The sequence below is a fragment of the Monodon monoceros genome, unplaced genomic scaffold, assembly GCF_005190385.1.
Source record: "Monodon monoceros isolate NGI ecotype Baffin Bay Population unplaced genomic scaffold, NGI_Narwhal_1 Super_Scaffold_21, whole genome shotgun sequence".
NCBI lineage: Eukaryota > Metazoa > Chordata > Mammalia > Artiodactyla > Monodontidae > Monodon > Monodon monoceros.
The window spans coordinates 66012558-66084646 of record NW_021703778.1 but is presented as its reverse complement, the minus strand read 5'-3'; positions in this window follow the sequence as shown (position 1 = coordinate 66084646).

Sequence of the window (72089 nt, the reverse complement as noted above, 5' to 3'; positions counted from 1 at the left end):
AAGTGGTCGGTTTTCATTCAGTTGAGTGAAAAATGCAAGCAGTGAATCACACATACCATGATACAATTTAGTAAAAAATGATATGTTTGATATATATAGTACATATGTATAATGTATATGTATACACACAAACATAAAAAATTTTGGAAATTTGCACCTCAATCTGATAATTGAATTCACTTCCTCTGGGGAGAGAGGAGGGGGTTTAGGATTGGATATGGTGGTCAAAAAGGAGTGTAGCCATATCTTTAAGGTTTAGTTTGTATAAGGAGAATATTTTTATGAATTATACAATTAAAGTGTTAACAATTTTTTATTTTTCTTACTGTTGTTTTAAAATATATTCCTGAGTGGATCACAGAAAATTCCAGAAGTCTTATCACTGCCCAAGTCTTTCAGAAGAAGGAAAATCCACTTTGGCATGTACACAAGCCAAAGCCACACAGAAATTAAAAATCAATTAAAAAATGGGGAATTCCCTGGTGGTCCAGGGGTTAGGACTTTGCGCTCCCACTGCAGGGGGCGTGGGTTCCATCCTTGGTCAGGGAACTAAGCTCCCACATGCCATTCAGTGCGGCCAAAAAAAAAAAAAAAACATCAATTAAAAAATAAAGTGGTCCAGCCCAGCATTCTGGCCTTCCATGAGATCCTTTATTTCTAAGCCACTGCTTGTGGCAAACTCAGTTTCAAGCTACCCCCTGGAATGGTTGTTAGTGCTATTTTACAAGCCACCTAATAAAATGAGTTTCATTTCTTTACCATTCTGTGTTTGAACCGAAAGCAACATGCCTTCAGCTCGATCACTAACCAAATTTGCCAAATTCCTGGCAGGAATTTGCCAAGTTCCTGGCAACTTAAGAATGTTCCAAAACACCAACCTACCTTCAAAGGATAAAGATTTGCCTCGTGAGGCAAAGTCAAAAGAATGTGCTACCAAGTCTAAGGGAATAGAGGCTCCAAATGTGGAGCTCAAAAATACTTTTGGAAAAAATGCAAATAAAAGGATATATAGCAAAATATTGACTATGGTTTCTTAGATGATGGAATTAGAAGAAATTTCTGAAATGCTTTCTGTACTTTTCAAAGTTTCAAAAATGAACATGTTTTATTTTTATAATAATAATTTTAAAAATCAATGAATGTTCAGAGACTCCTTTAATAAAGGACTCTGGCAAAGATGCTTTATATGTAAATATGAGACCCTCCAAAGGAACAATATGAAAGGAACAGGGCTTATAACTCTGAATTACCTGTTAGGTTCCTTGCCATATTCTGCATGTGTCCTATTTCACAATCACAGGCTATTTGTGTGCCTGTCTTAATGCCTCTTCTAGCAGGAACACTCCTTGAGTACTATCCCTCTTCCCCTAGCACCCAGCTTAGGACTTGCACTGAGTCCTAAGTAATAATGGCACAAGTAATAATAGCAGCAGACTCTTACTAGACTAGGTTGAACAAGGGTAGGGCTTGAACCCAATTCAGACAGGCGCCAGAGTTTACCTTCTTAACCACTAGACTATATCACCCCTGCAAATGCTTGATGACAGCAGGCCCACAACACGTTTATCTTTTTAAATTTTTATTTATTTTTTATACATCTTTATTGGAGTATAATTGCCTCATAACGCCGTGTTAGTTTCTGTTGTACAACAAAGTGAATCAGCCATATGCATACATATATCCCCCGATCCCCTCCCTCTTGAGCCTCCCTCTCACCCCTCTAGGTCGTCGCAAAGCACCGAGCTGATCTCCCTGTGCTATGCTGCTGCTTCCCACTAGCTAACACATGTTTATTGAGTGAACAAACGTTGCACGGGCGCATTAAAAAAAGTGCATTCGCAATAATTTGTACTTTCACATCATTAACAGCAATAGGAAAGCTGGCAGTCAGCATCTTCCCAGCTAAAAGGATAGAAGACAAAGATCACTCTAGCCTGTTTTCACCTCTGCTCACTCTCCATCAGCCTTGCCGTCTGCACAAGGATGGTGAACACATGGCTGCAAATGATGTGCTTCCCCCAGGTGTGTGGTCAGTGGGGGAGCCATTACTCATGTTCTTCTGTCCTCTGAGGAAGCTGGCATGGCTTGTGACTTCTCAGTCTTCAGCCAAATTCCTCCAAGGCACAAATGCTGACGCTTCTTGCTCTCTGGATTCTTGTGGACTCAATGTGATTGCTTCTTGGTACCTGCTGAGCTGCTGGGCCTGGGAGCCCTGGAATTGCCAGAGACAAACAGAAGCCCCAAGAAGTCACAACTCACTCAGTGAGCACACCTGATCCGGGGCAAGCCCAGGACACATACGAGTTCTCTTGTTCAACCCAACAGCCAAGTGGGTCACATTTCAGAACTCAACACTGGGAGACAGACTGCCTTGTTTGGGGGTAAAAATGCCTTCTTGGGCTTTGGCATCACCTAGGCTAGAATCTGAATAGGGATGAAGGCCCTTTAATCTCTCCTAGCCTCAGTTTCTCCTTCTGCAAACTACAGACAAGAATACCCACCTCATAAAATTTTTTAGGAGGATTAAGTTTCATAAGAGAACCACTGTGTCTGTTGCTTCCCATTCAACAGTCATGTGTGGGAAAATGATCAGCAAGTCCTGTTTACTCCTCAAAACAAACAAGCTCACTTGTCTTTCTACCAGATACGTCATTAGTATAAACCACTGATGAATGAAAGAGGTCATTTCTTGTATTTCACACAGAGGAATCAAGGGTACACACTTCTATTTGTACATTTTTTACAGAGTTGGAAAGTATTATTTGAAAAATATAGGCTTTGGAATTAGCCCAACCTGATTTTGTCATTTATTAGCTGTGTGACATTAGCCAAGTCACTAAACCTCTCTGTGCATCAGTTTCTTCAACAGAAAAATGAGGATAATAGTTCCCACTTCATCAGGTTGTTGTGATAATTAAGCTGATTAATGAATGTAAACCACAGTGCCTGTCATGTGGAAAGTTTCAATAAACATTACTCCTATAATTATTACGAATTTATCAAAAGGTCCAAGGCATGTGAACATGTACACATATGTGTCTTTGTGGGTCTCTGTCTAAAACATTAGCCCAAACACATTATTATCACACCATTTGGGGTTGTCTTCTAGGCAATGAACTCTTTTCTCTACCCCAAACTCTTCTCAGAACGAGGCTGCTCTTCTGTGACTTGGCCCTCAGATTCCTGTTCTCTTCCAGGCCACTTTGGTTATTTAACCAGATATCTCTTGCATGAAAATGCTGGGGAGGTGGGACCTTGAACCCCTACCAGAACCGTATCAGGTGGGCTCTGGGGGCAAGTCAAGACCTAATCCCTTTCTGTTTTATTTTTAAACTTCTTATTGACATACATACAGAGATGTACTTATATCATATACATATGCTTCAACCCGATTTTCACAGACTCAGCAGCGTCTATATTGGGAATCAGAACATTCCAGAAGCCCTTTTTTCCACCTTCCACATATTATCTCCCTAAGGGTAACCACTACCCTGTTTTTGAACTTTATATAAATCTGGTCCCTAATTTTGAGCAGCTCAGTGCCTATTTGCTTCTCCCTCAGATTTATACTATGATTAGGCTCCACGTGTTTTTGATCATTCATTCAAGCATCCAATAAACTTTTCAGTGGCAGCTATGTGCAAGGCACTGTTAATTGTTAATTAACTAAAGCAAGGAGGCAAAAGACGTTTTGTATCTTGGTGGGTGTTTTTTGCCATCTTCTTCACATGGGCCACCTCCTTGAGCTGTTTCTCTCTGGAATGAGGTCCAAGTTTCCCATATTCTTCTCTCTAGTCTGGCTTCCACTCGGCATGCTATCCAGGAAAGTGAGTCTTCCTGGGTAAAGATCCCAACAGAAACTGACCAGTGTATCAGATTTCCAGTTCCAGGAGAGAGTATATGACTGGCCTGGCTGGGTCCACGCTTGGTCATGTCGAATGTGGCTGGAGGGTTAGGGATACATGATGCTAAAAGGTTGTGGATCCACCCCCGAAAAGAGGGAGCGCTCCTGAGGAAGGCAGAGGGGCACGGCTTGAGGTTCTCAGGAGGGACTGTGGTCCACACTGGCCCCTTCCAGCTCTGATAGTCTATGATTTCTTTTTCTTCTCAGATGCAGATACTTGGACCCAACATCTAAACAGACTTAGTCACCCCCTGAACCAAAGCTGACCTGAAGCAATTAGATGACATGGCTCACGGAAGACTAGGACCAACGCTCCCCAAACTGCCCGTGCAGGGGCATTTCTGACTGCCCTCAGTGTCCAGCTACTCGGCATGGCGGCTCTTTCATCTGGCTCTGAGAATTAGCTGTGGTTTTATAGACTCCCATGCTCTTCAGTCTCTCCCCCTGAGGAGGGGTGTCCATCACAGCACAGACTTGGCCCCGAAAAACGAATTTCCTGGGTGCAGGAGCCGCCAACTGTTTATGATGATAATTATTATTGCAGAGCACTGGAGTTCCTGCCCAGATTCCAGAAGTCACCCACGTGCAGGAGCGTCTGCAACGGCACCCTGAATCCTGCATAACCTCATGGTCAGAGTAAAGAGCATAAAGCTGGATGTACGGTCCCAGCTCTGCTTGTATCATGTGTGGGGGGGCGGAGACAGAGGCAGGGAACTGTGCTAAAGTTGGCTTTACATACACGAGCCCACTTAATCCTTGCTACAAATCCAAGAGAGAAACGCTATTACTCCCATTTTTATGGATGTGCAAACTGAGGCAGAGAGTGGTGAAGTATAACACAAGCAAAGCCCAATATCATTTATAAAGTGCTTGCCACCTTATTATCTCACTGCATCCTCAAGAAACCCCATTTTAGGGGCTTCCCTGGTGGCGCCGTGGTTAAGAATCCACCTGCCAATGCAGGGGACATGGGTTTGAGCCCTGGTCTGGAAAGATCCCACATGCCGCGGAGCAACTAAGCCCATGAGCCACAACTGCTGAGCCCACATGCCACAACTACTGAAGCCCACACGCCTAGAGCCCATGCTCCACAGAGAAGCCACCGCAATGAGAAGCCCGCACGCAGCAATGAAGACCCAACACAGCCAAAAAAAAAAAAAAAAAGAAACCCCATTTTACAGATGAGTTGCTTATGGCTCAGTTTCCCAACTTTGCACAAGTCATAAGTGGAGAAGGTTGGACACAGACTCAGAACACTGACTCCCATCCCTTAAGGCAAATCCGCAAATAACTGTAATAAGAAGCAGATGGAGAAGAATGCCTTTAGATGATCCAGGTGAAATTCTGCGGCGTTACCGAGACTGGTGAGCTCATATATACAGATGGAAGAAATTGAGGAAAGATTGAAGGAGGAGGCGATATTTTGATCTAGTTCTTAAGAGTAGGCAGGCAGTATTAGACAAGCATAATTGCAGGGAAGAACACTCCAGGAGAGCCCTACATGAGCCAAAACCTGGGGAGGAGTGTTCAGGAAATAGTGGGAAGTCTTTTGATGTACTGGGGAGACTGGTGGGCAGAGTGGGGGATGAGACTGGAATACCAGGGTGCCTCTCACCTGGGCCATGGTAATTATCTCTGACAGGTTGGGGCAGATGGGATGGTGGGTCAACAACCCACAGGTAGAGCCTGTGACCTCAGAATCCCCTGAGCTTCCTTGGCTTCATTGGGTGCCTATGGTTAGGGACAAGGTGGGGGCGGCAGTTGGAGTGCCATATTATTTACAAGTGCTGGGGAGATTCAGCAACTTTCTAAAAGCAAGAACAATAAAACTTTTATAGACTGTTACAGAGTCAGTTGCCCTGTAAGGTAGAGTAAGATTGCGGGTGTGTGGGGAAAGTTTGCAGGTCAAGGAGGGTAGGGAGCAAGCTAGCAAGAGGTAACAGCTAAACATGGCTTCTTCTGGTCCCATGTAGGTTTCCACCTCCAGAGGCATAGCTTGTGGGAAGACAGCATCTCTTCACTGAGCCTCAGATTCCTCATCTACAAAATGGGAGGTCACAATACCTTCCACTCAGGGTTGCTGCAGGAATCCAGTGAGATGTACTGATGTGTCTTGGGACGTTACTTTCACTGTTATTTTATACTATTATTAACCCTTCTCATGGGTGCATGCCTTTTCAACTAGAGAATAAAAGTCTTCAGGAGTAGGGGACACGCCATCTATTTCTTTTCATCTTTGACAGTGCCAAACAAACATGCAACAAACTGTTTCAACAAACGAAATAGACAAATGTTTAGTGTAGTTTTTGGAAGTCTTACAATTTGTTCCTCAAATCGTACTGAGCCAGATCTCAGGGAGCTGCAAGCAGCAAGGCGGGTTTCACACAATCCTTTGATACTCGCACACCAAGCTGCATTGAGCCCCTGTTGTGTGAGTTCTATTCCGTGGACCTTCTGCTCTAAAGGTGTAGGTTATTTTAGAATCAAGAACATGGAAAGGTGATTACCAATTATCGATCAAGTTATGAAAAATGAGGGTCTTGATGCTGTGGGCTCACCAGCAGAAGAATAGAGTTAATTCTCCCTTGAGCCTCACTGGGTAGGACAGCCAGCCTTCCTGTCGCTGGGCCCTGCACATCTTCCCCTGGGGGATGGGGATGGGGTGGAGGCTTGATAATGAACTGCTTCACTGTGTGTGTGTGATTCCAGGAGCAAGAGAAAAAGCATCTGGGCTGTTTTGGAAGATCCGGCTAAGAGGAAGGCTTGGTTGTCCTAGAGGAGAAGGGGATAGGGGCTTGGGGCAGGGAGAGGATGGGAGACCTTCATTTGTTTCTTTTTCTAAAAAAATTTATCTATTTATTTATTTATTTTTGGCTGCGTTGGGTCTTCGTTGCTGCGTGCAGGCTTTAGTTGTGGTGAGCGGGGGCTGCTTTTTGTTGCGGTGCGCAGGCTTCTCGTTGTGGTGGCTTCTCTTGTTGCGGAGCACAGGCTCTAGGTGCGTGGGCTTCAGTAGTTGTGGCGTGTGGGCTCAGTAGTTGTGGCTCGTGGGCTCTAGAGCGCAGGCTCAGTAGTTGTGGCACACGGGCTTAGTTGCTCCGTGCCATGTGGGATCTTCCCAAACCAGGGCTCGAACCCGTCTCCCCTGCATTGGCAGGCAGATTCTTAACCACTGCACCACCAGGGAAGTCTGAGACCTTCATTTCTGAGGGTGGCAGGACCCAGGGTGGGATGGTTGCTTGGATGCTTAAGGACCTTGGTACTTATGGAACTTTGGCTTCTGTCCCATGCCTGAGCTTGGCATGGTGATCATGGATATGTTTGTAGAGCATCCCACCTTTGAATGGACCCCACAAGCTTGGACCGGGGACCCCCAACAGTGACCACAACTAGAGGACTTACTCATGGGTCATGAAAGCCCCAGGGAGAGGGCATAGGAGCCACCAAAAAATGACCAAAATGGGACTTTACACTGAGCTTGGTTTGTGAGGAATCAGAGCCCAATTTGATTTAGTTCAGAAACACTTCCAGTAATGACAATTCTTACAGCTCAAACAAGGCACAGAGACTTGTGCCAGTTAACAGCAATGAACATTGTGTAGAGAAATTGCTATAGAAAAACTCTCTTGGGACCTGAGCATTGTGTATTAAGAGTGGGAAAGAGAGTTCAAAGGTTGACATGAAGAACTCAGGGCCAATCTACCTAATATTTGGGTGATTTTTTGTAAGGTAGAGTTTACTTTCGGGAATAATGCCTGGAAAATTTGTGTCTGATAAATTTGGAAAAGAGGTGCTACAAAACCACAAGCAGCCTCTAGAGTGGAAGGAGGGAGTTTGGATTGGAGCATGTCATTTCACATTGTGTTATCCTTTTTGTGGTTAGAGTATCAAGCTTTAGAAGGCAAAGATATTTTGGGAAGTGAGGGCTTTATTTTGGTTACTCTGTGTTTTGTTTCCATCTGATTATCCCCAGAGCTCCTGGGCTAAGTACTTCCCTTGTCAATGAGTTTCTTGCCTTGACTCCTCATTGGAGTCTCACAAGCTGGTGTCATCACTGAATTTTCATTGTCATCTGTTTTGGGGACATTGTCTATTGCCCCAGAAGCCCACGGGCCACAAGAGGGAAAAAACTGTGAAGGTACAGTTAAGGAGAGACAGCTTCCCTTGAGATTTTGACATGGAAGGACTGTGTAAAAGGCCCCCCTCACGGCAAATCAGGGTAAATTCAGACTTAGGAACCACAAAACTTTGAGGTGAGTGTGGTGGGCTCTCTACCAGTGGGACGGGTGCCTGGCTAAGAAGGTCTAACTTCTGGGTGAGCGGAGAAGGGTGTTACGTAGGGAAGCAGCTCAAGGATGCTTTGCTAAGTTGAGGATGAAGAAGCATAGTGAGGGGGGAGGTCAAAAAAACCAAGGGGACCATAACAGGTGCCAAATCCAAAAGACAGCTGAGGTGGAAGAGGAGAGGAAGCAGAAAGGTGAGGGTGGAGTTGGGAAAAGAGACTGGGCTGAAGAGTCAGGACATTCTGCGAAGGAAATCATGTTCTAAGGCACCCTCGACACCCAGTGGCTGGTTCACTAGAGGAGAGTGTTGATCCTAAACACTCACCCCAGAGTCCCTTGAGAATCTGTAGAAGTCATCTTCATGCCTGTCTGCTTTTCTTAACCATCCCGCTGCTTTGACTCTATTCTCTGACTGTCTGAATCCATCTATCTACTCGGCCCTTAATCCCAAAGTGGCCAGGGAGAAGGAAGCACAGAGAAACCGCAAGAGTCCACTTGGCCTCCAACCAGTAACAATAACAAAAGAACAGTTTTGACGAAGGATCAGAGGTTGAAATAAGCAAACATTTCAACTCATGGTTTTATGTCTCCTTGCCTCCCTCTACTTTGAGGAAAGAGATTTAACAGTTCATACCAGTTAGATCCCTCTCCCAAATTGCAGATGGATCTGATTTCTGCCCATTCCTCCCTCTACTTTACCAGACAGAGGCCTCTTTAACTGTCTCCTCTGCACACTGTACTCCGTTTTGGGCTCCTGGATCAAGCAAGACCTCAGACAGGGGCAATGGCAGGATCTGGAGCTGCAGTTCTGTAGACGTGTGCTGAGTCAACTTGGCAGCTGGTCCTTCGATGGTCTTGCCCCACTCCTCAGCACTGCCTAGCCTGAGCTCCAGGTGTGGGCTTCTGATTCACTCACCATTTCTACCTTGATTCCCTAAGCCTCCAAGACTGGGTTTCTTTATCTTTTTTTTTTTTTTTTTTTTTTGCGGTACGCGGGCCTCTCACTGTTGTGGCCTCTCCCGTTGTGGAGCACAGGCTCTGGACGCACAGGCTCAGTGGCCATGGCTCACGGGCCCAGCCGCTCCGCGGCATGTGGGATCTTCCCGGACCGGGGCACGAACCTGTGTCCCCTGCGTCGGCAGGTGGACTCTCAACCACTGCGCCACCAGGGAAGCCCGGCTTTCTTTATCTTGTCCCTACTACTCCATCTTGCAGCCATGTCTTAGTCTGAAATCTTGCCCTTGAATCCCAGTACCTGTCCTCTGTCATTCCCTCAAATTATACCTAATACTTCCCTCCCTCCAATACAGACCTTCTAGCCTGGATCTGCCTGACTAGCAGGGGGATGTCCACTGGTTACCCCCAAACCTCCCCTAGGCCAGCCCATCTCTCTGGACTTCTAGGATCACCTATTGCTGAGACCACCCTCCACCACCTGCCTTGCCTTGGTGGGTCTCTCTGTGTCTTGGCCAACCTTGTGTGACCTACTCCCTGCCCTCTAAGCCATTGTTATTCTCAGTGGTTCTAAAATCATTAATCCAACAGCCAACAAGTGCTTATTTATGGAACACCATCTACATGATTGGTGCTGTAGGAGCAACATCCCTCAGCCAAGTGACAACTGAGAGGCAACAAACTTCAGTTTGTAGTGATATGAGACCAAATGTGAAGTTATCTTCATTTATCCTTTTGGAAGAATTATTTGAGCAAGTATATTAGGTATCTATTGCTGCATAACAAATTACCTCAAAATTTAGTGGCTTAAAATAAGAAAAAATAATCTCTCACAGTTTCTATGGGTCAGGTATTAAGAAGTAGTTTAGCTGGGCAACTATGGCTTGGGGCGTCTCATGAGGCTGTAGGCAAGATGTCAGCTGGACTGCAGTCATCTGAAGGCTCGTCTGGTGCTGAAGGACTTACTTCCAAAGTATTGGATGCAATTTGGTGCTCAGTGCTGAGAACACCACAGTTCTCCCCACAAGCCTTTATGTGGCTTCATAAGTGTCCCCATGACATGGTGGCTGGCTTCCTCCAGAGCAAGTAATCCAAGAGACCAAGGATGGAGCAGCAACGTCTTTTATGACCTAACCTTGGAAGCCACAGATATAAGTTCTACCATATTCGGTTGATCACACAGGTCAGATTCAATGTGGCAGGGGAAACATAAGGAAACAGATAATAGGAGTTGAGGATCATTGGGGACCATCTTGGAGACTGACCACCATGCCAAAGAACAATTCAGCTTAGGGGCCAGGAAGATTTTTATCTATTAAGAAGATAATATTTAAGGCTTTATCTCCAATGCTGGAACAGTGCCTAGCATATAGTAAGTACTCAATAAACATTGAGCGAATGCATGATTGAGTGAACAGTATACATTACTTTCCGGAAGTACTCTGTAGTTTATAAAGTACTTTTCCAGATCTTATACAATTTGATTATCACCTGTGAGACAGATCAGGCTAGTATTATGAATCCTATTTATAGAAGTGTTCATATGTAGTGTTATTAATACTATTTTACTTCAGATATGTAAAGCATCACCTAAAGTCACACAGCCTGAATCTGATGCCCTTTCTCCCTGGTCTAGTCATACCACAGGGTCATGTTATAACCCCAGTCCACTGGGCTTTGTCCATCTCATTGGCTATGAGGTGGGTTTTTTGAAGTCCAGGTGAAATGACCCTTGGGAGGCTGAGCCAGCGCCGTTTTCTGGTTTACTGGGTGGATTTACTGCAAAGCTAGTGACACTTAAGGCTCTTTACTTGCATTGGCCCTTCCAGGGCAATTCCAAACATTTTGGCAAGTAAGAACCACTTATCTGTGACGTCATGCAACAAACTGAAACAATTCCAGAAGACGGTAACCTGATGTTTAACAACACTTACAGTCGCTCATGACAATGCAGCTGCAAGCATCTGTGAAAACATCAGTGGGTTCTCAGAATAGGTGTCAAGTCCAGCTGATTTCCTTAATCTCATGGGAGAAATCTCTCTTCCATGATACCTGAAGTTGCTGACATTTTCAGTGTTTCCAACAGTTACATTTTTTCTTTTCAGGTTTGTCTCCTAGGTGGAATATTTTAAATATAGATATTAACTGAGGTTTTTCCTTATAGAAACTCATTTTTCTTTAGCTAAATAACTGAGAATATTCAGATAAAAATGAACTATGAAATCACTGAAAGGGACATACATTATTCTGATATCAAGAAACAAATTGTAACAAGAGAAATTTCAATGCCAAAAGCAGTAAGTAATTCATCAGGAAGAAGTACATTTTGAAGATAAGTAATAAATAGTGTCTCGAACTGCTGATAATTCCATCTCTAGGGAGGGGCTCATCTGGGTGGGTGGAGGTTCCCCCCAGAAGAAACATCCCATTCTCAGCCCAGGGTCTGTGGGCTGCAGTTCCTAACAGCTGTGGCCAGGCAGGGGACCCCAAGTGAGCTTGGGCTTCTCCTGCAGGCTCATGACTGCCCAGCTCTTCCTATCAAACCCAGCCTCTCTCTAACGAGCCAGTTAGGAGCTCTTAGGCATTACCAAATAAAAAGAAACCCAGAAGAAACATTCAGTATTTACATAAAGTAAATATTTTCTTCCCCTGACTACTCTATCCTCCTTCAGTTTCAGAAGAACCTTTGTCTCTAGATTAGTCCAGCTGAAGTTATTTTTCTTACCATCTGTAAGCGGTATTTTCCAACAAGAAAATAACCCTTGGGCTAAAGGAACTGTGAAAATGTTTAGTCTCCAGAAAGGCATGAAGCCTCTCAGGGTGGCAGAATCCCTGCAGTTTTGGAGAGGGCCATTTTGTCATTGATGAAGTAGCCCCTCTTGCCGTTCCTCTGCACGCTCGGCATCAAATTTCTAGCCCACAATTCACAAATAACTGTTCTTCAGAATGTCCTGGAGAGATTCATCAGGGTGAGTTGCTGCTGGAATGCACAATTATCGAACTAGGTGGTGTGGACCAAGAGAAGAGATACTGCCCTTGGAGCCTCGAGAGCTGGCTCTAGTCTCAGTTTTCTTGTTGCATGATCATGTGCAAGTCATTTCCTCTCCCTGTGTCTCAGTTTCCCCAACTGTAAAAAGACTGTGATGAACTGGCCTATCTCTCCTTTCTAGGCTTCATGATTTATGAGTTACCCTGAAAGGGACCTAGTGAGGCCAGGATCAGGGCTGTCAGTACAATAACTTACATGCAATGAGTGATGAAGTAGGCCATTCTCTGTGTATCCTTGAGGAGAAAAGAGCAGTTTTAAAGCATATATTTGTATTAGTGAACTGTGTTACACCAGGCCAATGGATGTGAGGGGATACTTGTTGGGGAGGAAGCAGGGATGGTGATGATCAAAGCAAAGTTGACAAAGCCCTGGTTCAGGAGGACAGTGCTAAAACTATCGGTCAAGGTAATCAGGAAGTCGGGTGAATAGTCAGAAGGCCAAGGTCAAAGCAAGACAAAGTGAGGAACTGAACAGTATACACAGCAGCAGCTAAAATAGCTTGTAAGTGAGGCCCCTCCTGCCCCAGTCAGGGAGCCTTTTACATGCTTCCTGCTGAGCCAGGTGCTGAGGATGAGGCTCCACACTTGGACAACCCACTGTTTTCCAGCTCAAGAAGGGTTGTGGGGAGAAAAGTGAGTGTGGCTGGAGTGGGGAGTGAACCCATCCAATGTTTTTATGTGACTGAATATTTATGCAAATAAATATGCAAAACAATCTATTGAAATGAAAGATAAAATATAAATTATAACAAATTCCTATCAACTTTGAAAATCAACATTACTAAGGTAAAATTGCTATTTAATCCCTTGAAAGTGTAATTAAATCTTTAAAAATATTTTTATGAAGGGGCTTCCACTGGTGGCGCAGTGGTTGAGAGTCCACCTGCCGATGCAGGGGACACGGGTTCGTGCCCCGGTCCGGGAAGATCCCACATGCCGCGGAGCGGCTAGGCCTGTGAGTCATGGCAGCTGAGCCTGTGCTCCGCAACGGGGGTGGCCACAACAGTGAGAGGCCCGCGTACCGCAAAAAAAAAAAAAAAAAAAAAAAAAAAAAAAATTTATGAAAATAATAGTTTGATACCTGAAATAAAATGTGCAGGCTGAAAAATAAATAAACAAAATGATTCTAGCTTCCAACGTCTATCTGTGGTCAACATAAAGAATTAGTCTGATGCCTCTGGTATGTTATGGATAGGCCTGCAAATAAATTAAAAGTATTATGAGGGCTTCCCTGGTGACGTAGTGGTTAAGAATCCACCTGCCAATGCAAGGGACACAGGTTCGAGCCCTGGTCCGGGAAGATCCCACATGCTGCGAAGCAACTAAGCCCGTGCGCCACAACTACTGAACTTGCGCTCTAGAGCCCGTGAGCCACAACTACTGAAGCCTGTGCGCCTAGAGCCCGTGCTCCACAACGAGAAGCCACTGCAATGAGAAGCCCGCTCACTGCAACGAGAAAGCCCGCGCGCAGCAGCGAAGACCCAACGCAGCCAAAAATAAATAAATTAAATAAATAATTAAAAGAAAAAAGTTTTTTTAAAGTATTGATTTGTTTACTATAGCAAAATATTCCCTGTATAACTGTTGTGAATACCGCATTGATATTTAAAATTGAAGTATAATTGACATATTACTTTCAAGTGTACAATGAAGTGATTGAATATTTGTGTATGCATTTTGTAAAATTTTTATTTATTTATTTTTGGCTGCGTTGGGTCTTCGCTGCTGAGTGCGGGCTTTCTCTAGTTGCGGCGAGCGGGGGTACTCTTCACTGTGGTGCACAGGCTTCTCACTGCAGTGGCTTCTCTTGTTGCGGGCTCTAGAGCGCAGGCTCAGTAGTTGTGGCGCACGGGCTTAGTTGCTCCGCGGCATGTGGGATCTTCCCCAACCAGGGCTCGAACCCGTGTCCCCTGCGTTGGCAGGCAGATTCTTAGCCACTGTGCCACCAGGGAAGTCCCGTGTATGCATTAATTTTTGAGTGCCTCCAGAACCACACACTGGAACATAGAGAGAAGCAAGAAACAGACATTCAGCAAGACAAGGAGAGGCTCCCTCACTCTGTATGAATCTGCTGCATTCACATCTAAGAGGAAGAATATAATAATGACTTTGCCTTGACTCTTAACTAAGTGTATCTGCTGCTCAAATCCTGCCCACCCTCTGAAGGGAGGGGTTCGTCTCCAATACTGACAGCAGCACAGCCCACAAACCTTCGTGACTTGTGGACACAGTTTTCTTTTGATTCATACACACAGGGCAAGAGATGTGAAGTATTTCCCTGGAGCCTGAGTGGTGTTACTCATGAGAGTGGATGTTTAGGATTACCGGCCGTGCTGTGCCACTGCCGAGCCCTGGATCCCTAGTGACAGAAGCACTCTCATGTTCTTTAATACATTGGTTTACCTAGTATATGAAACCTGGTAAAGCAAGGACTCAAAAAGGGGGCGCCTTTTGCCTGGGTCTTCCCCAGGTGATGGATGACTTAGCCAAGAGATGCCAATGTGGATGGATGATGGCTAAAGATTACACATTCAAAATAGAAAAGAAACTGAATCATAGGTAAAGAAAGTTCCTTTGTGCAGTTTTCCCTAATCTCTCTTCCTCTCTTATATACAGAATGAACCACCATCCTTTGATTACTCCTATACATATTTTTTAGTATTACAAATATCACCTTGTAATATATAATTTTAAAAATATGTTAATGTTTGTTTCCCTGGCTGGGTTGAAAACTTGAGAGTCAAGTTGGTATCTTAAGTGTCCCTGTGTTTCCTGCATGTAGCACAGTGACTGGTATAACACAGGCATGTGGGCAGAAAAGGACCGTGTGTGGTAAGAGCTTGTGCTTTGGAGCCAGACGCTCCTGAATTTGAATCCTGGTCACACCACTTCCCAGTTGGGTAACTCTGGAAGTTTCTTAACACCCCTAAGCCTCTGTTTATTTATCTGAAAATGGGGATAGTGACGTTCCCATCTCCTATTGTTGTTCTGAGGCTTACTTACGAGAGTATGTGTGAAATGTTTAGCACAGCGTTCGTTGTTGTAGTTATTCCATTATTTATCTGAATGGAACCATCTCCTTGCTCTGCCTCATGGTGTTGCCAGGCAGACACACCGGGCGGTGGGCACTGGGGCACTTACAAGGCTATTGCCAGGAGGTGTTATTGTTTGGTCAATTTCTAAACTTAAACGGACACAGCATGTGGAACGCCTGCAGGTCTCTGAGCCGCCTGGGAGGGAGGAAGGATTAAGGAACCCATCTAAGCTAAAAGAGTCCTGGGACACATGAAACGTAGATCTTTGGTTGTCATTCTCCTCCTGGAGGGTGACACTCTCTGGCAAATATTTCCTGCACTCATGGGGTGGTGGTGACGGCCCTGTCCCGAAGCAGCTCCCAACAAAGGCTGAAGAGCCAGAGAGGAGGGTGTAACTTGAGACTTCGCTCCAGAAGGCCTGGAGTCTCAGCGGAGGTAGCAGCAGCCTTTCAGCGCAGCGGACGTTCTGGAGCTCGGCTCCACCGCTGGGATGGCTTACAGGGCAGGTCCCGCCTCTGCAGCCTGGAGAAAATGAACGGGCTGCCACGGGCTGGGGTGTTCCTACCTGCCGGCTGACTCTTAATCATCTACGCTGGCCCTGAGAGGCACCGCGGCTTTCCACTGCCCCACCGACCACAATACTTGCTGTTGGGCCCTGGGAGGCAGGGTCTACGGAGCCTGTGTTCTATGCGGTCAGTGGGGCAGCCGCTCGACAAACATTTGTAAGCTCTGATTCATCTCCGGCGCCGGGCCAGGTGTGCAGAGGACAGGAAGAGTGTAAGACGGTTCTTCATTCCACGGCTCACACTCTAGCTGGGAAAAGATATGGCTGCTATTCCGCTGTTAATGTAACAAATATGCATCCTAAGTGTCAAATTACTGTTTTGGAGGGCAGGGGAAGGGCCATAGAGTTGATTGGGGTGATCAACGCGGGAGTCTCAGAGCAAGTAAGGTTTCCTTCCACGTTAAGCTGAATCCTTGGCCTTGCAGTTGCCCATCTATCTGCAGGGCCCACACAATCAGCATAGGTGCCACCCCTGCAGTTGCCAGGATTCGGGGGAGATGGAGGGGAGTCAGCATCTTACCCAGACTAGTTTGAGTGTGTCATTCTTCGAGCAGCCTGGGATGAGGTTTGCAGATCACTTCTCATGAACCCCTAGGCTCAGGGACAACACTTAGAAAAGGCAAAACACCATGGGGCAGCTTAAAGAAGAGAGTTCCTGCTGGGGTGGAAGCCACCTGTGAACACCCAACAGTGACTTGGCAGCCATGTGATGGAGCCACCTTGAAATCACATCTTCCAGCCCCAGTCAAGCCTTCAGGTGACAGCAGCCACAGCCAACATCTTGACGTCATCAAAGACCCAAACCAGAACCACCAGCCTAAGCCACCCGTAGATTCCTCACCCACAGAAACTGTGAGAGATAAGGATTGTTTATTGTTTTAAGACACCAAGTTTTGGGGTAATCTGCTACACAGCAACAGATAGCTAATGCAGGAGGGTAGACATCTATTGGGTTCATGTGTCAGGATTGGTGAGATTCCCCTTGACATTTCTACTCTCCATCCTCTTGGAAAGTCCTTCATCGTGAGAGAGAGAAAGAGAGAAGCCACGGTGCCCCTCTGTCCTCTGCAGAGCTGGGAACAGAGAATAGACAACCCAGGCTGCCTCTTTGGTTCTCAGCTGTGCTAGCCAGCAATGCTTTGACCATTTCTACCAGGAGTCAGCAAATTTTTCCTTAGAAGGCCAGATAGTCAGTATTTTAGACTTCGCAAGCCATACACAATACCTCTGTTACAACTACTCAATTCTGCCCTTGTAGCACAAAAACAGCATTAGACAATATACAAATGAATGGGCATGGCTGAGTTCTAATACAGCTTTACTTAGAAAAACAGGTGAGTGATTCATGGGCTGTAGTATTCTAATCCCAGGTTTATACAAAGGAAAAAACACAATACAGGAAGGTCTGTGGCCAGACAGGCTCAGAGGGCCAGAAGGACATTTCCCATAGAGGAGAGGCTGTTTATGAACTGCCTTACCCTGGGCCCCACTATTGCCTTACCCTCGCTGCAGGAGGCCAAGATATTCATCATCTCTTGCAAACAAAACTACACATGAAGGACATGTAAGGGAGCTTCAGGTTTACTGACAGTCTGGGCATCTGTTAGGTATGTTACCGAGTAAATGGCCACATCTGCTGGAAGAGCTCTTTTAGCCCCTGGAAGAACTGTGTGCCAGGCACTGCTCCAGTGGTTACTGTTTTCACACATAGTACCTCCCTTTTTTCTCATCTCCAATTATTGTTTTATAGCAAATTACCCCCAGACTCAATGGCTCACTCACATGGCTGGCAAGTTGGTTCCTCTCCACAAGGCTGCTTGAATGTCCTCACAACATGGTGACTGGCTTCCCCAATAGCTACCTATCGAGAAGACCAAGGAAGGAGCTCTAATGCCTCTGTGACCTGCTCTGGAAGTCACACATCGCCATATCCTTTGCATTCTATTGTCCACCTAGGTCAGCCCTGATTCAATGGGAAAGGGACCATACGAGAGCAAGTATACCAGGAGGTAAGAATCACTGGGAACCATATTAGAGGCTGGGTAGAATGAGTGGGTTCTGAGATTAGCATCAGACTGACAGTAGCCGCTACAAAAGCTCGCCCACTTGAGTTTGGTGGTTGTGTGAGGAGGGGCAAATGGAAGAGACTCATCACCTGTTTGCTCAAATCTGTATAGGTGACTTGTTTTTCCAGGCCCTCAATATTGAGGGCATCAAGGCTTAGGTACCAATGGCTGTGGTTTTCAGCTACATTTGACCATAAGTTTTCATTATTGGGGTTCTAATACTACCATCCTTGATGCTCTGACATTCCTAAGAGTCTGCAGTAAATGTTTGTCTTTCTGTTTTGGATTCCCAGCATCTGAATACCTTCCTAGAGGAATTTCCCGTTGCGTGAGTCTTGGTAGGGGCAGGTTCCTGTCTGGTTTTTCAGCCTGTCAGTCTTTGATTTACCCTATGTCTCTCCCCAGTCCTTTTGCTATTTAAATTAGCTATTCAGTTTCTGTTACTTGAAACTGGGAATCCTGGCTGGTCCTGCATCTCCAGAAGTTACACTCAGAGGAAGGTCATTTGGTGCCAAAGTCACTACATCTCTGCTGTTATTGTAGTAACAGCTGACAGAGTAGAACATAGACCTCAGAGTCAGACAGACCTAGGTTTGAATTCCAGCCCTGCCACTGTAATGCAACAAGTTAACTTTCAACAAGTTATTTAACACCTCTCAACTTGAGTTCCTTCACTCTTAAAATGAGGAAACATTTAGCTTGCAAGATTGCTATGAGGATTAGCACTTAGCATTGTGCCTGACACACAGTAGGTGTTTAATGACTGTTCTTATATAGCAAATGATAATGGTGATATAACAAATGATAACTGCTCTTATATAACAATGGCAGCAATGATGGACACGTGCTGTGCTTCCTCCTTATGTAAATCCCTTTCAGGGTTTCTTGAAGAGGCAAAGTTACTACCACCTGATGACAGGTCTTTGGAACTTGAACTTCCCCATCTCTCAATAATAACTGCCCTTTAGAATTCTCAAGGGTGGCCCTACCTGTGGTGTTGAATAGATCCTTCCGGTAAAGAACTTGCTACACGTCCTCCTCCAGGAACTAATCCAGAGCATGACTGAGAGATACCTCCAGTCCCATCTGCAGTGCTTTGCAAATGGAACTCGTTGTGGCCTGCCCTGAGACCCTAGAGCATCCAAGATGGGCATGCTACTTCAAGCCCTGTTGTGGTCCTTGCAATGTGGTCCCAGGTCATCCAGACTTTTGGCCTGGGCCCCCAGATAGCCTTGAGGCTACTAGAGACACACTAGATGGAAAGGCACACTCTGAGATGCTCTGCTCTAGCAGGAGCTCTGTTTTCTCCCATGCCTTCTTTGAGCTGTGGCAGCTGTTCTACGGTGTTTCCCCATTTATATCATGGCTGCTGAGTCAGTGCTGGTTGTTGACACATAGCTTCAGTCCCACCCCATGTGGGCCTCTCCACAGGTTGCTTGAGTGGTGCTGCAATGTGGTGCTGACTTCCCCAAGAGAAAGCACACAGTCATTTTTGTCCTCTTGGCTACCTATTGTCGAGGAAGGACTACACAGTGTGAACACCTAGAGGCAAGAGTCATATAGGCCCTTTTGGAGGCTGGACACCACACATCTCATCCCAAAAAAGGGCGCTCATGGCTGGTAGAAAGTGTCCTGTACGGAGGAACGAGATGGATGCTCTTACTGGTATCTGCATGGTGGGATGGAGAAAACTGTGGGTTGGCAGTCAGGACCTGGGCGTCAGTGCTGGCTCTGCCCCTGGCCTCCTATGGGTCCTCGAATGAGTCATGTCCCCTAGTGGACCGGTAGTTTTCTTTTCTTTTTTTGTTTTTTTTGCAGTACGCGGGCCTCTCACTGTTGTGACCTCTCCCGTTGCGGAGCACAGGCTCCGGATGCGCAGGCTCAGCGGCCATGGCTCACGGGCCTAGCCACTCCACGGCATGTGGGATCTTCCCGGACTGGGGCACGAACCCGCGTCCCCTGCATCGGCAGGCAGACTCTCAACCACTGCGCCACCAGGGAAGCCCTGGCCTGGTAGTTTTCTTAACCACAGATAAGAAAGGCTTTTGAACTTGGGTCAGTGTGGCATAGGGGGCCAATCCCTACCACTTAGCTAGTTCCTTCATCTCTGTAGACTTCAATTTCCTCATCTGTAAAAGTGAGGATAAGAATAGCACCTTCCTCCTAAGGTTGATGTGAGGAATAAATGAGCTGGGCTGTGTATTATGCTCACCACATAGAAGGTGCTCAGTAAATGTTTGCTGCCATTATTAGCAGCAGAAGTAGCAACATCACCTCTGGCTTTGAGGTCTCTGATTCCACAATCTGTTCTTAGCCCTGAGAACAAAGGGCTTCTGTACCCTCCCTCCTCCTCCATCAGTTCAGACTCTTGATGCCCTCTGTGGCTGGCTTTGGGCAGCTGCACTCAGGCCTCTGGGGTAGACTGGAGGTGTCTGTTTCCTTTCTCAGCATCTGGTGGTCAAGGCACTTGCAAAGCTGTTACAGCTGAAATCAGGAACCAAGCAACCAGAGCAGCCTCATGCTGAGAGCTGGGGCCAGTCCTTGGGACAACTGTGAATTATGTGATCACAGGGTGGCAGAGATGGAGTGGGTCTCAGACCTCATCTGGTCCCTGATCTGACCAGCCCCCCCACCCCAGCCTGTGGGGCCACCATCCCTCCTCTCAAGCCCTGTGTGAACAGCTGTCTGAAGACCCACCATTCATGCTTGAGGTCTATGGCAGCAGCCATCAGATGACTGCCGGCTTGAGCCCTGCCTGCCCAAACCCACCCTGTGGCAAAGCCATTGTGTGAAGGCTTCAGCTCCACTACTAGAGACCGCATGGATGACACCATCCTATCCTAACCCATTCTCCTCATGATCAGCCAGGGGCCAAGGCCTCTTCAGGTACCCTTTGGCTCCCAGACTCCATCCCCACACTGCTCTGTTCATTTGCTCAGCTGGCCTGCCCCGCCTCCCCCATCCCCCTCATCCCCTCCTCTCCATGACCGCAAACTCCTCTGTACCCTCACCCTTCTCCGGGACACTCCCTTCTCTCTGCCTGCTGTCCTCTCAGGCCGGGGTTGCCATTCTCACATGCTCTCCTCAGGGTCAGAGGATAAGTCTGCAATCCTCCTGGCTCCCCAGGCCACACCTATACTCCCCTTCATCTTGTAAAACCGCCTGCTCCTTCAGACTCACACCATTCATCCCCCTCCCCATCCCTGATGCTTCCCTGGGCCTTCTGGTCAACCACTCGCTCACTGACCACCTTGGCTCCTGGGCTCCTGGAGTCCCTTCCACCCCAACTCCTTCCTGATTCCTGGGCCCTAAATCATGCATGAGGATAACTTTTCCAGGATCCCAATTTGACCTCATTGCCAGGAACATTTGTGTACCTTAGCTACCCATTCTTTTCCCATCACCAAAAGGGCATAACCTCCCAAATTCCAAACCCGAGTATCTCACTCTCTGGTCATCATTGCCTGTCCTTCCAGCTTACTTCCTCAAGCCCCCCTGTAACAATTCTTTGACCTCATGCTGAACCCATGCCTACTGGGCCCAGTTCTTCCCCACTACCCATCAGTGGCTTCACTTCCCTTTCTTTCTGTCTCAGATTCCATGGTCCTTCACTGGACTCACTCCCTTGAACACACCTCCAACTCCCTTGCTCCTCTTGGCCTCCTCTGCCCTTTACCCTCCTTGCAAAAGTGCCTGGCCTTAGTACAGGGCTCTTATGTTTGTAGAGCTTCTGAAGACACATGAATTGTCTTTGGACACTTGGGTGGTCACATACGATGTAGGGTAGGGATTCATACTTCTGTCTTATGTACAAGGTACTAAGGCTCAAAGAGGTGAAGTGACTTTTCTAGATTTGTCCAAAGCTGAGCCTCAAACCCATGTCTCCTGGCCCAAGTCCACCTCACCTCTCAAAGGCAGCCTTTCTAGAATAGGTTGGGATTTGGAGACTTGGTGATGAGGGTGTGAGTGGGAGCAGGGCACCTCAACAGAAGGGAAAGTGTTCCCTAGTGATGACGGGGGCAGGGAAGGCGGTGGTCCAGAGGGAGTGGGACTGTGGTGGTCCTCACAGGCCCTGTAGAGGCTGAGAAATTCTCTCAGAGGCTGTCTTGCAGAGGTGCATTGGTCGTGAAATGCAAAACCAGATGCCATTGGTAAAGCACACTGTCCGAAACAGCATTCCTCCAGCTTCCCAGCCTTCTGCAAATCCCATTTCTTTCCTTGTCAGGCCTCAGAGGCTGAGGGCCCTGCACTGCTCTGCACATCAAAGACACCACCAGCTTTCCTGGCACAGCTCTCAGAGGCTTTTAACCAGCCTCTGACAATAAAATCACTTTTAAATAAAAACCAAGACTCAATATTCGGCAGAAAAGGGATTAACAGGATCAGTAGGGGGATGACATCATGCTATTTTTGTTGGCACTTCCCCAGCTCAAGTGTACGGAGTCTGGGTGTGGAGGGCGGATATATATATTTTTTCTTTTCAACTGATTTGGCTGCTCTGAGTCTAGGTCTGGAAAATCTGGGGAGCTAGAGGGAGCTAGCAGGGCTCGGGGTGACTCTCCAGCAGCTCAGGGCATCCGCCCGCTCAAGGGGGTGAGCACACTGGGGCTGCAGAGACTGAAGTGGGCCTTCTGCTGTGTCATTTTCCTGGGGCCTCAGGCAATGGGAAAGGAAAGGGCCTATTTGGTGATCAGGCCCTGAGCTTAGAGAAAGGTGCCCTCTAAGGTGGGCAAATGTCCTGGTAAAACCAGTGGTGGAGACAGATTGACCTAGAGAACCAGGGCCTGGCCCATTCACGCACAGCCCTCTGGGTGATGAAATGGGCCACACCCAGAATGACAGAGCACCCAGGGCCTTAGGGGACTCTTGCTCCACTGGTTGCCAAACTCAATCTTTTTTTTTTTTTTTTTTTTTTTTTTTTTTTTTAGTTAAGGAGCTTGGACTTCAAGTGAGGTGCTACAAGTAGCCCATTGCATACCAAAGACTGGAAGAAGATGAGCTGCAAGGTTTGGAGCCTCCTGGCTGCGCCTCCCTGGCTCCTGAGCTGCCTTGGAATCTAACACCAAACATACAAACTGAACATTTCTGATCATTCATTCAGTGGACACTAAGTCCTGGCCCAATTTCTGATCATTCGTTCAGTAAACACTTACTAAGTACCTGGCCCTTCTCCAGGTGGAGGGGGTACACTGGTGAGCAAAACCAGGCGCATTCCCCGCATTCCCTCACGGGGCTGATGTTTTGGTGTTGATTAATACACATTAAATAAACAATGACACAAGTGAATGTTAACTCCCTCCTACGCCAACACGTATGAAGAAACTGACTTGTGAAAGTGCCAGATGCTTAGCACTCCAGCCTCTGGACGACCAAACCTTTCCAACTCGGGCCCGCGTTCCCTCCCACCTAACCCCCAGCACCATCCACACCTCAATGCATTTTTCCAGGTTTAACTTGTGTTTTTCCACCTCCAGGGATGCCTCCTCTCCTTTTTCCTCCTTTCTCTCCACCAGGCATCTCCAGTACCCTTGGAAAGCCCTGGAACAGCCTCACATGTCTGAAGTCTCCTCCTCTGGAGGTGACCTGCCAGCCCTCCTCAGCACCACTACTGGGTCTGGGAAAGAGGGGAGCAGCCGGCATTGGCTGAGGAGCAAGAAACCCGGGCAGGATCCTCATCCTGCTGCCGAGGCCTTAGATGAGTCACCCCACGTCACAGAGGAGCCCATGAACTCACCTCAAGTCCAGATTTGTTTGCTCCTCTCAGGTGTGCGCAGCTCCTTACCTTGCGAAAGTCCCTGAAGGCCAGGGTCCATTCTCTCCTTCTCTGTCTTCTCCCAGTGCCTCAAGCTGGTTTGGAGCCAAACATGACATTCGTCCATCGACTACACATCTTGTTGGGTGCTCCTGGGCCTGCGTCCCTCACTTGCTCACTGCTGCCTCCAGCTGCTCGGAGCTTTCTTCTCCTGGGAAGGCTGAAGGTGCTCCTTCTGGGATCTCATTCACACTCCCAAACATTTGTTGAGCACCTGCTCACCAGATCCTGTGCTAGGGATGGCACTTTCTCTTCCCTTCCAAGAGTATAGGATCTAGGGGAGGAAGCAGGCAACTGAAGCAACCACGACAGTATTATGTGCAAGGCGGGGTCAGGGATGCCACCCAGACGTGGGGTCCCTCCCCTCTCCTTCCAGAAGGCAGCATCCTCAAATCTACAGGGGTGAGCAGAAGGGTGGGTTATCTGCCGGTCCTCTCAGGGCCTCCCATAGTATTGGTGGGTCTGCCTCCTGGAACCCTGAGTCACTGGGTGCCTTGAGAGGCTACAGGTCCCTCTCCTCTGAGGCCAGTGAATAGATGAGTGTTCCTTTGCCACCCCATCTTACTGGGCTTCCTAAAACAGCCATGTCAGGCTGAACAAGGCATAAGCTGAGCTCTCTACTGAAGAGGTTGCGGCCACTTTGGAATTATAACATAGGAGAAGAACAGTCCTATTTCTTATTAATTGGACTTGCTCCTGAATTTTAAAGGAAAGGCACTTAAAGTCTCACAAGCGGAGGTCCCAGTGACATTTGACCTGGTTCACCAAACCCTGAGCTTCTCCCACAGTTTAGCAAGGGTCCAGGTCTTCCCATCTCCACCCAGCTCCTTTGGAAACCTCTCCTCCTTGCCACTAGAAGTTTCTAACTCTCTGGATCCATCCTTTCCAGCCCCTGCTTCTGATACCCCTGCCCTGGGACATCCATTCTAGAGTATTGCCCATTCAGCCATTTGCTCAGCCATCCTCTCCTCTCCAGTCCTTCTCATGGCCCCTCAGATCCTAGGGACCAGCAGGGACCAAGGAAGGAGAAGTTCCATGTCCTGTAGTCTATGGTCACCAATGGATATGGATTCCTCTCTTTGGATTTCTTCTCAACATTTCCATCAGTGTGAGCTGCATGTATGTGGGTTCTATGATCTAATAGTGCTACTAGATTATGAATATACTCTTCTCCCCAAAACAGTAATTAATTTGGGGAGATAGTACTGTTTAAGCCACAGAAGAGAAACTTAGCTGTTCAGGGGTGCTGGACATAGCCCCTACTGGCTTGCAAGAGATGATTGTTAAGTCTTCAGGAACTTTGCAAGTCAGTTGTTAAACATTGCCATTATTAAAGAGTAAATTATATAAGCTTATAGCTAAATACATTCTATTAAAAACAAAATTTAATAAATACTAAAAATTTGTTACTTCTTAATTGTTTTATGACACTTGACTATCATCTGTGTTCTTGAAGTTACATCTATGGCATCTATCTGGTGCTAACTTCATGGCAAATTATGGCCTAATACACGAGAACAGAACTCTATAGTCTGTGGAGTCAGAGAGATTTGGGTTCAAATCCTGGCCCATCGATGACCAGAAATGGTTTCTTTTTTTCACTTGAGTTTCCTCATCTCTGAAACAGGCTGGCAGCAATAGCACTTACCTCACAGGGTTATTGTGAAAATTAACGGATACAATTATAAGCCAGCTGACACCTGAGAGGAGAGGCAAGCTTCCCTTTGCCCCTCTGGATCCCGTACAGGACAAGGAGGCTGAAGCTGGCTCCTTCCCTGCTGGGTGCCACCCACAGGCGTGGCCCTCGACCCCATGTCACAGCTCCGGTCCTCACAGCTCTCGCCCCTCCCACCTCTTATTCCTTTAGCCCAGGGTGGCGATGGCTCCACACCACCCACCCTGGGGCGCTGCAATCTCCTCCAGACCCTGCCCACACTTTTGTAAATAGCCCCTTTCTTCAACTCTCCTCAAATTAAGTGACATGAGCGTTCAACCTGCTTCCAGTGGGGCCTGATGGAGAAACTTAGCACAGTACCTGGCTCCTAGGACGTTCCCCGACAAACGGAAGCAATTATTCACATGAGAACAGAAAACTCTGTGCACCGTTAAAGGGACACCTGGGCATATTAATGCAGCAACACTCACTGATGCAATGGGTACTTATCACATTATTTAAGTTTATTTTTCATTTATTATGAAGCACCCACCATGTGTCAGTCAGCAAGGTCTCTGGGGATTAACTTCTCAGCATGGGGAGGGAGCTTGCTGGCATTTCCTCTCTCATGACAGCTACAAGCAAACTCTCAAGATGATGTACCAGTCAGAGCTCTCACCCAGAACTGAGGAGTCAGTCATTATCGGGAAAAGTGGGTTCCACTCACTGAGTGCTCTCTGGGGAGGACATACACACACAGGGATATGTGGCTCTGTCAAAATAGGCCTTCCTCTGGCCCGAACCTAGGTGTGAGATCACATGCCAAAGACTTGGGGCATTCCCTAAGGGGAGAGCCCTGGATGGGGGTTGAGGGCTGGGTTCTAGCCCCTGTTTAGCTGCTACCTTTCTGTGGGTGAACAGTGATGACCTTGGTTTCTCTTCAGGACTTGGTTTCTTCCTCTGTAAACTGAGATGATTGGTGGATTAGTTTCCTCAGGCTGCTGCAACAAGGTACTGCAAACTGGGGTGGCTTAAAACCACAGGAATTTATTCTCCTACAGTTCTAGAGGCCAGAAGTCCCAAGTCAAGCTGTCAGCAGGGCTGTGCTCTCTCTGAAGTTTCTACAGGGAATCCAATCCTTCCTTGCTCTTTCAGCTCCTGGTGATTCCGGTTGTTCCTTGGCTTATGGTAGCGTCACTCCAATCTCTGTATCTGTCTTCCCATGGTCTTCTTCCCTCTGTGTATCCTCTTTCCTTCTTCTAAGGACACCAGTCGTTGTATTTAGGGCCCATCCTAATCCAGTATAATCTCATCTTGATCTTTAACCAATTACATTGCAAAGACTTTATTTCCAAATAAGGTAACATTCTGAGGTTCACGGTGGACATGAGTTTTGGGGGGACACCATTTAACCCACTATAGTTGTATCATAGGTTCTCAACAGTTCTTACCAGTTTTGGCCCTTTGGAAGTTGGTAGGTATGTAGGATTCCCTAGTCAGGCACCTCTCCTTTGCTGGGACTCCTTTGAAAGAGACTGGGTGAGGCAGGATGTCCTCTGAGTTCTGCGGAGGAGAATCAAGAATTATTGGGGGGGGTGCACGTAATTACCACCAGCAGCACTACTGCTACTCAACACCATATCACGTCCCCCTTCTTCTTCCCTCCCCCTCTGTCACTACTTGTCACTACTACCCACTCCTCCTCTCCCTCTCCTTCCCCAGCTCTTACTACTGGCCTCTACGGAAGCCCGTCTCTGTGCAAGGCACTGGGCTGGGCACATCCATCATTTCTCGTCCTCCCAGTGGTGCGATGAAATTAGTAGCACTACCATCCCCACTCAAAGTTATAAAACTGAGCCTTTGTACAGCTAGGAAGTGTCAGAACCAGGATCTTCCCACAGGTCTGGCTGATCTGAAGCTCATGCTCTTGCCACACAACAGGATATTTTAAAATTTATTTATTTATTAAAAATTTTTTTATTGGAGTACAGTTGATTTACAATGTTGTATCACCTGGATATTTCAGCACCAGGGAAACATGACTCAGCCCTGGCTTTACTTGGATGATAACTTGTTTTCAAGGTGGACGATGCTTGTTTTCAAGGTGACGTTGTGAAACTGGCAAATTAGTGTACAAAATTTCCCTCTGAGTTGCCTGTTCTCATCTTTTCCTTCCTCCCCATACCCTCAACCCCCATGGTGGAGTCTAGGACCCTAAGGTCTCTTCCCGCCCCTTCAGTTTCTTAGATCCCGCCCTCCCGCTCAGGTAACAGTGTCTGATAACAGCATAAAATGCTGCCCTCACCTTACCCCCAACCCTCCAAGGCTCTCTGAGTTTTCATTAGCATGTGGTCCTGTGTGTGTGGAAAGCCATTTTCTTCGCTCATTTTTCCTGCCCTTGTCCCTAATTCCTTCTAAGGGCGTGGCTGGGCTCCGCCTATTTGACCAGGATGGACATTGCTGCTGCACTTTCACAGCTTTTATCATAAGAGTGTGTGGTCTGCACTTTTATTACATAGTAGTTCTTCTTTTTACAAAACTGAAATACATACTTTAGCCAAGTCCTAAACAATAACACTTATGGAAACAGGGATTTTGTGTGTTTCATAGTTTTTCTAATACTTTAAGGAGTTTGTTTCTTTGAACCCTAACGTCATCTCTGGTACTCAGTGGTGTTGGAGAGAGCTTTTGATGAGTGATGAACTTAGTGGTGGAACTATGTCCTGCTGCCTGAATGAGGCATCCTCCAAGGATGCCGGGGTTTTTCTTGGGGGATCATATCAGTGACGATCAAAAGCAAAAGTTTGGGGGTTTATACACTGATGTGACTCTTTTGGAAATCAGTTGGTGATATGTATTAAGAGCCATATAACCTTTAACCTTATATTTCTAGAAAATAATTCCTGAGATAATAACTCCTAAAGCAGAAGAAAACTTGATTTCATAATTCCATTTATAATAGCAAACATTTGGACAGCAATCTAAGATTCCAATGACTGGGACAAATAAATCGTGGTGTGTCCTTCTTTACAGAATATTATGCAACTATTAAAATGATGCTTACTCTATAAAATTAAGTGAAAGAAGCAGTGCATACACACAGATATTAAATACATAGGATCATCATTACGATGTAAAATAAAATAGGCATAAAGACTTGCAAGAGATATTGCTAGGTGTTAGCAAAGGTCTGTGGAGAGTGGGACTATAGATATTTCCCCTCTATTTTCTACCTTTTTATTATTTCCAAGTTTTAAAAAGTAAGCTTAAGGATGGGGGATTAAACCACTGATAAGATTATTTATGTATATTTATGTCCATGCTCTCAACAGGGGTACTGCCATTGCAGTGATGGCACAAGACATTCAGTTCAAACCGAAGTCTCCAAAAAGAAGATGAGGCATAACGCTGTGTATGAGTGTATGTCTGTGTGTGTGTGTTTGTGTGTGTGTGTGTGAATGTACGTCTGTGTACATGTGTACAAGTGCGTGTATGAGTGTGTGCATGTAGGGGCATGTTACGTGAGTGCCTCCCAAGGAACACTACAGATCAACAGGGAGTCCCCAGGGAAGGGAGACCCAAACCCAGTCCCTGAGCGGATGGTCCCATCCCAGCCTGCACACCATGGCCCTAGCAGTGCTTGTAAACACATTGTCCTCTAAGAGCAATGCCCAGCCAGACATCTCAAATTACTTCCCAGGGCCAGGGGAGAGAGTGGAGAGATTCCCAGAGGTGGGGTGCATCTTTCTGGGTGTCTTCAGGACAGTCCTTTTGGCCATCAAGGTTCTGAATGGCCCTGGTCAACAAGTACCATGGGAGCCCTGAGGTAGGCACTGGGCTAGAAAATAAGCCTTGAGATGACATGAACTAATGAGAACAGAATAACCGTAACAACCAAGTAGCTGCTCTTTAGTGAGTGCCTACAGTGCATGTGCAGAGAGTAAATGTGATATACATTTTATCCCTTTTAATCTTCATAACCACCCTAAGAGAGAGGGTTATAGCCACTATTGTGTGGATGAGAAGACAGATTCAGAGAGGTTAAGTAATCTCCGCAGGGTCACACAGCTAGGACTCACATTCAGGTCTGGCTGACTCCAACACTCCAACTTTTTCAATGATGCTGCCCTGACTCCATGGAAGGGATCTAATGCTATTCGCCACCCCCCTCACCGCTTGCTTTACAGGTCTGTTGAAGTGTTGGGTAATTGTAGATGTGCTAATAAATCAAGTAGTGGCCTCTGGGGGATATACACCACAAGTGCTGCTTCCACTTGCTCAAGTCAAGTTCACTTTAGCCTCCTCTGGGCTGCCACAGTGCTCAGACATGGAGAATGCCAGGATCCATGGGAGGTGCTGAGATGCTGATGTGTACACACGTGATCTATTGTGGCCTCACAGGCCAGCTTGCACGTACTCTATTAAACAATCATGTTTATTACCTTCATGTTAATAAGAAGTATGGTTAGGAGCCCCCCTTTCTCCCTGGCTCCCCCTCACTCATCAGGTTTCAGCCTGCAGCACATACTTGTGGTTAAATATTTAACCCCTAAAGCAGAATAGAAATGATGACGACAGCTGTAATCCCAAACACAGACACACACACACACACACACACACACACACACACTCCTTCATGCCATAACAATTTGCTGAAAATGCTGACTTAACCATATTAACTTAATTGCTAGGTTGAAATAATGATAATGATAGTAATAATAACAGAATTGTTTTCAAATTGTTCTGAGCAATGTTGCAACATCAGCTGCCATACTCGTTCCCCTAGAAAGAATTTGCATTTTAGGATTCAGTTCACATCAGGCAAATGGCTCCCCAGGAAGGTAAATGCAGTCTTTATTGAGGTTTTTCCTTGCCTAGAGTGAAATCTTACTTCTTTCTGTAAAAGCAGGTGAATGTCAATTTCTAGGCAGGGTTTGGGCCCAAAGTCCAAATTTGCAGACTTCTGGGGAAAGATTGTGAAATGAACTCTGCTAAAAATACTGGGCTCTGACTTAAAGCGTCCTCCTTCAGGGTGGCATTGCATTTTAACTGTGGTTTCAGTGGGGGCCATGACCTGGTAGGAATGTGGCTCTCTGGCTCTCCCTGGCACAGAAATGGTGGGAGCTTCTGTGGTACAGCTCTGGAAACCAGAGTGGAGGGCTTCCCTCCAGCCACGGTAGGCAGGCCACAGTCTGAAATGCTCCAGGTAATTAAAGACATAGGGTGGAGATGAAAATCCCAATGGTCTTTCAACAAAAACTTACCGAGTGCCTACTGTGTGTGGCTCTAGGCTGGCGAAGAAGACTAGGATGCAGCCCCTACTCTTTAGAGTTTATAGCTATTGAAAAGAAGAAACATGTACACCGTACAGCACTTGTGATCAAAAAGTGCTCCTGAAAAGACATGCTGTGGGAGCCAAGCGTTAGCTGAGTCAATGACGATTGAACTGGTTCTTAACGTACGAAAAGAAGTTCACCAGATGAGGGTCAGGGTGCACAGGCAGTTGGAGGGTATGCAGGGGCGGAAGGCATTCCAGACAGAGGCAACAGTGTAAGAGAAAGCAGGGGGGAATAAAAGGTATGTGAGAGTAACATGTACACACTGTTATACAGAAAATAGATAACCAACAAGATCTACTGTATAGCACAGGGGACTCTACTCAATATTTTGTAATAACCTATAAGGGAAAAGAATCTTAAAAAGAATAGAGATATATATGTACGTATAACTAAATCACCGTGCTATACACCTGAAACTAACACAATATTGCAAATCAACTATACTTCAATTAAAAAAAAAAAGGTATTTGAGAAATAATCTTCTCTAGCACTACTGTAACTCCACCTGCTCTAGTTTTCAAGGCTTCCGTCTGCTGTCTGAGCCCCAAGCTCTTGGCATATCGCTGTGCTATGGAGATGCCCGTGGGGTGGTAATTGAATTTATGTTGCTCTTTGCTATGTAATACTTTGCTGTTATTCAGTTATAAAATATTTTAAAATTTCCATGATCATTCTTCCTCTGAGCCATTAATTATTTAGAAATCTACTTAGGAATTTTCTTAACACATGGGTTCTGTGTGGAAAGGTTTTGGTTACTGACTTATAGTTTTATTGCACTGCACAGAGAATTAATTGTATATTATCAATTCTTTAGTGCCTTTGTGGCATATGGTACTGATTAATTCCTATAAGTTTTACTTGAAAAGCTATTTATTCTTTATTTATGAGATGCAAGGGTCATAAATTTAACCTGTAGTTCAAATCTTCTATATCCTTCCTAATTTTTGTTTGTTGGAACACTTTCTGAGAGAAGTGATTAAAGTCTACTACTGTGATGTGGATTGTCAGTATTTCCTTATAATGTTGTCAGTTTTTGCTTTATGTATTTTGAGGCTATGTTATGAGTATAGGTTCAAGATAGTTATATTTTTTGGGTGAACTGTTCCCTTTATCAAGACCTTCTTTATTGCCAAGTTTCTGTCTTAAGGTCTATTTTGTTTTGAATTAATATTGCTAAATCAACTTTCTTTTAGTTAATACTTACCCGGTGTATTTTTTCCTAATCTTTTGCTTTCAACTGTCTTCTTTCTTTGTCTTTACATGTATATTTTGTGAATAGCTTTTAGCTAGATTCCAGTGCTTTGACCAGTGCCTAGAACATAGTAGATAATTATTGCTTGAATGAGGGAATGGAAAAAAAAGTAAATCCAATCTGAAAATTTGTTCTTTAGCAGATGAGTTTAATCTGTTTATATTTGTTTTGTTTACTGATATATTTTAACTAACTTCTACCACTTTTTGTTTTCTAGTTACTTGTGTCTTTCCTTCTCTCTCTCTCTCTCTCTTTTTTGCTTTATTGTCTTCCACTGGATGGGTTAAATATGCTTTATTTCATTTCCCTTTCTTCTAGCTTCAGAATGATTCCTTTTCTCTTTAGTTGAACAATGGCACAATCACTGTTACCAAGAAGAAAAGAGGGAACAAAAGAATAACAACTATATATTGGCTGTCTTGTGATGGGCATCATGCTTGACATTCACTGTGTCCTTTGATCAGCACAAAAGCCCTATAAGTTCAATATAAGTATCCACATTTTACAGACAGGAAAATGGAGACTCAGAATTAAGTAACCCGTCCAAGGCCCCACAGCCAGAGACCAGCAGATCTGGGACTGGAACCCATTCTGGGTGATCCTGAAGGTTATGCACTTGCCCCTGCGGGCCACACTGCTGAGAAAGGCCAACCTCAGATTGCTGCAGGACAGTTATTATGGTCTTTCTTAGTCCTCACAGCTGTATTCTGATCAGCAGACCTTGTTATCTCTGTGTCCCAGTGATAACTCAGAAATGGAAATAAGTGAACACAGGCCCGGGTACAAGTTCTGAGCAAGAGAAAGTCAAAAGCTGAGAAGAAACAGCTCTTAAAACCCTCCAAAATGAAATCTTCCATAAGCTGGATGACTCCTGTCAACGTTTTAAAAAATATCTCAGAATTGAGCACTTAGTTTGGGAATGCTTTCTCTTTTCCTAGTGGATAGTTGTCCACAGCCAGAGTCCCTTAATAAGCAGATATAAAGAACTGTCCTTCTTGCCACTATCTCAAAACACTGCTCTTTGAGTATCTGTTCTTTCTTCGAGTATTTGATTTCCTCCCTCTGGTAAGAAGGGCCACACAGTCAGTGTTGTAGGAAAGTTAGGACGGAAGCTTCTGAGGCAGTATTGCATGCAGTGAGCCTTTGATGAGGTCACCCATGGAGGAGGGAGGTGCCATGAATCAGATTACCCACAATCCCCCTAGCTCCCAGCATCCGATTGCAGTAAACAATGCTCAGTGGAATGATAATCTTGGTGTTGAATGCCCCACTGATTTTGCAGGGGTACAGGTGCATCTTTGTCTGAAGGACTGGCAGTTCCTTCTCAGGATGAGAGTGTGAAAGAATGTGACCAAATTCCTGAAATACCTCTGAGGATCACAGGCATGCCTAGTAACTGCACTGGTGCAGCCTGGGGCTGGCCAGAGGGCCTTACTGGGCCCTGCTTGGGATTTCATCTCCAGTGGCAGCACGTGAGGGAGACTGGCTTTTGAGAGGCATTTTTCAAAGTGCAGACCAGCTGAATCAGAATTGCCTGGTTGGGGGAAGGGAAGAAGGTGTGCTTTTTAAAATGCTAATCTGGGGCCCCATCCTAGACTTACTGGATCAGAATTCAATAGGGGACCACAGGAATGTACATTTTCAAAAGGTGGCCCAGGCGATTGTGGCACTAAGTCTAAATTGTTCTTCAAGGACTCTCCGCAGTGCCCGAAGCTTCCTGTGGGGTCACCGGGCTGGTGCGAGCAGGCTCATGGGAAGTGGCCGTGAGTCTGAAGCACCAGCTTTCCCTTTGGCTTTCTGTGTGACCCTGAGCAAGTCGCTTCATCACCCTGGGCTTCATTTCTTTGCCTGTTATATAAGAGCCTCTAGAGCTTTTTAACGGAGGGACCAGGCCAGAACTAAGAACTCAGATCTCCATTTTGACATACGAGTTTGAAGTGAGAGCAGGACTTCTGAAAGGAGATAATACTTACAGCTAATTTTTATTGTGTGCTTACTGTGTGCCAGGCACTGTTGGAGAAATTTATGTGTATGAGCTCATTTTCTTTTCCCCACAGCCCAAGGAGGTAGGTACTTTCCTATTCCCATTTTACGGATAAAAGAATTGAGGCAAAGAAAAGTTAAGGTGACATAGGAGGTGGAACTGGTTCCAAACTCAGACGGACTCCAGAGTCCTTGTCCTTAACAACAAGGATACACTGCTCTCAGCCATAAATGTCCTGCTGGCCATCGAAAATACCGGGCACAGCTAATAGGCCTGCTCATCAGACAAATGTGGCAGTTGTCTAAACAGAGGTGACAGGTGCAAAGATAGAAAAGTGTGGAAGGAGCACCAATAAACACCTGTGACTTATCAACCCAAGGTGACACAGCCTTACCCACTTCTACAGGATTGTAAATGTGACTCAGATGGTAAGAATTTATAGCATCATGACAGGTGGGAGGGGGCATCTGGGCAGGAGCAAGGGCCCATCCTAAAGCCCCCCCCCCCCCCCCCCCCCCCCCCCCACCACCTCCTGCCCAGCACACTCTGGGGATAACGGCTCTAACTATACCCTCTCCTTCATAGAGATCTGAGGGCACAGATAGGTCCCGGCTTGTTCCAAAGCTTCAAAGACGCATTCAGGAAGTTACAAAATGACCACGAAGCCACACCCACTTCACGAGAGGAGACTTGGCTAGCACATAACACCAGGGCCTAATTTGGCCTCAGGCAGAGACTGGGCCAGGATTTGATCGTGGGTAAAGCAAGTCCCGGAAAAAGGTTCAGTTACAGTGAGTGCTGCTTCCTGTTCCTAGATAAGTGAGGGGCTGGATTTTCCGTGGAAGTGAAGAACATTGCTGGGGATGGACGTCATCCTGGGGCTTTCTCTCCCTGCTGCTCTCCCCATGGGGAGGGAGGGATGCCTTGCATGGAACCCAGGGATCTCTGGGAGCCAGACCAACCTACTTTCCCATCCCCATGCTCAGTCTTTGCATTCCAGCCACATCTGTGCCCTTTTACACCTTGCTGTCTTTCCTCTAATTTTTTAAAAAATTAGAATACCTCTTCTGGGACTTCCCTGGTGGCGCAGTGGTTAAGAATCTGTCTGCCAGGGGCTTCCCTGGTGGCGCAGTGGTTAAGAATCCGCTTGACAATGCAGGGGACACGGGTTCAAGCCCTGGTCCGGGAAGATCCCACATGCCACAGAGCAGCTAAGCCTGTGTGCCACAGCTACTGAGCCTGTGCTCTAGAGGCCATGAGCCACAACTACTGAAGCCCGTGCACCTAGAGCGCATGCTCCGCAACAAGAGAAGCCACCGCAATGAGAAGCCTGCACACCGCAACGAAGAGTAGCCCCCATTCGCTGCAACTAAAGAAAGCCCGCGCACAGTAACAAAGACCCAACACAGCCAAAAATAATACATTTGAAAAAAAAAAAAAAGTGCCTTGAGGTTTGCAAGTCACAGCATAAATCTTGATAATAAACATACATTTAAAAAAAAAAGAATCTGCCTGCCAGTGCAGGGGACACAGGTTCGTGCCCTGGTCCTGGATGATCCCACATGTCGCGGAGCAACTAAGCCCATGCTCCACAACTACTGAGCCTGCGCTCTAGAGCCCTCGAGCCACAACTACAGAGACCGCGTGCCACAGCTACTGAAGCCCGTGTGCCTGGAGCCTGTGCTCCACCACAAGACAAGCCACTGCAATGAGAAGCCCGTGCACAGCAACGAAGAGTAGCCCCTCGCTGCAACTAGAGAAAGCTGGCATGCAGCAACGAAGACCCAACACAGCCAAAAATAGATGGATAAATAAATTTATTAAAAAAAGAATACCTCTTCTTACTCTGGCAGTCTGACTGCACTTTCTCATCCTTCAAGAACTGGCTCAACTCCTCTGAGGAGCCTTCCAAGACTGCAACACTCACCTCCCCAGAAGAGTTCACCTCTCCTCAGAGCTCCCATGGCAGCGGTGGTGGACCACTAGCACACACTTGTCACTTGGCATTGCTAATAGCTTCTCACATGTCCTTCCCACGGGACGCCAAGCTTCCGAGCTTCTCCATGGAGAGAGGTCTGAATCACACTCAGAGAGAAGCTCTTGATCATAGACTCACACAATTTTGTGTTCTCAATGCCTGGTGAATGCTCAGGAGATGTGGTTCAATCAATGAACACCTGATTCAAGAACAGGGTCTGAATTTCTGGGAAAATGGGCCTGTAGTTTACAGGGACCTCGGGATTTTATCCTGGGTGTAAGGAAGAACAGACGCCTGGAGAGACTGACCAGATGCTGTGAAGCACGGGACTCTAAACACGTGCAATTCTCAAAGAAGTGCCAAACTCGGGTGCCTCTAGGCACCCCTGGCCCACCCTGCCATGGCCACATCTTCTCCTGCGTCCCCAGTCTTGCAATAACTCACCGTCTTCTTGCCTGTGAGTCAAGGTCTCTCTCTTTGTTCCAGTCCTGGAAATCCCTCCACCTCTTCTAGGAAGCCTCTCTTGCTGAAATGGGATGGGGGAGACAATGTGAGCTTTTCCAAAGCTCCAAAGGGAAAAAGCCTTCCCCTCCCTGGCGTTTCAGATTAACTGGCAGAGGGAGTACAGGGAAGCCCAGAAGAGGCCAGGTTTTGCCTCTTAGCCCCATTGTAGCAGCTGATTCCCTAAACTCTTCATTAGGATCACCTGGGCCATTTGTTAAATATACTGCTTCTCGGATCCCTTCCGGACCTGCTGAATCAGAATCTTCAGGGCAGTGGCCTGGAACCTCTATTTTTCACAAGTACCTTGGGTATTTTTGTTTTTTAAACACCAGACAAGTTAGAAAAACACGGTGTTAGAGTTTAGGTGCCAAGCATAAATAAGCTTCTGTGAACTCATTATGTGAAAGTGCTAGGTATTAATCATCTTCGTAGTGAAAATTTGTTGAGCGCTTCTCATGTGCTTTATATACATTAACACATTGATTCTCTATAACAACCCTGTGAGGTAAGTACTATTATTATCTTCACTGAACAGATGAGGAAACTGAAGCACAGAGAAGTGAAGTAACTTACCCAGGGCCACCCAGCTGGGAAGTAGAGAGCCGGGATTAAAATCTAAGCAGACTGGATCCCGAGTTTATGCTCTTAACCTATGACACACAGAAGATTAGCATTACTAGAGCAGGGGCATGCTGCTACATGCTGTAGATGATGAGCAAACATTCACTGAAAGGAGAAACTGGAAACAGACATAATGGAATGTTTGATTTATTACCCTTTCCACTCAGAGACTGCCAGTTCCCTGCCATCAATAACTTGTTCACTTTTACAACATCCTAGGGGAGCAGCCCTGGAGTCAGCAGTGCTCTTTTGATTCTACAGTTGAAGAAATCAGGCCAAGGAGGACCAATAGGCAGACTTCTGCAGGGACACCCACCTCCATCCAGCTGATGGCTGGGGAGTCTACCATCTAACGCTCTGCATCCACAGGCAGGGTTTCATCTGTGGGTCCTTTTTCCCATTACATCATTGACTTAAGCCCAGAGGGATCTAGTGCAATAAATACTTATGGAAATATGTAAATCAGATAACAGTAGTGATAACCAACCAATAGGATGACAGTCCTAAAGCTGGCTTCTGTCACCATAACATCTCACTCTCTGGCATCAGGTAAGCTGGACTGTATCGCTTTGGGACCTTTGGTCAGTGTCCCTGTCCACCTCCTCTCATGGCCCCTGGTAATCCAGATGAATTCCAGAACATGTTCCAGTTGCTGCAGGCTGGGGGAATCACCCCCGCCCTAGGAAAGCATCAAGGTCTTGGGGCAGGGCAGGCTCAGCTGCACAAAGGCCCATAATACCACGTGTCTGGGCAGAGACTGCAGGACTTCTTTTCCTTCTCTGGGTCACTGAGAAAATGCCCGAGGGGAGGTGAGAGGTGGGTGGGGCAGGGGGGAATGAGCTCCCCAGCTGGGTTGGCACCTGCTCTGCTCCAGGCCCCGGCCTCTGTTGGGCTGTGTACCTGGAGCCATTCTGGCCATGGGCAAGCAGCAGGATATGAATCTCTTCTAACTCTCCTGAGGCAGGGGTGGGGAGAGAGAAGGTAGTCTCACCAGTGAGAGCTGACCTACCTTTGTACACCAGGACCAGCCCTAACCCAGCAGATGGCTGCCTCTGTGGTGCGACTGAACAGAAACCTGAAGGCCCACTGCACCTTGGCTCTCTCTGTGCCTTATTTGTCACCGTTATGACCATTAAGTCCTTCCTGAGAAGGCCCCTTTTAAATGCATCCTTAGGATCCGAGAGTGAAGCTTTTCGTGGTGATGAACCCAGGAGCACATCTCAGCCCCCATGTTAGGTAGCTGGGATGGAGCAGATGTGGGTGCTCAGAATGGGACCAGCAGAAAGGAGCTGCAGGGATACAGGAGGAAGGCAGGGGAAAGAGAAGTAAAGGAGCAGAATTAGAACTTCACAACTGGGTCCCTATACTGCCCCAACCTTTCTATCAGAACACTGGTTTATAACTCTGGTTGCACATTAGAATCAAGTGGGACACTTAAACGTACCCATGACTACCCCCTCCCACCAAAACCCAGCTTCTGACTTCAGTGGTCCAGGGCACACCTGGCACCAGTATTCTTTATGGCTCCCCAGGAGGTTCAGATGTAAGCCAGGGGTGCCCCCCGCCCCCTGCCTACCCCCACCTTGAGGGTGTCTGCCGGCCTCACACTCTGGCTGCTGCACCATTTACTCCTAGGCTAAAGGTGGGCCCAGATTCAGTCTGTGGAAAAAAGCAATTTCTTCAGCTCTCTCTCTAATTGCTGAGCTAAAGACCTCCACATGGGTCTTCCCTGGTGGCGCAGTGGTTGAGAGTCCTCCTGCCGATGCACGGGACACGGGTTCGTGCCCTGGTCCGGGAAGATCCCACATGCCGCAGAGCGGCTGGGCCTGTGAGCCATGGCTGCTGGGCCTGCGCGTCTGGAGCCTGTGCTCCGCAACGGGAGAGGCCACAACAGTGAGAGTCCCGCGTACCTCAAAACAAAAACAAAAACAAAAAAACCCCTCCACATGGGGAGAATTTGCAGCCCTGAAGTTCTGTGAATCTAGCCTATGAGCTCCATGACGGCAGGGACCATACCTGCCTTGTTTTCCTGGGACCTCAACACCTCTTAAGAATGGCTGTTTCTTATCAGAGTGCTAGGACAGCTACTCATGTATTCCTGAAATCTTTTGATTTGGGAAAGCTCATTGCTGCAAGTGATCCTTAACCTCCTCAATAGAAAAATAGAAAAACAATGAAGTTTACCTCACAGTGTCGTGAAGATCGAGTGGGGTTGGTATGTGAAAGAGTTTTGGAAAGTCTGATTCAGCTGCAAAGTGTTTCATTGCCTCCTTGCTCTACCACATGAGCTCCTATTCATCCTTTTAAACCCCTTTCAAATGTCACTGCTCTGTGAATTCTTCAGAAGATTAACCACACACCATACACATAACTCTATAAGGCACTTATCACTTTCTATTCAGTGTGATGTTAGTCAATGGCTACTGAGCTCTTCCTATGCCAGGCACTGGGCAAAAGGTTCGCTGCAATGATCTGATACTTGTTCATCCCCAGCACAAGAATCAGAGCTGCCGAAGGGCAGAGGCCATACGGTAAATCTATCTATCCCCCGCAACGTCTAGAAGGGTTTTGCTTCTGGGAACTTTTTAGCAACTAAGATTATGTGTTTCTCAGTCTTGAGTATCTCTTGGGTATTTATAGAAAAAGTGGGATTTTGGAGTTGGGAGGAGAAGAGAGAGCAAAGGGGATGGTGAGTGGAAACAGACGGTTTCAGGATGCAGGACAAGGGATGGAGGAAAAGTTACCTAGGCCACATAAGGTCACTTGAGTTGAAGAGTCAGGCTGCTTTGGAGTGAAGACATCAGTGGCAGAGGGCCCAGACCATGTAGTCCCGTGAACTGAGGAGAAGATCAAGGAAGAACCAGTCAAGCTTGGAGGGAAGGTTAAATAAAGACAACCCCGAACTGGATCCTTCTGAAGGTTGAGTTTTTCTGCATCCTTGAGATCCCAAAGGGACCCAGTGGAGTGAGACAATGTCTCAGAATCATGAAACTGAAAGGCATCAACTTTAATTGGAAGAAACAATAAAGTATCTTATTGTGTAGGGTAGCAGCAATGGAGTTTAATTGATTATAAGCCTTTGATTAGAACTTCTGATGGAAGAGGTTTCCAGCGAAACCAGTGTCAACACTGACAAAGACAGTTTCCAAAGTGCATGCCTCAGACATGAGCTCTGCAAGATGTTAATAGGAATTATGTCAGATAGGGACTCGTATGGTCAATCAGTTTGGGAAATGCTGGGTTATGCGAATTTAAACCCAAGTTTCTCTCTTTTTTCTCTTTTTAACCCCAGCTTGTCTCAGAATCTTAAAATGGGAATATACCTTGTGAATCTCCAAGAGGGATATGTAGTATTTTCTAAATTAGTTTTAACACAGGACTTCCCTTCTCTTCCTTTTTCTGTAGCACAATTCATAGCAATAGTGTTCCATAGAACAGACTTTGGGACACGCTGCTGTAAACTAATCTCACTTGTGCATATGGCAGCTGTACAAATCCTAAATAGAACATCAATGAATCAAATTCAAGAGTACATTTAAAAATTTCTCCAGGAAGGGCTTCCCTGATGGCACAGTGGTTGAGAGTCCGCCTGCCGATGCAGGGGACACGGGTTCGTGCCCCGGTCTGGGAAGATCCCAATGGGAGAAGCCACAACAGTGAGAGGCCCACATAGCCGCAAAAAAAAAAATTCTCCAGGAAAAAGTAGGTGTGATCCTAGAAATATAAAGATACTTTAGTGCTAGGAAATTATAACGGTAATTTCTAATATTAACAAGTAAAATAAGAAAAATATGATAATCTCAACATATTATGAAAATATATCTGAGAAGTTTCAATATCCAATCTCGACTTAAAAGACTAAAAACTGGGCTTCCCCGGTGGCGCAGTGGTTGAAAGTCCGCCTGCAGATGCAGGAGACACGGGTTCGTGCCCCGGTTTGGGAAGATCCCACATGCCGCGGAGCGGCTGGGCCCGTGAGCCATGGCCGCTGAGCCTGCGCGTCTGGAGCCTGTGCTCCACAACGGGAGAGGCCACAACAGTGAGAGGCCCACGTACCGCAAAAAAAAAAAAAAAAAAAAGACTAAAAACTAAGATTAGAAAAATAGCTCCTTAATCAATTGAAATAATCCATAGTAAATTAAGAAAAATCACTGATTTTACTGATATTATTTAACATGGTTCTTAAAGTTGTACAGTGACTCACAAAATTATACGTATGAAGGAGAAGATAAAATTATTATTTGCAGATGGTATAATTATCTTCCTGGGGAAAAGGAGGGAGTCAATTGATAAAGTATTAGAATTATTTAGAGAGTAAGGGTTAGATGCAGGATAAGTTTTCCAAGTCAATAATTCAAATCAGAAGCATGTAAAGAAGAAAGATCCCAATTTCCAACAAAAAATTAAAAATATTAAGAAACCTCAAAAAGAACATGTAGGACCCATCTGAAGGAAATCTTTTCACTTTACTGTAACATATTAAAGAAGATCTAGGTCTGACATACAATATTTCTGGACGGAAAATTCGAATATTGTAAAAATGCCAATTTTACCCAATTAATTTATAAGTGCAATAAACTTGCAACCCAACAAGCAATGGCTTATTTATCACAGTGAATCTAAAATTCACCAGGGGACTTCCCTAGTGGTACCGTGGTTAAGAATCCGCCTGTCAATGCAGGGGACATGGGTTCGAGCCCTGGTCCGGGAAGATCCCACATGCCGCGGCACAACTAGGTCCGTGCATCACAACTACTGAGCCTGCGCTCTAGAGCCCACGAGTCACAACAACCAAGCTTCTGTGCCACAACTACTGAAGCACGCGTGCTTAGAGCCCGTGCTCCGCAACAAGAGAAGCCCCCAATGAGAAGCCTGCACACCACAACGAAGAGTAGCCCCCGCTCGCCGCAACTAGAGAAAAGCCCGTGTGCAGCAACAAAGAGTAGAAGCCCGCGTGCAGCAACAAAGACCTAACGCAGCCAAAAATAAATAAATAAATAAATTTAAAATTCACCAGGAAAAAGAAAGAGTTAAGAGTAATTTTTAAAATGTTTAAAAAAAGTGATGATGGAGAATTTGAGCCATCAGGGATTAAAGTTGATTATAAAACAATAATAATGTCAGCACTGTGGTACTGAGGGAGAACTGGCAGTCACAGCAATGAAACAAGATAGCGTTGAAACAGGCCCTAGAATGTATATATGTATGATCTATCCATGCATGCATATACGCATATACATTAAGACAAAGAACTGGAAGGAAATAAAGAGTTAATGGAGGTTTGTCTGGGTGGTTGGATTACAGGTTTTGACTTTCTTCTTTATATTTTTTGTACTTTTCAAATTTTCTGTGATGTACATGTGTCAATTATCTAATCATAAAACAATAAACCTTGTGTGTGTGTGGTGTGTGTGTGTGTGTGTGTGTATGCGCGCATGTGCGCACAGGTGGACAGGTGCATGCTTAAAGAATGCACTCTCTTCAATATGGAAATCCCCTGGGACAGAGTCCCCTTTTTGCTGCCATGCCCAAATCTCTGTCTTTCTGGTGTGAGCAGCTTTGAGTGAGGAGGGGGTGGGACTGAGGAGCAGGGGTGAGGGTGACAGGGCCTCTGAAGGGAGGAAAGGGTGCAGAGCAGAGCCAGCAGGGGTGGCGGGGATGAAAGCTGCCAGCTTCGCAGTTTTGCCCTAAGCCAAGAATTATGAAGTCAAGAAAACAACAGAAAGTAGAGACCTATTTGTCTTGGCAGAGGAGCTTTGCTCTGAGGTTGTAACAGTGCCCTGAGAGTTAAGTGATGGTGAGTGGAGAAAGAGATCTTGACTTGATCTGCAAAAACTGTGCCCCGGGATTTCAATAAAGGCCCCAATTGAAAAGATTTAGTGGGATATTTGTAGAAAAGTTGGCCCTAAACCTGGGTGGGTGCTAGAGTTGCTGGTAAGTACTCGTGGTCACCTGCAGCTTTCTGACTGAGGAATTGCTCTAAGAGCCATCAATGGGGATGGAGATATACTACAGAGACCCTTGTTACTATGGCAGCTGCTCAGAGGACCACCCTCCATCTGCCCGGGAATGGCACGCTATGCTGAGGCAGGGCAGCTGTGGAAGCAGATGGACCTGCCTTCAAAAGTCCGGCCTTGTCCACTTGCTGGGTGACCTCGTGCAAGTTCCTGAAACTTTGCTGGCTGCACCGTCTCCCTCTGTGGAATAGAAGACAGTCACCCCTATTCCCCTTTACCTCCCAACTGGGACTTTCTGAAACACTAGTTAGGAATTCAAATTTGGGTCAGAGGGAAAGGAAGAAGAAAAATGAAAAGCCTAAGTAGCATTTGAGCAAACTTTCTCTCTGTGACCCCAAACAGACTTTGTTAAGTGCTGTAATTTCTGGAATGGCAGCCCTGGAGGTGGTGGCCAGGCAGTCATTTGAGGGTGGGAGTAGGTAAGAAGGGAACACTTGGGACACTGCTTCTGGATCACAGGACACTGGGCTATGCTGCCCTCTGGTTAGAGAACCACAGGCTTTCAGAATCGGTGGGGGAGGTCTCAGTCTAACAGCGAGAGAGGAGGAGCTCAATAACTGGCAGCCAAGATCATGCACTGAGTTAACGTAGATGCTTAGATGAGGCCCCAGCATCGGGCTCTATCCTTGTCCACCCCGTGTGCCTTTGGTCTGGGAAAAATCACATAAAGATGCTGTCATCACAGTGTGGCTTCCTGTTCCTTTCTCTTGGTTGCCTGGGACTATTATTTTAAGTGCCAAAGGAAACATTCATGAGAACTTTGAATCTTCCTTGATTTTAATCTTCTTTTGAAACACAATTTCAGGGAAATACCTAAGTCAAGATGGCTTTGTAGGACGATCCTTTCAGGATCTTCTGTTCTCAAATGCTGAGTAAAGACTGACTAGAAATAAGAGAAAACCAAAAAGGCACAGGAACACATAGATGTAAAACATCCCAGTGTTCAATGAACAGCACAGGACACATGTATACACACTACTATATATAAAATAGGTAACCCACAGGGACCTACTGTTAAAGCACAGGGAACTACATTCAGTATCTTGTAATAACCTACAATGGAAAAGAATCTGAAAAGGAATCTATCTATGTATCTATCTATCTATCTATCTGAATCAATTTGCCGTACACTTGAAAGTAACACCACAACATTGTAAATCAACTATACTTCAATACGGAAAAAAAAAATAAAACCAGCACAGGACACAAACCTGTGAGTGGGGGTAGGTGAGGCTGGAGCATGGGGCTCTGGGTCTGAGAGCAGAAGAGGAAAACCGGCCATTTTGGCTCCTTTTGACATAATGGGGAGTAAAAGCACCCCAAGTCAGGTAGGGACAAAGCCAGGCCCCCTATGTGGGACCAGAAAGCACCCCCCTACCCGTGAAATGAGACTGAAGGGAAGCAGTGGCCATGGCCCGGGCGGCCACCGGCCGGAAGCTGCCGTCCAAGGGAGGGAGAAGGAAGCAGACCTGGCCAGGTGGGCAGGTCAAGGGCAATGCCAGCACCTTGCCAGAGTCTCTGCCCCCGAGAAAAGCCAGAACCATCAGTAGTAGACTTGGTCGTTAACTGGGGCCGCTGGGTCAGAGAGGAGGCAACACCACGGCAACAGAGAGGGGGGAACAGAGAGGGAGGAAGAACGCACAGTGAAACACAGCAAGCTCCAGCTCCAGAGCCACCTGCAAACCTCAATTCCAAACCAGGAGGCAAGGGGATGCCAGGAAAGACGGTCACCAAAATCAGCAAACAGAAGTGTTTCAAAGGGATATAAGGAGAAAGAAAGTTGAAAACCCAAGACATTTGTAAAACAAAAAGCAGGCAGATAGGAGGCAAGACCAGCTGGGTATGAAGAAAAACCAGCTACAAATTCTGCTAATGAAAATGTAGTTATTGATAAACTCAATAACTGTCAAACTGACAAACTACTGTCAGGTTTAGTTGGGTACAGTTGAAGAAAGACTAAGACAGAAGAGAGCACCGAGGACCTCTCCCAGAGTGTCACGAAATATATATTTTTATTAAGATTTTATTTTTTAAATAAATTTGTTTATTCTATTTATTTATTTTTGGCTGCATTGGGTCTTTGTTGCTCTGTGTGGGCTTTCTCTAGTTGCGGCGAGCAGGGGCTACTCTTTGTTGCGGTGCCCAGGCTTCTCATTGCGGTGGCTTCTCTTGTTGCGGAGCACGGGCTCTAGGTGTGCGGGCTCCAGTAGTTGTGGCACATGGGCTCAGTAGTTGTGGCACGCAGGCTTCAGTAGTTGTGGCTCGTGGGCTCTAGAGCACAGGCTCAGTAGTTGTGGTGCACAGACTTAGTAGCTCTGTGGCATGAAGGATCTTCCCGGACCAGGGATTGTACCTGTGTCCCCTGCATTGGAAGGTGGATTCTTAACCACTGTGCCACCAGGGAAGTCCCCACAAAACATTTTTAAAATGGGAAAGAGAATGTCTGAGATGTGTAGGCTTAACTGAGAGACGCTAATATATATACAACTGGTTAGGAGTTCCAGAAGATGAGAACAGAGGGAATGGAGAAGGATTATTTGAGGAGATCATGGCTGAGAATTTTCCAGATTTCAAATAAACACATACTGAGCAACACAACGCAGGGCTCCACCAGGTGGGCCTGCGGGGAAGCTCACCTCTTCCTTCAGTGGATGTTGTTACAGGCACTATCTCATCTAATGCTCACAGCCACCTTCTGGGACAGATGTGACAGTTCCTGTTTTCAGACGAGGAACCTGGGAGACCCAAGGGTGGGCAGGCTTGCCTGATGTAATTTGGTCACAAGTGGTGGAGCTGATCTCAGGCAGAAATCTCCAAGTTGAGATAGGGTGACCAGCTTGTCTTGGTGTGCCCAGGACCGTCCTGGTTTTAGCACAGAAGGTGCCATGTGTAATGAAGCCCTTCAGTCCCAGGCAAACTGGGATAGTTGCTCACCCTAGGTTAAGTGCATGGACTTTGGAATTTGATAGACCTCAGGATGAGTTCCACTTCTTCACTTCCTGACTGTGTGTCCCTGGGCAAATTATTTAACCACTCTAAACCTCAGAGTATTATCTGTAAAATGGTAATAATAGAGCCAACGTGCAGATTAAATGGTCATTCACTTACAGCTCTTAGTCCTATACCTGGCACCTGGCAGGCACCCAATGAATGGTAGCTGTTGTTATTTATATCATTATGTGGACAAAAACGTTGCCTGCCATTCCGGTAAACAAGGAAAGTGTCCCGCCACCTGCCACTGCAACCAGCCCTGATGGTGCACCCTGAGGGGAACTCAGGATGGAGAAAAACAGGATACTGGCCCTAGATAGTTCAGATGCTTATCAAAGGAATAATTTCAGTGAGCCCAGACTCTTGTATCTTCCCACACATAGAAAAGCATTAAAATCATTAACTTGAGATATTTGTTTTTGTCATTAGAAGTAATCTTTGGCTCTTCAACTACATCAAAAACTCCTACGTATCCTGGTTCCTCCCTTACCTCTTTGGAACAGTTTCTCAGAGCTATCTGAGAGGCTGATTCCCAGGCTATAGTCCTCGGTAAGGTCTCCAAATAAAACAGAACTCTCAGCTTTTTGTGTGTGTGTGTTTTTTTTCAGTTGACAATTACTACACAATTTGTATGTTTCCCACTATGATGCTCCACCTGTATAGAGCAGGGCCAGCTCCCAGAGGCCTTGGATGCCAGGATTAAGGGTATGGATGTCATCTTTTAGGCCAGCAGTCCTAAAATCTAACTGTACATCAGAATCAGTTGGGAGCTTTGTTTAAGACCTAGATACCTAGGACACATCGTCAAAAATTCTGATTCAGCATGTCTGGAGGAGGGCCTGCTGGTTCACAGTAAGAAGTCTCTGAAAATTGTTTATATACCACTGAAACTTTAGAAAACATTATAATCAGCGTGTTGGCCAGTTTTGCTGTCTATGAATGCTTTGAGTTGTGGCAGGCCTTAGCTGCAGTCAGATCGGCAAAGTTAACTCAAGGTTAAGCCCTCTCTTAGCCAAGACAGGAGAAAAGGCCATTGTTTTGTTTTGTTTTGTTTTTGTCTTTGTTTTGTTTTGTTTCTTGAGGCTTGAGCTTGCAGGAGGGTGAAACTATGAAGCAGCTTGTTGAGGCCCCCAAAGATTTCTAATGAGCAGGGCAAATGCATGATTCTTGTTCCTCTGTCCCAGGGCTGTGCTTCCCAGACCACACTCCTGGCAGCTGTCCCAGGCTCCCACCTCTGCAGAGGAAGGCATTCCCTCCCCATGACCTCATCAGAATGCATCCCCGCCTCAGGCCTCCTCACCACCAATTCTTCATCAACACAGGCCCCTCCTGCAAACAGAGTGGGCACGGTACAGTCTGTGTTCTTTAACCCTGAATCTTCAAGATGGGGACCTGCTCTGGGGCGTGAATCATCCTCAGAAACAGTCTGGCTTACAGCAGGTCACTTAAGTGTTTGGAGATTGCAAAACAGCAAAAAATATACTTTTATGCAGAATATCTGTGAACATTTTCTTAAAGCAAATTAGCAGACCAAAAAAGCAAAATAATTCCTATTTCCACCCTTTGCCCTTCAAACTGACATAAACAAAAAGGAAATCATTAAATCAGACCTCACGGCAATGAAGAGATAGTGCCTTATCTTGTTTTACCAAGAGGACTTACATAACTTTGAATAACTTCTTCTCTCATGGCACACTGGGCATTATTCAGGGAATGAACATCCTGCTAAATGATAGTTTAGAAATGCTGTATAAGTGAGAAAACTCCAAACTGGGAGGTAGAGAGATGTGGGTTTGTCACCAATGGGTCCAATGACCTTTGGCAAAGGCCATCTCTCTCTGGGTCGAGGTTCCTCCTCCATGAGAGGGGGTGGGGTGGAGTGGGAGGTGACTAAGGTAGGTGTTGGTGGGATTAGTTTAGAGTTGTGTGGTCCAGTGCAGTGGCCACTAGTCACAGGTGGTATTTAAATGTAAATTAACTAAAATTAAATAGAACTAAAAATTCAAAATTTCAGTTGCACCAGCCACATTTCAAGTGTTCAAAAGTCATGTGAGGCTAGTGGCCACCATATTGGACAGTGCAGATAAAATATTTCCATCGTTGCACAAAGTTGTATTTGCAGCACTGGCCTAGATTGGAAAGTATGCAATTCCATTCTACCACTTTCTGCATATTGTGCCCCTGACAGACACTGCTAATCGATCACAGTATTCTTTCCCTCTGCATCCTGATGTGTCTTCATTATCTTTCTCAGAGATCCTGGAATATGGTGTGAGACAAATTTTGTGCTTCCAGGGACTAGATCTGAGTTCTTAACCTTTTTTGTCCTGTGGCCCCTTTGGCAGTCAAATGAAATCTATGGATTCCCCTCTCAGTAGAATGTTGTTAAATGCATGAGACAAAATACCAAGGATTACAGAAGAAACCGATTATGTTGATATAACTTTCAATATAATCGAAATAAAGAATAAATACTTGACAAAATAATAGATATGCTTCTTTACTAACGCATCAAATGAGATCTGGTGGCAAGTAATTTTTTACTTATAATGTTATCATTTTGCTGTAATTTTGAAGTAATGTTGAAAATAAAAGATTATTTTGAGATTTTTGCAATATCTATAATGAGATATAAAAAATGAGTATGACTTCTTTGGTGAAAAAGTCACAGATAGTGCCAACACTATTGTGGGGTGTTACCTTTACTTGTAATTCAAGAAAATGCTAAATTTCAGTAATGAAAATAAAGATTTAAACCTTTTTCATTCAAATGTGTGGACTCATTGAATTCTATCCACAGATCCCTTAGAATTCCATGGACCCTGCTGAGGAGTCCCTGAACTAGGTGATCTGTGATGTCCCTTCCAGATTTGCCATTTCGTGGCCACATAAAATAAATTTCTCCAACTTGTTCATGCATGTATGGAGGGTCAATGTGCCAAGACTGCAGTCCTTAATCATGATCCCCCTTCTTTGAGAACATTCCATGTAGTTGGGAAGATATGGTGTGGGGTGATGGGGAGGTCTGTTAGGAATGGGGAGGAGAGGGGAGCAGGGAATGAAGAAGGGGATCAGGGGAATAATGGAGAAATCTCTGTCACCTCTGTCACCTCCTGTGGTGAAGATAGGAGGACAGGGGTTAATTGTCACTGCTGACTGCAGCTGACCACAAAGTCATTCCCTCCACGAAGAACGCAAAATTAATACCATGAACTCAACGTGTGAAGCTAGAAAACCAAATGGTTAGCATCTGGAGATGACACCCCCTCTTCTTAGTGTCCTCCTCCCCAAAGGCCTTTTATGTCATGACCTTCAAGACTTTTTGGAGCATTTGATGTCTTTTTCAAAACAAATGGAATGACCATTAGTGAAAAAGGAGTTTCTACAAACACCAGTGACAGTGAGGGGATAACTGTTTATAGCCTGGGCTCTGAAACCAACATATTCTCATTTCTTACGGTACCCGGAGCCAGATCTATGCCAGTGAAAATTAATTTACACAAGAATTTCTTTTCAGTTTATAAGAAACATGTGCCTGCTACTTTCTTCTGGGAATTCTGACAGATCACAAATTCAGTCAAACTTACAAAAATTAGCTGGCTGCAGCAGAAATACCCAAATCACACTTGATTTCCCATTAATCAACATTTCATGATCTTGGAGCCGAGCAGGAAATCTATCTACAGTCTCTCCTCCGGCAGAATACGCTCCCATACCAGCCAAGGAAAGTCCCTCTCTTTCTCTGACAGGGAATGCACTGTTTCATTCCTTCAGCCTTTTGTCATTCATTTACCGATTCATTCATTCATTCATTTTACAAGTAAGTACTTTTAGTTACTGTGTTTTCAGCCCAGGATTAGACATTACAGGGACGAGAACTAACATTTACTGGGCACCTTCTGTGTGCCAGGCACAATAGGATATTTTTTCTCATCTGTTGCCATCTTTAATTCTCACAACCACCCTAAATTGTTGGAATTATTATCTAGTACTAGATATGAAGACCTCGAGGCTCAGAGAAGTAAAATAATTAACTAGTTAATTAATCAGCTACTAATAAGGAATTTCCTACTTAAGTAATTCCCTAGAAAGGAAAAAAAAGTATGATTCTGATTCTCCAGGGGTCTAAATCCAGATGGGGAGACAGTACTGATACAGCTACAGTTAGAACTATTGATATGAGAAATAATAAAATAGCAATGCAAGATACATTGATTACGTTTTGAAATGAGAGAAGCGATAAGAAAGGTATAGGGATCACTGTGGTCTGGGATGGTCAGTGAAGGTAGGCTTACATCAAAGGATAGGAAAGACGAGGCTATTGGGAAGGGGATGAAAGAGGACATTCCAGGGAGCGGGGTGGTGGTGAGCAAAGGTCCAGAATCAGAAATCAAAGGTAGTTTGGAGGTGGGGTGGAGCATGCCATGAGGATACAGACCTGTTACAGTGAGGATATTTCTTAGCACAGTGCCTTATGTGTACTAGATAAATACTTGATGAAGGAACAACCAGATGCATAAGAGAATGGAAGAGTGTGTGGCTGGGAACGGGGCTGGCTAGATGCGGCCAGCCTGGGTTACAGAGGGCTTTGTCAGGCTGAGGAATAGTGTGTCCACTCCTGGGGACATAGTGAAATCCATTCCCCTGGAATCTAGACCACACAGGACTTTGGAGAGAGATTTGGTCTGGAGAGAAGGGGATCAGATGTTTATTCCTGATTCTTTATTTGTAAAGCATACCTTAGAGGCAAATATATTAACATCATGAAATCAAAACCCAATCTAACAAAGAGCTCAGGTAACCAAAAAAAAAATTTTTTAAGCATAATCATGTACAAGAAACCTAAACATCCCATGATAGAAGAGTGGTTAAGTAAATGATGAGGCAAGACTGGAGATAGGACGACCAGTCAAGAACTGCTGAGAGCTGACAGTAAGGGATGGAGAAAAGTGAACGGATTTTAGAGATATATTGGAGGTAGAATCCCCAGGACGTGGTGACTGATGAATGTGAGAGATGGAGAGAGTGGTGTCAGGGATAATTAATGCCTGTGTTCCTGGCTTGGGCAACTGAGTGGATAAAGGTGCTATTCACTGAGATGGGAGGACACTGGTGGAGCCGGTGGAAATGATAAATTCAGTTTTCAACACATTGAGCTCGAGACGTGACCAAAGAGACTCATCACACAGTTGGTTATATAGGTCTGAAGCTCAGGAGAGACGTCTGAGCTAGAGACGTAGATTTAAAAAGCACTGGCTTATAGCTGGTAAATGAAGGTGCGGAGATGGACGGGGTTGCCCTGGCAACATATGTAGAGTGAGAAGTGGTCTAGGACAGAGGCTTGAGGAACCCCAACATTTAAGGGGTGGATAGAAGTAATGAACCCCAACATTTAAGGGGTGGATAGAAGAATGCCCAGAGTGGAGACGGATAAGGAGCAGTCAGGGAAGTAAGAGAAAAACCAGGGAAGGGAGATTTGTGGTCAACAGCATCAGATGGCGCTAAGAGGTCAGAAAAGAAAGGGACTTAGTGTCCACTGGATTTGGCAATGAGAAGGTCATGGGTGACTGTGGTAGGGACAACTCCCATGGAATAGTGGGGACTGAAGCCAGTTTAAGTGGTGTGAGGAGCGATCGGGAGGTGAGAAGTTTAGCCAAGCTGTTTAAGAAGCTAGACTGTGGAGGTGATAAGAGATATAAGGTAACAGCTGAAGGGAAACAGAGGATAAGGAAAGGTGGTGTTAGGATGGGACAGACATAAACACCTTTAAATGCTGTTAGGAGAAGAACCACTGGAAAGGACATGGAAAAGACCTGGAAGGACATATGCTGAAATGTTAATAGTGATTATCTGTAGATTCTGGAATCAAGAGACCTCTGAATGTCCGAAAACAGTCCAAATAGTATTCACTGCTATTTTGGTATTATCTATTTTATTATTACAGAATGCTCTGAAATGCATCAATTTACACATAGCTTCACTCAAATATGCAGAGATTTGATGGATGGGAATATCCTGCTGCCTGACTACGCTGGAGAGCAGAGGAAGCATTTGCAATGATCAACACTGGTGGTAGCCAGCATCCAACATGGCCCCCGAGGATCTACATCTCCTGGTATTCAAGCCTTTGTATAAGCCCTTCCCACACTGAGTCAGGGCTGCCTGTGTGACTAATATATATCGTACAAATGACAATTAGGACCAAGGATAGGTCCTAAAAGGCACTACCACTTCAGCCCTGGTCTCTTATATTGCTCGCTCTGGATGAAGCCAGCTGCTTTATCTTTTTTTTTTTTTTTTTTTTGCGGTACGCGGGCCTCTCACTGTTGCGGCCTCTCCCACTGCGGAGCAACAGGCTCCGGACGCGCAGGCTCAGCGGCCATGGCTCACGGGCCCAGCCGCTCCGCGGCATGTGGGATCTTCCCGGACCGGGGCACGAACCCATGTCCCCTGCATCGGCAGGCAGACTCTCTCAACCACTGCGCCAACAGGGAAGCCCCAGCTGCTATATCTTAAAGACACTCAGGATGCCCCACAGAAAGGCCCACATGGAGGGAAAAGGCCCCTGGCCAAGAGCTAGCATCAACTCACTGTCATAAGAGTGAGCCACTTTGGATAAGGATCCTCCAGTCCCAATCAAGCCTTCAGGTACAGCTCCAGCTGACACTTGGACGGCAACTTCAGGAGAGACCCTGAGCCGGAGCCTCCAGCTGAGCTGTTCTCAAATTCCTGACCCACAGAAACTGTGAGAAATGTGAAATGATTATTGCTGTTTCAAGCTGTTACATTTTGGGGTGATTTGTCATGCAACAGTAAACGACTAATGCAGGCACCTTGCACATTTTATGGGGCCCATAGGAGGCTTTATCCACTAGACAACAGTCTGGATGCAACGGCATTTCAAAACAGATGTACTGATGTGTGTTAGGTGTGAATAATGGGCCACATGCTCAGACACCCTTGTGTGTGTGGAGCACCAACTCTCCTACCCCATCGCACATAAACAAATGGACAATACTGGTCGTTTTGCAAATAATATTTAATACTTAAGTGTTGTACATGACTCAAATATGAGTCAAGAGTGTGTGAAGGCTTTGTGATGCTGTAGTTTCAGGATGTAATTTTGGTGCAGGTGGACTTGAACAGTTTCAAATTGTATAATTAATGATATTCCATTCCATGACAACTACTAATTAATCCTGCCTGTTAGTGTGAACTTTTAGCCTGTGGGAGTTTTAAGTCCTCCTAGCTGACATGGGAGAGCAAATTACCTTAGGCTTTCATTTTTTAATAACATGACTGGCAGTGGAAGGAAGGAAGGGGTCGGGTAGGCAGTGGGGTGCTACTCCCTGGGAACCAGTGGACCACGAATTCAGCATCTGAGCTTATCAAATCCCCTGAGGTCAGGGGATAGCTCTTTTCCACCTGTTTTCTCATTGCTGGCACACTACCTGGCACATAATACTGGCTCATTAAATATTTGTTGAACAAATAGCAGTTGAATAAATCATAGTTCCATTCATCCTCCCCCCTCCCTCTCTGTACTCTTAGAATTTAACAGAAACTCTTTAGAAAGTTTCAACCTGTTCCACCTCTGCAGAAGCTCACTGAGGGAAAGCGTTTCACATGGGAGTGGAAGCATTTTTCTGGGGCCAAAGACAGTAGCAATCTCCCTTCCCCCTCCCACCTCCTCATGACTCGGGAAGTAAAACTGGAGGATGTGGAACTGGAATCCTTCCATAGACCCCTCTCCTCTCTGTCAGCACAGTGCCTGGCACGCAATGGGCCAGGCACACATCACTGACTGATTGAATAAATGAAGCACCAGTGGGAAAGTCAGTCACCGATAGCCATGGTGGCAGTGTATCCAAGCAGGACCCTATGGAACCTTCCCAGAACAGCCTTCCTCACCCATGTCCTCTGCCTGCCTCAAAAACTGTAGCCTCCTACGCTTCCCTGAGTTCCAAAGAGTACACTTAATCAGAGAAGTTGAGAAAATGAAGAAAGAAAGGAGAACAGGCAAGGAAGGCAAAAATAAAAATAGTTTAGCCATTAAACAAAGTCAAGGACCTTTAGTTCCTCCTCAAGGGCTAGAGATAATATCCTGAGCCACAGCCTTTGAGCTGTTTTGCAGAGACCGAAACCCCCACCAGGTGGGAGAAGTTAACTGTAGGCTGACCACAAGCAGGGAGACCCCAGACGGGTTGGAACCAGAAAGTTGATGATGTCGACCCCTGATTACCTCACCATCAACCAATCAGAAGACTGTTCATGAACTGATCACGTACCCCAAAAACCCCTCCCTCACCCTGTCTTTAAAAACCCTTCCCTGAAAGTCTTTGGGGAGTTGGGGTCTTTTAAGCATTAGCCGCCCTGAACTCCTTGCTTGGTGCCTGCAATAAACACTGCACTGTCCTTCACCACAGCCCGGTCAGGAGATTGGCTTTACTGCATAGGCAAGTGGACCCAAGTTTGGTTTGGTAACAGCAGAAGCTTGGGGGGGGGGTGTCTGAAAATCTAGTGAAGAGTCTCATTCTCATCCAGATAGGCCCCCCTGGTTTCATTTTGTGGCCGGGGGGTAGAATGTGGCACCTGGAGACACTTTGGCTTCCCAAACAAGCTTTCCTCCTACTGTCCTTTGAAGGGAGGCAAATCTCCCTCAGGGCAGTTAACAGATTTGTGGCTGGCCCTGGTCACTGTGGTCATTTCCAGAAGGAAACAAAAATAGTTCTCCACTCCCACATCCTGACCAGTGTAGGGCAGGCAAGCCACTTGCCAAGCCAGACAAAGACATTCCTGGCTCCCTCTGGGGCATTCTTTGAGCTCATCACCTGGGCCTGATGACAAAAAGAGGAACTGTTGTTGTGGGACTTGAGGGCCAGGGGGCTTTGATGGGTGAGAGGGAGGATCCAGGTCACCCTGCTGCGACCACCAGCAGCTCTTTAACTTCCATGATGATTTGTGGATCTGCCGGACAGATGGATGGCTGGAGATTGGCAGGAACACTTGTCCTGGATTTCGGTAGATTGGGGACACTAGGCAGCCTGTTGCTGGAATATTTGTAGCAAGAACACTTGTTTATGAAACGAGATACCTTTTAATAACCAGCTCTTCTTGCCTCTCCGTTTATAAATGATGGAGGCAGCTGGTCCTGAGAGAGGACAGCATAACACAGGAATTAGAACAACTGTGTGTCCAGACCAGCCTAAAGGCTATGGATGAGTTGGGCAAAGCGTGTTTCTGATGTTCTCAGGTGCCCCTCTGGGGAGCATATTTTGAGCCCACAGATGCTTCTGTGCTCACTCCCTCCTCTGCTCTATCAAAATCTTCTCTCTATAAAGGCTCTGCTATCAGTCATGGACACTGCAGTGAGAATTAAAGTCATGCAAGGCTTTTCTCTGAATGTGCCTCTAATGAGTTAAAGTCTCATCTGTGAGTGGTGGTCTACTTTGGTCTATCAAAGGCCACAGTGCAAATCTTGATTAATTCAAAGAAATTCTGGTTTTGATACTTTAGAAAAAAGAAGTTAAACAGTTTTTACTTTTTCGAAGAACTTTCAAAGTACACTCATAAACTTTTCCACCTTCTTGTAAATTTGGGAAGTAAGCTGGATAATTATGTTTATCTTTATGTTGCACAGAAGAAACTGAGGCAGAGCGCTTAAATGATGTGCACAAGCTCCAGGACGCATCCATGGGCTGGCATTGGCATGAAAGGACTCAACTCAGGATGAACGTCTTTCCAGGGACTATACATTCCTATGTAGGCCAAAGACAGCTCCACACATTGGCTGTCTCTTCCATGTGCTAATTGCTTTATGACTAGCTATCACTTAATCCACACAACAGTCCTTGGAGGGGGGGATTTGGTCCCCCTTTCACAGATGTAGGCATGGGGGCTCAGAGAATTTAAGCAATTCATCTCCAATTTCTTACAGCCAGAACGTGGCAGCACTGAGATTTCAGTCCAAGTCCCTCTAACTCCTAGCTGTGCCTCCTGCTCTTAGCAGGTCATTTAGGGACTCCCCACGTCTCTCTTAGTCCCTGAGCAGAGGGGGATGGGAACTGCACAAGAGGCTGTTGCTCCAGCTCTGATGGGGGGAGGGCTCCTGGGGACCTTTTCAAGTCTCTATGGAACAGCAAGTTCCCATGCATGTGAAGATCTGCTGAGCTGGATGTTAAAAAAAAAATGCACCGTTAGCTTTTTGAAGCCACACCACATTTTAGTGATTTATCATCCTATAAAGGCAGAGGAGGGCAAAAACAAAATATGGGAACAAGTGGTTTCCTATGGAGAGAAGGGACTAGCCCCTGCTGCGTTGTTTGTTTATATAGGACAGCAGATGGAATTCCTCTCCTGAATGCCTCCGGCAAGGGTCTCCATCCTCTGAATTCCTCTTCTGTGCTATCACAAGACAGGGAGTCTCGTAAAATCAAGAAAGGGATTCAGTGTCTTCTGCTTCACAACCCTTTCCCCACCACCAGAAGCCTATTGATTAGAAAGGAAAGGTCACAGCCCCTCTAGCAAAGCAACCCAGCAATTCATTGAAATAGTCAGAGCTTCTCCCAGCCCATCTACTTTCATTTATAAAACACTGACGCAACGTCCATGTGTATGAGGTGTCATTTATATATTCACACACATAAATATATACACAGTATATATAACTCATCCTCATCATAACTAGCTAATACTTGGCGACACTCACTATGCCCCCAAGCACTGCTCCAAGAAATTTACGTGTAAGAACTCAACTCATCCTCATACTATCCCTACGAGATAGGTAATTTATGATGCCACATTTACAGATTTGGAAAATGAGGCACAGAGAAGTAAAATATCTTGGCCAGGGATATACATAGTCCTCCTGAATGCAATGGATTGCTCTTATCCGTCGTTAAAAAGCACCTCCAAGAAGATCGGAAAGCCTGACTAATGGAAGTGTGGACAAATGTCTGGGGAGAGCAGAGCAGGGAGGGACCACCTGCCTGGGAGAGGCCTGTGGTGAGAGCAGTTTTCATTGAGGAAGGAGTCTGTGAACTGACAGCCTACCTCAGCTGATAAATTCTTTCCTGCCCTTATGGTCGATGGCTGCCCCTTATTCTCTCCATGGGAATGGAGTAACAACGAGGTTAGTATTAGCAGTAGTAGTAGCAGCAGCAGCAATGCAAGTGGCAATAATGATGCAATGCTTCATTTACCCAGCCCTGTGGCAGGGGTCCAGCGCTTTAGATCTGCAAATTTCCTTGATCACTGAAACCTAATCTTTTAAGGGCAACCTGTGTGTTGGCTGCAGTCTATGTTATGTTATCGAAGCCCCTCAACAATTCTGTGAGGTGGCTCTTGCTATTCCCATCGTGCCAATAAGGAAACTGAGGCTCAGAGGTGTTAACTTGCACACTTCAGTGGCCTGGTTAGGATGGAGCTGGGTTTGAATCCACGTCTGCATGAGCTTCCCACTTCCCCTTGTTACCATTTTAACAAAAATCTTTCTAAAATATGCTTCACCGGTACGTACTTTCCTTAGTAAACATGGAGCAACACAATCCAGCTTCTTCTTGGTGCTGCAAGGCCATCCCTGTGAACACAAGCCACTGTCTGCAGTATGTGCTCGAGCACTAAGGAAGGACCTAGTAATTGGCTTGAGCCATCACTTACTTGGCCAGAACTGCTCGGTTGCCCATTACCTCCCCAGAGATCCTGCTAGGGATTATTAAGTTTTATGGCGTGATGGAGCTTTATAGCCCTATAAATAGCTCAGTCTGTCAGAGTTGTTGTCTTTTCAGATTCCCACCTTGTGACCTTTTTTGTTCTCTGTCATCACTTCTTGAAGCCAGTTGCCTGCACATCTATTTCCACAACTTCCACGCACTTCCCCACTTTCTGTTTGGAACTGAGTGTGGAGCAGAATCAAGATTGCCCATGGAAACCAAGGACTGTGGTTTTTTTTTTTTTTAATTTTTAATATCTTTATTGGAGTATAATTGCTTCACAACGTTGTGTTAGTTTCTGCTATACAACACAGTGAGTCAGCTATATGTATACATATATCCCCATATCCCCTCCCTCTTGAGTCTCCCTCCCACACTCCCTATCCCACCCCTCTAGGTCGTCACAAACCACTGTGCTGATCTCCCTGTGCTATGTGGCTGCTTCCCACTAGCTATCTATTTACATTTGGTAGCATATATATGTCAGTGCTACTCTCTCACCTCATCCCAGCTTCTCCTCCCCTCCACCCCGTGTCTTCAAGTTCATTCTCTACGTCCTCATCTTTATTCCTGTCCTGCCACTGGTTCATCAGTACCATTTTTTAAGATTCCATATATGTGTGTTAGCATATGGTATTTGTTTTTCTCTTACTTCACTCTGTATGATAGACTCTAGGTCCATCCACCTCATTACAAATAACTCAATTTGTTCCTTTTTATGGCTGAGTAATATTCCATTGTATACATGTGCCACATCTTCTTTATCCATTCATCTGTTGATGTACATTTAGGTTGTTTCCATGAAGGACTGTGTTTAAAATGAAGTAAAATACAATCTGTGCCCATGGCAGAACCAGCCCTTTGATTGGGCTTCCCAGAGAGCTTCCTGATTTTTTTTTTTTTTTTTGCGGTACGTGGGCCTCTCACTGCTATGGCCTCTCCTGTTGCGGAGCACAGGCTCCAGACGCGCAGGCTCAGCGGCCATGGCTCACAGGCCCAGCCGCTCCGCGGCATGTGGGATCTTCCCAGACCGGGGCACGAACCTGTGTCCCCTGCATCGGCAGGCGGACTCTCAACCACTGCGCCACCAGGGAAGCCCAAGCTTCCTGGTTTATAACACTGTGTCATTGGCACAGACAGTGACATTTCCACAGTTTGACAGGTCTGCAAACAGAAACTCAAGGATATGAACTGGCTTGCTTAGACTCACATGAACTCATGAACTGGGGTTTGAAATCAGATCATTTTAATGCCTAGCTTCCTGCTGTGCCCACTGGGTTGGTTGGCAGTGTGTAACACCGGTCAGATGCTTCTAGCTACTCATCTTTGGCTTCACTGGGACAGTGACTTATCTAGCAAGGCAGGGTTAAAAAGGTCCTTGGAATCAGGACTCATACACTTAAAGAACCCTCAGATAACTGTCTCAGCTCAAAAGCATCTCTCTCATGGACCCTGAAGCCACTCCATGAGACACTGATGGCCATTGGAAATGTTTTTATTGGGGGGAGGGGGAGGACAGTAAGCCACTAAGCTACTATAGCTCGTTAACACTTTAGCAATAATTAATTTATCATTCATTCATATGCCAGGTATCAATTATCCTGGCCTTTAAGGTTCAAATGAAATACAGTAAGCTCAACCTCATTCCATGTGTGGTGGGAACCTCCCTCTCCCTCCTAATTTTTCCATGGATTCTGGTGGGGAAGGGAGCTTGAGCTTTTCCTCATCACCGTGGGCTGTGAGTGCCAGGATCTGATGAATTAATTCTGTGGATTCCCCATACCTGTCCTCTCTGGCTTCACTCCAGATGTGCAACACCGCTCCATTTCTTTGATTTCCCACAGAAAAAAATGATTCATACAAGGTTTCTATAAGTGCAGCACGTGTCACTGAAGATTGAGAATATGGTGAAACATGGTTCCATCACACCCTATAAACTCCAGATTCAAATATCAAATTCTTCTGCTCTTAAAAAAGTCCCTTGGCCATTTCTACTGACCTGGGTTCCTGCCATGTACACAGACTCTCTCCCTTCCTCTTTTCTCTCCTCTGTTCCCCTCAATTCTAGTTCATTTCTTACGCTAAGCAAATAATCCTGTTCTCTCTAACCTCTGTTTCATCAGATAACATTTCCTCGTCCACTGCACATTCAGCCATTCATTTATTCAACAAGGATTAAGCAATATTCACTATGAGGCACCATGCCAGGCACAGCTGAAGATGCAAAGATGAAAACGACATGGGTCCTGAGACCAAGGAGCTGATAATCTAGTAGAGGAGATAAGATACACACTGGATAACCAGAACATAAGGCAGAATGTGCTAAGAAGTTGAAGCATGTGGGGAGAGAGGCCATGCTGTAGGTGACCAATGAACAGGGTACAGGTGGACTTAGATCCTTCCTGGAAGGGGGAGGAAGAGGTCTGAAGCCTGAGGCAGCACAACCTGGGTGAAGTGCAATAGCTGGGAACCAAGGGAGCTGAGGGGTTGGCGGGAAGGACTTGAGAACCTGGGATTCTGCACCCAAAGAAGGGATCAGGGCACAGGAAGCCCTTAGAATGATATTTCTCCCTCGCACCTCCACCTCCATATCCTGACTCTCTTGTCAGGCTGGGCTAGAGCTGGGTGAGAAGGGAAGTGGGCTCTCCCCAGGAAGCATGGGTTGGACGACTTGGACTCTCTGATAAGAGCAATGGCCAAGGTCATCACTCACACTTCTGTCCGTGTAACTATTAGAGGAAGCACCTGGCACACAGTAGGTGCCCAATGACTACGCGCTAAATGAATGAATGGAGGGTGAACAGGACTGAAAACGGCTGTTTGGGTTTGGTATAGGATATAATTTATCCTAGTGAAAAGACAGAAAGATATCAGAATTGGGGCCAGGGGTCATGAGATCTGGATTTTAGCTCTGGATTTAGTTCTCTCTTACTTTCTAGCTTGGGCAGGAGATCATTACCCACTCATTCATTCATTTGTTCAATGAGCAGTACCAGTATCCACTCCATGTCTCACTCTAGGCAACGAAAGCTGAATAAAGAGCTCAAGTGTTACGGTACAGACAGAAATATACCAAATGTTGAAATAATTGTATAAATTTTAGAAAAGAGAATTTTATAAATATTAGATATTTTATAAATATGAGGGAATCTCTGAGATCCCTCCCAGACTGTTGCAGGATTAGACAGGATAGAATGACTCTCTCAACCTCCCTTTGTCCAGCCTGTCTGGGCAGTCCAGCTTAAAACAGTATCTTTGGAGTGCGTTTAAATTATTTATACCCTGTGACGCTGGAAATAGTGAACTCTTGCTTCATTGTGACAAGTATCATTGCACTAAAGAGTAAGATGTAGAACACATGGGTCACACTGAAGGAAAAAACATCAACTAGGTTTCCTTTGATCCTGTCCACTAATAACCCCCAGGTGAGTTTAGGAGGAGCTCACACCTTGAAGTGAGAGGCAGGCTCCAGTCTGACCGCCAAGGAGAAGCGTGCATGCTGTGTGTGGACTGAGGGTGTAGAAAGCAAGCCAACTCATGTGCTGGGGTGAAATAAGAGCATTCACTGCTTATTCTAGAAATGTACCGGGACCCAGCTTCCATTTTTACTGCATAGGTGTATGTGTCTATATCATGTAGATTTGCATAGAGGAAAAGACTGAATGGACATATAAAGTATGTTATTAATAATACCTGTCCCTTGAGTTCTTACTATGTATCAAGTGCTTTGTAAATATTATTTAAGTTGATCCTATAACAAACCTGTGTGGTGAAGTATTCTCTCTGTTTTACAGATGAGGAAAATGCGGATCAGGAGGTGGACTCGCTTGCCTGAGGTCCCACCGGAGTGGCTAGTGGAGCTTGTCTATTGATGCTGAGCCCCGTCTGCCATGAACCACCACCTCAACAGTGGTGTGTATTAGTGACATTTAATCTCTGGGTGTGTGGGGTGGGGGTGGGGGTGGGGGTGGTTTTAAATGTTCTTCTTGATTATCCATATTTTCTAATTTTTTTCAATGAGTAAATATTGCCTTTGTAATAAGGAGAGAGCAAGAGCGTGACTGAAACATCTCTTCCCTTCTCCCATTCCTTTAGAACCATCCTAGGGGACAAATTCAACTTTTCCTGCATCCTTCCTGTCAACATTCCTGAAGGGCCAGCAGGGCCCAGGCCTCTGCCAGGAATCAGGAACCGAGAGTTCTCATCTGGAAAAAACTCACAGTCTCATGGGGCCTCTTCTGTCACAGTGGTGGTGGTGGTGGTGTGTCACCTTTTCAGGTGAAAGAGTCAGAACACCCAAGGAATTGTGTCAATCAAGGCGGGTCAAGATGGGATAGCAACCACATTACTTCACTTAGTAAAAACATGTATGTAAGATTTTAAATAGCCAGATTTCAGTGTTAACCATCATTCCTATTTTTGAAAAGCCCAATGAAAATAGAAAAAAAATGTGCCCAAGGGGAAAAGAAAATGAGAGCAGAGGTACAGAAGACCAGCCCTGAGGAAGGGAAGTGTGATCACAGGTGTAGAAGGAATCAGAGCAATTGTAGGCAAAGGAAGGTGTGACTACAGCAACAAATTTGAAAACTAGAAGAAATGGTGAAGCAAAAATAGATGCAATGAGATGAAAAACTTGAGTAGATCAATTTTGTAAACTAATACATAAAACCTGAAGCAGTACAAAAACAAAACTATTCACTAACTTGTGAATAGAGATACCAACATATTCTTACATATTGATATTTGGGATAAACCCTTGGATCAAAGTATATTATTCTTTTGTTACAATGCTAATGTTTTATTTAGACTTCTACTTCTATATTCATCAACAGATTAAAGGAAGAAAATGTGATCAGATCAATGGAGGTTGACAAGACATTCAGTAAAATTCAGCAGCCTTTCCTAATAAAAATCCTAAGAAGGGGCTTCCCTAGTGGCGCAGTGGGTGAGACACGATGCAGGAGACACGATGCCGATGCAGGAGACACGGATTCGTGCCCCAGTCTGGGAGGATCCCACATGCCGTGAAGTGGCTGGGCCCGTAAGCCATGGCCACTGAGCCTGTGCGTCCGGGGCCTGTGCTCTGCAACGGGAGAGGCCACAGCAGTGAGAGGCCCACGTACTGGAAAAAAAAAAAACAAAAAACCAAAAAAACCAAACCTAAGAATAGAAGGAAATAGTTAATATAACTATCAAAAGACAACAGCAAATATTATAAATGGTGACATGTTAAAACATTTCCATTTAAATCAGGAACACTGTCCCCACTATCGTTAAACATTGTTTTGGAGGTTCTAATGGGTGCAATAAAACAAGAAAGTGAAATAATTTCTATAAAATTTTGGAAAAATTGCCCATTTTGCTGATGCTATAATTACATCTTGTATTTTAGAGTTAGTAAAAAAAAAAACAAACAAAAAAAAACCCAAACCAAAACACCCCCAGCGCTAATAAGGAAATTTGCCACTTGGTACTGAGATAAATATTTTATTTTAAAGTGTAGGTTTTTTTTCTAAACTAATAGTAGACTAGCCATAGGAAGAAATGGAAAATAACTCATTCATAACAGCATCAAAGTTATAATAAACTTAGGAATAAATTTCAAAAGACAGGTACAGGACTTTTATGAAGAAAACTTAAAGTCTTATTTAAAGTCTTAAGGGCTGAACAAATTGAAAGATATCCCACATTCTTGGATAGAAAACTTAATATAATAAGAATGTAATACAATTCTAATTGGGATCTCAATGGCTCATATGTCTTCTGGAAAACAAGGCTAGAGGGCTTTACAGGGTATTAAAACATATCACAAAGTCTCTGCAATCAGAGCCAGAAGAGTACTGGCACAGGAATAGATGGATAGAACACAACAGAAAGCACCAGAACAGTCACAATGTTTGTGACTGTAATATGTGACAAGGGTGACATTTTATTCCAGTTGCGAATGAATATTTCTGTAATAAATGATGATGGCATCACTGGCCATCCATGTGAAAGAAAATAAAGTTGAATCCTTCTCTTATACTGTATTTACAAATAAATTCTAGATCAATGAAAGGCCTAAATGTAAAAAATAAAACAAAAAATACTGAAATCTAGGAAAACATGTATAATGTAGGGAATAGCAATACCTTTCAAACTAAGACAATAAACCTAAAAGCTATAAATGAAAAATAGATGAATTACTACATTAAATTGCTATACTAAATTTGAAATAAATGTATGATACTATAAATAACATAAAAAAGCAAATAAAGGGCTTCCCTGGTGGCGCAGTGGTTGGGAGTCCGCCTGCCGATGCGGGGGACACGGGTTCGTGCCACGGTCTGGGAAGATCCCGCATGCCGCGGAGCGGCTGGGCCCGTGAGCCATGGCCGCTGAGCCTGCACGTCCAGAGCCTGTGCTCTGCAACGGGAGAGGCCACGACAGTGAGAGGCCCGCGTACCGCAAAAAAAAAAAAAAAAAAAGCAAATAAAGTTGGGGTCAGGGAATAGATGTGCATTGCATATGACAGATAAAGGATGAAAATCTATAATAGAAAATTCTTATTAATTAAATTAAAAAGATAAGCAGCTCAACAGAAAAATTAAAGAGCAAATCCAAATTGACTGATAAACATATGAAAAGATGCTCAGCCTCGTTACCAATCTAGAAAATGCACAATTGTTACTTACATTGTTACACAAAGTAACAATGGGATATTGTTGGAATTGGGAGATGATGGGAATTTTTGCTCATATACTGCCAATGGAAATATAAGTTATCAACTTTTTTTTTTTTTTTTTTGAGGAGAGGGAAGCAATATGGCAACACCTATTACAAGTAAAAACACACATATCTTCTGACCCAGCAAGCTCACTGTTGGGTGTGCATCTCATAGGAATAAAAGTATCAGAATGGAAGACTAGCCACAGGATAATATTAATTGCAGGGTGGCACAGTTATGTGAATGCTGTCCTTGGAGGTGTGTATAGCATACTGGCATTGACAGAAACACACGTGCAGTGGCCAAACACGGGAAATCAGGCCACAGCCTCTTGGTGGACAAATGGCTGAGTGTATAGGGTCCACACATACCATGGAATACTGGACAACAATTAAAGGGAATGAGTTGGATCTATACCAACTGACTCAGAGGGACTTCCAGGAGGTATCAGGAAAAAGAAAGGCAAGGTGTGGAGAGATGTATACAGCAAAGTCTCAGTTTTTGTGAAATTAACTACGCTCCCAGTCCCCTCATGAAGAAAGGTACTTGAGGATGCATGCCAAGGAGGGAACCGGGGAGGTAAGTTCAACCAAACCAAACCAGATGACACCAAATCAGACCAGATCAGATAAGAGTAAACAAAACCAAACCAAACTAGATCAGAACAAACTAGACCAGCCCAAACCAGGCCAAATCAAGATAGACCAGACCAGACCAAACCAAACTAAATCCAACTAAAACCAATCAAACCAGATCAGACCAGAACAAGCCAAGACAAACCAAACCAAACTAAACCAGACCAGACTAAACCAGACTAAACCCAACTAAACCCAACCAAGTCAGTCAAGTCCAGAGCAGACCAAACTAAACCAGCTCAGACCAGACCAAACTAAACCAAACCTAAACAAAAACACACTGTCAAAGTGTCTCTGACTAAGCATCATGCGTGACATCCTTTTCATGTTAAGATATGTGTGTGTGTGTGTATCTGCATATAATGATGAATGAAATGATGGCTACTAAATTATTAGTGGTGATAGCTCAGTGTGTTGGGAATTCAGGCGATTTTTATTTTCCTTGAACTTCTTTGTGGTGTTCAATTAAAAAATATAATATAGAGTATATATTATTTACCTAATTAGGAAAAAATTAGAGAGCTTCTCCACTGTCAAAAAATGGTTTTTTTATACATCTTTATTGGAGTATAATTGCTTTACAATGGTGTGTTAGTTTCTGCTGTATAACAAAGTGAATCAGCTATATGCATACATATATCCCCATATCTCCTCCCTCTCGAGCCTCCCTCCCACCCTCCCTATCCCACCCCCTAGGTCGTCACAAAGCACTGAGCTGATCTCCCTGTGCTACGCAGCAGCTTCCGAAGAATGATTTTTGAAAAAAAGGAAAAGGGGGAATAAAAGAAATCTCTTCATTCTGCAAGTTAGTAGAGAGCTCTCCTCAGGGTCCTTCTGGCTTAAGTTAGGAGGGCACATCCATCCTAGAGCTTCTGGAACACAAGCAGGACTGCTGGCTGCTAAGCCCCCAAGGAGCCTTGTGCTCACAGTGAGTTTCTGGGCTCCAACCACATCGTGGTGCATCTTCTGCATCAATTTGGCTTCTGCTCTGGGCCTCTTCCCAGGAATTTCGGAGGAGAGAGAGGAGACTGCAGGGAACAGAGTGAGCTGGCGGGTCCCTCTCCAGGGCAGGAAACCCAGCCCTGCTGCGGTGCTCATAGAAACAAAAAGGAAAGTTTACTGTGGCACAGGGCTGAGTCACATTGATGGATAAGAAGAATCTCTAGTTACACTGGCGTGATTACTCAGGCTTTTCTCTCTGTGGGTCCCAGACTGTTCCGGAGCATGGCTTTCCAGGGAGGCCCATGGGATTGAGAAGAGAGTGGGCTCATGACTCTATTTTCAGTTGCCTAATATCTAAAACACAACCCAGGCTCTCGTCTCAATCCTTGTGGGCCAGACCTCTGGTGGAACTTTCTACAATCCCCGGCAGCTCTAACTAAGGGTGGAGGACAACCTTCACCCTCTTCCTCCCCACCATGGTTGATGTTGGAAGGGAAAGAGTCCCACGGCCACAGCTCAGCATTGCCTCTCTTTTTTCATACACAGCTTGGGTTTCTGTGGGCTCTCTTTGTTTTTCCCTCTGCCATTCTTTTTCTTGTATCCTCCTGACTGTGTCCCGGGGAAGAGTTAGATCTGACGGCTGAAATATGAAAACATGAACAAATCGCAAAGACAGACAGACAGACAGACAGACATGAGAACTAAGCTCAGGAAATGCCTCTTCCAGTATCTTTCTCAAGTACCCTTCTCAGCTTTGGAGGACATTGACCAAGTCCCCCACAGTGCCTTGCGCTAAATAGTTGTTCAATAAACACGTATTAGAGTAAGGTCTGTGTCTTCCCCATACTGTGTGTGAGAGGCCACATGTGGAGCCACCTGCCTCTCTCACATGTCAGCATGGGCTCGTTTAGCAGATTAACTCACAGATAAACAATCTGTTAGAAAAGGATGCCTTTGAGTCTCAGGGACTCCCCAGGTGCTGATGGAATAAGACAAGGGAAGATATAATTTGAAGCCTGGGACAGAGGGGAAGCCGAGTGGGAGAGGTAGATGCTACAGAGAAAGGTGGAAGGGAATGGAGTCAAGGAAAGGGGAAGAAAGTCATTCAAGAAAGTGTGGGAGATTCTGAAGCCAGCCAGTGATGATGGCAACAATCATAATACGATAATGGCCATTGGTGAGGTGCTTCCCAAGGCCTTGGGAGCTAAATCACTTCCCTCTCGCTCTGCAGGGGACGTTTGTGGGGTCACTTTTTACTTTTCAGTCCCCAAGGCCCGGGAAGGGATCACTGGGCCAGTGCCACATGTCCTCAGCCCAGGTTCTGGGCTGTCATGCCGGGAGGGCTGTGTCTTTCAGCAGGAGATTAGTGTGCTGGGTAGAGCAGGAGGAAGCCTCTAGGGAAGGCTGGGGCAGCAGAGGAGTCAGCTATTGCAAAACCAGACAAGTGGGCTGAGCCTGAGTCCCAATCCCTGGGCCAAGTCCTTTCACCGCGGCTCGGAGCCAGCCTGCGGAAATGAGTTCACTTGCTGGCTCCCATCCAGGTCTGATCGGCCTAGGATCAGGGTAGGTTCAGGATACTGCCTGGTTTCCTGCTCTGGGCATTCCTGCCGGCCCCCCATCCCCCAGTTGCCCCCAGCAGGGCCGACTGGCCTACAGGCCTGCAGAGGATCAGGCTCGCCTCCTCCAAGAAGCCTTCTGGGCTCCCTAGAGACAAGGTTTCCCCAACCTTCGGATCTCTGTCCATCTTGTCTTTGTGACCCAGGGTGAGCTGTTTCTGGGCAGGGCCTGACATCCATCCCTTTCCTGGTCTCCACAGCATTTGGCAAGTTGTCTCCTACACAGGGGGGTCCTTAGGGAACCAGCTTTGGGGTCAGATAGACTTGGGTGCAAATCCGGCCTCGGCCTCTAATCAGCTGTGTGACACGGGCCAGAGGCATTCTGTTAGCCTCAGTTTCCTTATCTGTAAACTGGTGGTAAATATTTTTTAGGACAGTGTGAGGATTAAATTAAATAACACCTGTGAAGTGCGTCTAGCTCAGTGCCAGACATGTACAGGCTGGCCACCACATCTCAAACAGGTTCTATTAGTTTGTCATGTATGGTAATACAGTATTAATAAATCATTTATTATGTTTTTTTAACATATTTATTGGAGTATAATTAATGGAGTATAATTGCTTTACAATGGTGTGTTAGTTTCTGCTTTATAACAAACTGAATCAGCTCTACATATACATATATACCCATATCCCCTCCCTCTTGCGCCTCCCTCCCACCCTCCCTATCCCACCCCTCTAGGTGGTCACAAAGCACCGAGCTGATCTCCCTGTGCTATGCGGCTGCTTCCCACTAGCTACCTATTTACGTTTGGTAGTATATATAAGTCCATGCCACTCTCTCACTTCATCCCATCTTACCCTTCCTCTTCCCCGTGTCCTCAAGTCCATTCTCTACGTCTGTGTCTTTATTCCTGTCCTGCCCCAAAGTTCTTCAGAACCATTTTTTTTTTTTAGATTCCATATATATGTGTTAGCATATGCTATTTGTTTTTCTCTTTCTGACTTACTTCACTCATTTATCATGTTTTTGCCCACGTTTTCAGATGATGCACATCCTGTTGAAAGTCCTCCATCCGTGGTTGTCCACTCACAGTGGTAAGCAGGTGGGTGCCCCAATGCTTGCTACCTGGAGCCCAGGTTTCCCTTGGTTGTTTCTCCTCAAGGCCACCTCAGCCTGCACCCCACTTCTAGCAAGGGCTGCCCCCCCCAGATCTGGCTTTTGGTGACTGAGGAGAGTGCCAGAGGCAGGCTATGGACCTGCCCCAGGGAAAAGCCAGTTCAGGGAATCGGCTGTCTTGTAGGGATTGGACACAGCACTCATTAGAGGCCAGCGAAACACCTGTAACTTGACATGCTGCCTTGGGGCCACAGGAATCAGCATTTGTACCTAATTGCTGTCTGCTTGCTTGCCACACAGAGAGGTTCTCCTGTTTAGGAGAATCAGGAAAGTGGGCAGCCTATTAGTGTCTGCTAAATCACCAATCCAACCATCCTATAAATATTTATTGAGCACTTACTATAACCAGGATAATATGCTACAAGGGGTTGCATGGACACAGAGGTCTAAAAGATGGTCCCTGGCCTCAGGGACCTGAATGCCTGTTTGGGGGGACAGGAGAAGGTGCCCAGAATAGCACAAGGTGAAGTTCGAAGAAGGAAAAGACAACCCAGACCTGAGCAATCTGGGGAGAGCTCCCCAGGGCAGGTGCCCAGGTCTAGCTTAATTGTCCATTCTTAGATGGAAACATTACATTTGGGATCATTTGAGAGGATACTGGTGGTGGGGCTGTCACTAATCTGAAAATGAGCTCCTCCTTTGGGCTTCTAGAGCAGGGGGTGGCAAATTTCCTCCATAATGGGCTAGATGTTCAGTACGGTCTTTCCTTCTCCTCTTCCTCCTGCTTTTTTTTTTTTTTTTTTTTTTTTGCGTTACGCGGGCCTCTCACTGTTGTGGCCTCTCCCGTTGCGGAGCACAGGCTCCGGACACGCAGGCTCAGCAGCCATGGCTCACGGGCCCAGCCGCTCCGCGGCACGTGGGATCTTCCCAGACCGGGGCACGAACCCGTGTCCCCTGCATCGGCAGGCGGACTCTCAACCACTGCGCCACTAGGGAAGCCCCCTCCTTCCTTTTATAATAACCCTTTTAACATGTAAAAACCATTCTTAGCTCATAGGCCATACAAAAACAGGTCAAAGGCCAGATTTGGCTTGCAGCAGTAATTTGCCAACCACTGTTCTGGAGAATTACCAGGAGCTTGATATCGTTATGAGCAACAAGAGTAAAACCTTGGTCCCTGGTTTAGTGTGTAGGCACTACGGTCTGCACTTTCCCTAAATTATATGTAACTCTCACAACCACCCAGTGAGCTAGGTACTATTATTATTTTGCCTTTTATAGGTGAGGAATTGAGGCTCAGAGAGGTTAAATAACTTCCTCAAGGGCACTCAGTGAAGAGGGGCAGACGCTGGATTTGAATCTAGGTCTCCTTGACTCAAGCACCCACTCTCTTAGCTGTGGTGTCACACAAGCCTCAGCACAGAGGCTGGGGTAGTGCTTTTCCTTCCCATGGCTCCCGGAAATATCCATGTGACTAAGGAATGAAAAAGTACAGGAAAAGTAGTCCAGAATTGAGGAGAAGAAAAGGTTGATAAGGAACCCAATCTGGCTTTCCAATGTTGTTCCTGACTCCCAGGTCCTTTCACATCTGAAAACCTTCTTTTCCTGCCCCCCACTGCCCTCTCCCCTCAGCTTTGAAGAGGGCTCTTTTCAGGCACTTTTATTAGCTTCTGGGGCACTAATTAAACGAGAGTCTGGATTCATTCATTCATTATACACATGGCTCCACTCCAAAGAAGATCTGATGCATGTAAAAGGTCACATATGATCATTCTTTCCTCAAAAAGAGTGGGGCAAAAATTTACAAGCAGCTCATGCAGCTCAACAACAAAAAACCAAACAACCCAATCCAAAAATGGGCAGAAAAACTAAATAGACATTTCTCCAAAGAAGATATACAGACTGCCAACAAACACATGAAAGAATGCTCAACATCATTAATCATTAGAGAAATGCAAATCAAAACTACAATGAGATATCATCTCACACCAGTCAGAATGGCCATCATCAAAAAATCTAGAAACAATAAATGCTGGAGAGGGTGTGGAGAAAAGGGAACACTCCTGCACTGCTGGTGGGAATGTGAATTGGTACAGCCACTATGGAGAACAGTATGGAGGTTCCTTAAAAAACTACAAATAGAACTACCATATGACCCAGCAATCCCACTACTGGGCATATATCCTAATAAAACCATAATTCAAAAAGAGTCATGTACCAAAATGTCCATTGCAGCTCTATTTACAATAGCCCGGAGATGGAGACAACCTAAGTGCCCATCATCGGATGAATGGATAAAGAAGATGTGGCACATATATACAACGGAATATTACTCAGCCATAAAAAGAAACGAAATTGATCTATTTGTAATGAGGTGGATAGACCTAGAGTCTGTCATACAGAGTGAAGTAAGTCAGAAAGAGAAAGACAAATGCCATATGCTAACACATATATATGGAATTTAAGAAAAAAAAATGTCATGAAGAACCTGAGGATAAGACAGGAATAAAGACACAGACCTACTGGAGAACGGACTGGAGGATATGGGGAGGGGGAAGGGTGAGCTGTGACAAAGCGAGAGAGAGGCATGGACATATATACACTACCAAACGTAAGGTAGATAGCTAGTGGGAAGCAGCCGCATAGCACAGGGAGTCAGCTCGGTGCTTTGTGACCGCCTGGAGGGGTGGGATAGGGATGGTGGGAGGGAGCGAGACGCAAGAGGGAAGAGATATGGGAACATATGTATATGTATAACTGATTCACTTTGTTATAAAGCAGAAACTAACACACCATTGTAAAGCAATTATACCCCAATAAAGATGTAAAAAAAAAAAAAAGAGTGGGGCAAATAGCTACCAGCTCTGAGAACACACTTGACAAAATTTTTATTATTTTCCTTGCCACTGAATAAATTCAGAGAGGAAATTAAAATGCGGAGAAGAAAATAAATTCATTTGTTACCTTCTAGAAAGGATTACTTTGTAATTTTAAAAAAATGTAACAAAGATAAACACACACCCACACATCTGTCAGGCACAGCATGAAAGAAAGGGGTGATTTCTGGACTGTTTTCCCAGGGACAGGACCTGCCTCAGTAGAGACTTGATGCGCTCAGCCTGCAGCAGGTCAAGAAAACTCCAGAGCGTGTGAAGTAATGTTTGCAACTTCTCAGCACAGAATAAGGAATCAAGAAGTGTCGGCTGTCATTAGTATCTCCATCAGCCCACTCAGTCGGAATGAGCCAAATTCGCGAACAGTTGCTGGAATCTTCCTGCTCTGGGAGGGTGACCACAGCTGACTCCAGAGTCCTGGCTCCAGAGGCAGAAAAGAGAGCAGGGAGGACAGAAACACCACCAAGCTCACACTGGGGGGAAACTCATTTCTGAAAATGAGAAACAGACTAGGAAAGCTG